A 51,478-nucleotide genomic window follows, 5' to 3' on the forward strand; every position below is an offset into this window, starting at 1 on the left:
CTTACAACAAGAAACTTTGGAAAGAGATAAGAAAATATCACTTTACATTACAAACAAACACAGGAGAAGAATCGAACATGAGACATAACCTCATGGAGCAAGAAGGCAAAAAAAGATAGGTTGGGTTGGATCCAAGGCGAGATCCAAGTATTTGCAGTCATCAATATGTTGATGGTCTCCAACTTTATACCTCCTTGCCATATCTCTTGAATCACTGCCTGACTGTTGTGGTTAAATGGCTGAAAAATGACACTAAACCTTGGAAAGATAGATGTAATGCTTAGCTGGGAAGGCAGAGATCTTAAAGGATATAACAATCAAGCAGGATATGATATATAGTCTATTTGCCCACTGCAAACAGATGTAACTTTTCTGAATAGAGTTGCTTTATGTAACACCTGCCAGTAATCTCTGAAGGTAGTACATTTAGACATTCAAGAATAAAGATCTTGTATATTTTGAAACAGATAATTATTTTTTCATATGATCTGGCATCTTTTGTTGACTTCGAATTGTACCAGCAGCTGAGGAACAGGTACATCAGAGCAGTACAATCAATCAAGCTTCTCAATTGGTCCTTTCATGGTCTTGAAATGTTCTTTGATGTCCCAGAAGCAGTTCATATATGGAAAGATTTTGAGATAGTGTGGTTTGGAGTCCAACAATACAGGATACAGGAGTCTGTCAGAAGAGCTACTCAGCTCTTAATGTTTTAAGTTTCCATTTGAGAGCTCTGATCCAGATTTGAGATTTGAGGGATTTCCAGCTGAATTCAACCCACAATGCAACTCTCAACATATGTATAGGGTCCCCAGAAATCAACTGCAAGAATTTCACCAGTGGGTTATCCAAATCTTCATTAACTATTTAAATTCATATTGGAGCTGTGCAGCAACTTTAGCCTTAAAAATGATAAGGGCAACAGGAATATATTGATATATGGAATTAAAACAGAAGTGTGTAATGGCAGAGTTGGTTGTCATCCTGATAGCAGCTTCTAGATGTATGTTCCAGATAGATTTGATTGAAAAGTAACTGAGATAACAAAAGTTGCCAATCTGCTCTCACCCTTGCTCTAATGTAGGAACTCTGTAGCATTTCTTAGCACAGGTTCCTCTAAAAAGCAACACCTTGGACTTAGAAAAAAATATGGTTAATCCTTCTATATGGCAATAACAAGCAAACAGTTTAAGTAGTTTATGGAGACCTAGACGTGACCTAGATAGAAGAGCTGTATCAGCAGCACAGACGAGTATAGATAATTTAAATGTAGCAAGAGAAGATAGATGATATTCATCTTTATTGAGAAATTTAGCCCTAACATTTATATAAAGGTTGAAAAGAAATCAAATATAAATAATGTAAGTAAATAACTCAAACTGTTAGCGATTATGAGACCTGCATGGGCAAAAACCATGTGGGACTGCAGGAAGGAACAAAATAGGAAAAGATCACATGAAAAAGCTGGCTGGATTCACCTTATGTTTCAAGAGTAACAATCCAAACCAGCAATCTCCACTATATTTTCAGTTTGGGAATTTCATAATGCATGTGCTTAGTGACCCCCAGTAGTGCAAATGTGATACTCCAGAACTACCAAACAGAATAGCTGGTTCTAAACAGTATGCTTTGCAAGGAACAGCCTAAATAACATTTCATGGCAACCACCATTGAATTCATATTTAATAGCATAATATACACATAATACATCAAGAATAACACACTTTTTTGCTATAAGAATGCAGCCTTAACCTTTATATTGCAGCAAGGATCAATGTGCAAAACAAGATTAATACAATCGAATTCCCCCCCCCTCACACACACACATACATGCTTTAATACATTAAAACAGTCCTCCTCAAGCAGTATTAGTTTTACAGCAGGATGTTTTAACTGAAAGGAGGAGGAACAGGGGCCACCATTTATTTGGTTGTTCCAGTTGGATCACTAATCCTATAGTGACAGTGTTTTAAAGGCTCATCAGTGTTGGTGCTACAGTGCTAGAACAAAGCAAGACAGAGATTTCTGGGGGGGGGGGAATGCATTCCAATTAAATGCCTGCTGCCTTCCTCCACTGCTTGACTCCTCAGTTCCCTAGGAAACTATTCATACAGAGGGAAGAGATTCATTTTGGCCTTTAAAAAAAGAGAAGGGCTGATCTTCATTCCTTAATAGTGTTGACTTCGCTCAGAATCGAAGGAAGGGAAACAACCTTCTCCTCCCCTGCTTGGAACACATGCAAATATATGAGAGTAGAATACCAAATATTTGACCTAATTTCGTGCTCCTCCGGAGAGGAGGTGCTACAAGTTCCCACCAGGGTACCAAGCCAGTCCCACTCACAGGTGTTTAAAACAGCACTAGGAGAAAAATGGTATGTGCTTTGTGTGACTTGGATGGCCTAGGCTAGCATGAGCTCACCAGATCTCGTAAGCTAAGCAGGCTGGCCCTCTGAACATCTCTTGACTTGAAAACCTTATGGGGTTGCCACGTGAGATATTACTTGACACCCGCTCCAAGTTTCCCACAGCATTTGATTGTTTGTTATTAATGCAGAGGTAGATGGGGAGAATGTAAACTTTGGTATGTCTGTCCCATTATCAGTGTTTGTATTCAGCTACCAAACTTTAAATTACCATCCCAGTCTATAACATATACTGATAATGTGCCTTTCTTTAGAGGCTATTCCCTTCAATTTAGTTTGTCCTTGAATCCCTTGCCCTATTAAATCCCAGATCATTCAACAGAAAGACAAATCATAATTTTGCTCAACAAAGTCATCCCAGCTTTCCTTCAGTCTTTATGATGTGTGCATGGGGATATGAATAAGACCTCAAGTGGAGCAAGAAGTGATTCATCCCTGTGATAAGTCCCAGACTGTTTAACCTCCCAGTGTATATCCACAGTGGATGAAAAAGTAAATGTCCATTGATCTGAATAAATGTTCTATACAGATATAGAAGATTTTCCCCCAGTTGTTTTTGTTGTCAATAGTATCTTTCAGTGTTCTTAGGTTTCTCCTTGTTGGAATATCAATCAGCAAGTAATTTGGTGAAGTCAACCTTTAAGGGCTGTTGTAAAATTGTTAAGCAGCTATACTGCACCTGCATTAGTGGTGTCAGGTGGACAGTGCTGGGATTGCAGCCAAGCAGTGGGAAGTCCCCAGCATGTGTTCTGGGGAATTCTTTATTTAAAGTGGGCTCCCTCCCACTTTCTCTTTCTTCAGGAAGAGCAGATCAGTAGGTGTGCCTTTTCTGACATGAGGAGCAGACTCCATTAGGCTCTTCACTATCTCCATCTGCTGATGTATAGGCATGTAGTCTGCTTGAGCCAGCCATAGGGGCTTGCAATGTGTTTTCTTGGTAACTATCTTTCAGCTTTTGTACTCTGCTTCAGTAAGGAGCCTGAAGCAAATGAATATGATGTATTTCCATGTATAATCTTTTCAGTAAAGATTACTCTGACCATTTCCACACGAAGGAGTACAATGTGAGTGGCTTCCCCCTTGCAAATGCAGAATGGTAAATCTGTGTTTGCAGCCCCCTCATGGGGAGACCCCTCCCGTCCTTTACCTCTGCCCCCTGACTTTTTGCCTCCTGACAAGGTTGCAAGAGAAAACAAGCCGAACTTCCCCCTTTGCACTCTGGCTTATCAATCACATCAAGCCACCAATCACAGAACAGCAGTTCACTCATGGACCCCCCACCTCAAAATTAATTTTTAAAAGGTACTTCTGTGTTGCTATGCAGTAGTGCCACAACACAGATGCATTCAAATAAAAATCAACACTGCCCCGTTGCTTTGAAGAAATGCCAAAATGATACAGCATTTCCCCACTTTTTGGAATTCATTTTCTTTTGCAGTTTATTTCTGTCTGGGTGGATTTCTGAGATGCTGAACATGGTTCCTGCAGCCCAAAAAGACATTTTGTGTAAATGGTTGGCTTTAAAACAAGATGCTGTGACTATTTGGAGAGGGGAGGGGAGGATGGGTGCAAAGGCAGGACAAAGCTGCCGAGGCTATTGCATGTTTCCCCCTCCATATGGGCTTTTTTCTGGTTGCTCACTGGTTGCTCACCAATGAAATGCACAATTTAGGGTGGTAAATCCAGGTCCATTCCGCACGATTTCAATGTTGCAAAAGGCTTGCAAATTGTAAACACTACTAATTTGCAGTTACACATGACGTCGCACACAATCTGCCACACTCCTGAAACAGTCCGACAAAAAGTGATTCGTTGTAGCGCTTAAAGGGAAATCCAGAAAAGTGGATTCACCCTCCGAAAAGCACTACACTCTTGCAAACAATCTGCAACAGTAGCGAAAAAAACCTGTGCGTTCCCATTGTTGCGGTTCCAGCCAAGTCCCTCCCCCTGGCTCTCTTCTCCGAACTTCTGGCAAAGCAATCGCCATTTTTTTTTCTCAGAGTGAGCAGAAAGCAATGAACCGGTGAGCCTTCATTCACCCAGCGAGGCTTCTCTGGCTACAGTCCCTCCACAGAACTGCTTTAAAGCACCCCTAAGTCACCAAACACAACACAGCCCCGTTTGCAAGTTCCCTTTATTTTCAGCCGAAAATCATGCCCGTGCAGGGGGGGGATTTTTTTTTCACTTGGGGGAGTATGGTAATGATGCCAGCTCACACGCCAGCTAGATGGGTCTCTACATTAGGAGGAATCAAGGCATATTCGTTGCAATGTGTGTATTTCTTTTTTAAAAAAAAAAACCTGGGCAGAGTCTGCACTAACTTACTTTATTCCATTGTCAATCCTGTTGAATTCAGATCACTTTGAACTCGGGTCTTCCTCTCTCCCCCCCTTTCCCATTGAAACTGGAAAGTCTTCTGCACGTGGTTAGGGAGGCTCAGAAGGTGGGGGGGGGAGCCAAGCCTCTTTCTTTCTTTTCTTCAAGGGGGGGGAAAGGAGCCAGGCAGGGAGCCTCTTTCTTTTCTTGGAGGGGAGGGGGAGAGGATCGAAAAAGGCAGAGGAGGGAGGAAAAATCCAGGATCGACAGAAGTTGAGAGAAATTAGGGGCTTCTCCTTTAAGGCAAGCGTGTCACATGACCAGGTGTAGCCTATCAGAGGTTCTCTACCACGGAGCTTTCTTTCCCAAGCTGGATATTCAGGATTAAAAGCAGTCTGAGATATCGCACAATAAAGGTAGGGTCACTCTGGATCAATCCTTCTTGCTGCAGAAGGAAAATTAAAATCGCCCCAAATCCAAATGGAAATCGCATTCTGTGTAGAGGGCAGGGACTGAATTGATCTGGGGTTGGAATAAAAGCTCCGTGCAGTTTACACCCTGTTCTTAAAGGGAAAGGGGCTTTTCGGGAGCATGATAACAGCCGCCCACTGGCTGTTCGTTTGATTGATGGCCAGGGGCGGGACAAAGCACAGAAAAAATCACTTCCTGTATAGCAATTTTTGCGAGACCGGAAACCTGTGGGAAACGATTGAAATGCTACTGGATTCCACTACAAAGGCAGGTATGCATAACGCCGAGATTGCACTGTTAAAAATAGCGTTTCCGCTTTCAGGAACCAATTGGCAACATTGGTCCTTGTGCGGAATGGGCCTGTTTTGGTGATTCCCGAAATTGCAAGTTAAAAATGGCCCAATCATGACCTGGCTACTTTACAACCTTGGGATGCAGGTAATGTTATGTGGATGGAGCTCTAAAAGCCACCAACATTCCTTGTGTGGAAATGGTCAGAGAAATCACAAAAAGTGGATTTACCAATTTTATCTCACATCCCATTAGTGAGCAACCAGTGGGCAACCAGGGCAAGCCCATACGGAGGGGAAAAGGTGTGTTAGTCTCTGTAGTGTTTTTCCACACACCCCCTCTCCATTTCCTGCTATGAGTACTTTTTTAAAAAAAGAAAAATGGTGTGGTCCATATTGACCGCAGAGCTACATTATGAAAGGTAAAATAAAATCTTCTTTAAAGTGTCCGTGCTCTTTCTGGGATCAGGCAGGCAACACATACTCCCATTTGTGTTTTTTGGAGATGGGGAAAGAGGGAGGGACGGGTGATCAAGCAGCTTTCTCCTGATCATCCAGTTATGCATGCCCCTTGTTTTAAAGCCTTCCATTTACACAAAAATGACTTTTTGGGCTCCATGTGCAGCCTCTCAAGAATCCACCCAGACATAAATAAAGTCAAAAGAAATATGAATCCCTCCCCCCAAAAAGGTGGGGGAATGCTGTATCATTCTGGCGTTTCTCCGTAGCAACACAGAAGTATTTATTTTTATTAAAAATGCTTAGGTGTTGTGGCATTACTGCATAGCAACACAGAAGTGCTTAAAAAAATTAATTCCAGGTCTCAGGGGGCAAGAAAGTTTCAGTCCACAGGAGAACTGCTGTGCTGTGATTGGTGGCTTGCTGTGATTCACAAGCCAAGGAGGAGGGGGAGAAGTTCAGCTTGTTTTCTCTAGCAACCTCATTGGGAGGCAAAAAGCCATGATGGAGATTAAGAAGAAAAGCTTTCTCCCCTTAAAGCTGCAATTCAGTCCAGTCCTAAATCCTGATTGTCACTGCACTGCTAGCATCGATGCCACTAGGTAGGGAGGTCAGTCCCCAGCTGGGACCTGGCGATCTCCTGGAATTATAGCTTCTCTCCAGGTGACAGAGATCAGTTCCTTTGGAGAAAATTGTTTTGTGGGGTGGACTCCATAGCTTTATACCTTATTCAGGTTCCTCCCCACCCCAAATTCTACCCACTCCCAAAGTCTCCAGGTAGTTCCCAACCCAGAACAGGCAACGCTACCACTAGTTGACATTGGCTCTGAAAATGGGAAAAGGTTACAGAAAGCAAAGATAATATAGCACTTGCACCAGAGTCCACAGCACCCCCACAGTAAGCTACCAATCATGGTGTAGCATGCTGCCAACATCCCCATCAAAAACGTGAGTGGCTTCCAGGTAGCAAACACAGAATGGTAAATCTCACGTTTCCAGCCCTCTACATGGGGAGATCCCTCCTGCGTTTTCCCTCTGCCCAAAAAGACAGCTTTTTGTCTCCTGACGAGGCTGTAAGGAAAAACAAGCTGAAATTCTCCATCTGCTTGTCAATCACAGCAAGTGACCAATTACAACACAGCAGTTCTCTTGTGGACTGAAACTCCACCCCCCCCAGCCCTGAAATTAATTATTTTTTTTAAAAGGTACTTCTGCATTGCTATGCGGTAATGCCACAACACAGATGCATCTTTAATAAAATCAACACTACTGTGTTTCTATGAAGAAACACCAGAACAATACAGCATTCCCCCCTTTTGGAATTCTAGTGTTCTTTGCAGTTTATTTCTGTCTGGGTGAATTTCTGAGATGCTGAATATGGTTCCTGGAACCCAAAAAGTCATTTTATGCTGATGGTTGGGGGTGGGGGGTTATATGAAATAACTCTTCTTCTAGAACTGTCCCACTATTGTGCTGATGGCTCCTTGTGTATCAATGACATTGAGAGTATTCAGGCTGAAGAGTGTTAGGCTGAGAAGGAGGGATGTGATCCCTTATATGGGACCCATTCTGCAGATGACAGATCAATATCCTCTTGTATCAAGGATGCCCCTCTGGAGTTAGAAGGAGGTTGTTTTTTTGTAGTGTGTGAGTGTGTGAGAAGAAGAGCTTCCATCCTTTAAAGCTGTCATTCAGAGCAGTCCTAAATCCCAGATGTCACTCATTTGTCTCCATCCCTGGCTCTCTTTTGTCAACCTATTCCCAAGGGAAGGCCCACAGGAGCTCGGGAGCCTCTGTTGGGAATGACTTAGCCCAAAGGGACCATATTGGTAGTAGGAACACAGTAAATTGCACTAGGGAGTGAGAAATGAGCTGAGGGAGGCCGTCCAGGACTGAAGGGAGGGAGGGAGGGATGAAGGAAGGAAGGAAGGAAGACAGAGGGGGAAAAGAGGGGAAGAAAGAGAAAGAGAGGATGAAAGAGAAAGAAAGAGAGGGGGGAGGGAATATAATATCTGCCTCTGATCTTCACTTTGTTTTCACTTTAAGGATTTACTAGCCTTTAACAAGAAATTATAATGTTTTGAAAGTCTGTTTTCTAGGGCATATTATCTTGACATGCAGTCCCCACATTTTCTGAATTTAAATGGAATTATACAAATGCTGATAATATAAATTTTGTCACCAGATTTGGAATTTGTTGTCTGATTTATTTATTAATTATTACATTTCTAGACTGCTGCTCTCCAAAGGTCTTGCAGTGGTTTACAACATGGTAAAAATACAGTAAAAAAACATAAAAACACAAGTTTCACTCCATGAGAGAACTGCTGTGCTGTGATTGACAAGCCAAGGAGTGGAAGGAAGCAATAAGGCAAAACAAAAAGGTGGGAGGGGTCTCTCCACGAGGAGGGCTGCAAATGCAAGATTTACCATCCCGTGTTTGCAAGCAGGAAGCTACTTGTGCTTTATCCCTCTACTAGTCATCAAGCCCGCTGTATGATTAATGCAGTGGGCGCTAGGCACTTACATAGTTGTGGGCGCAGCGGGGTGGCAGGCTGTCGGCGGGGGCTCCGTCGGGCAGTGGGGCCTCCCCCGGGCGGCGGGCTTTCGGCGGCGGCGGCGGGCTTTCGGCGGCAGGGCCTGCCCCAGGCAACGGTATTTTCTGTTCGACGTTCTCCTCGGCGGTGTTTTCTCTTCGGTCGGGGCTACCCTGGGCGGTGGTCTTGTGGCGGCGGCGGCCTGATGTGGCGAGAGGCGTGAAGTGCCTCTTGCTGCGTCAGGCCGCCGGCCAGGGAGCCCCCGGCAGCCGTGCTCGGCGCGACTGCCGGGGGTTCCCTGGAGCGGCGGCCTGATGCGGCAAGAGGCGCTTTGCCAGGGAGCCCCTGGCAGCAGTGCTCCGCGCGACTGCCGGCGGTTCCCTGGAGCGGCGGCCTGACGCGGCGAGAGGCGCTTTGCACCTCTCACCGCGTCAGGCCGGGAGCAACTGCAAGCCTCGCTGCGCGCGGCTCGCAGTTGCTGGGGCTGGGAATCAGATAGGCCAATTGGCTGATTGGTCCCTCCGATTGTCTGTCATGAGGAAGGGTCCAATCCGGACCCTTCCTCATCCCGGACACATCCCGCCCCAGGAGGGCTTACTGTTTTATTTAGTCCGTGGCGCCTGCGGTGCCACGGGCGGTGTACAGATGTTGAAATGGCCCCTCATCCCGAGGCAAATCTGGGCAAAACTCGAGCCAGCGTCAGGACAGTCTTGTGATGCAGACAACGTCATCTGGAGAGGTCTCTAAAACCTGCCAGCAACCAGTGGCTGTCCAGGGGAAGATTACTCATGCAGAAATGGTGCTACTCATTTCATGAGTACATGCTATAGTATGTGACATGTACTGCAAGCTTGTTCTGTGCAAACTATTTAAAAAATTCTCTCCAGAGCCCAAATGTCTATAAACAGATATAATAGAATACAATTAAGATGCCAGTAGCCATTGAACACTTTGGCTAGGAGTGCTTCATCCAAATACATTCATGCATCCTAGAAAGGTGTGTTGAAAGACTGGGGAATGGGAACGCATGGAAACTGTGGTCCATACACAACCAAAGGAAATTATCAAAAGAGCAAACTGGCACAGCAAACTGGCACAGATCCTTACCCTTGACTGAGAGGTAGGGTTTTTTCCTAAGCAAATGAAACATTTCCATAAGATTCTTCTACTAGTCTACAGCTGACTCTGGCTTTCTGTTCTTTCAAACAATTTAGCTTAATTCTTTCATTCAACTACACAATCCATTAAATTATTGGTACAGATGGTTAAGTCAGATGGTTAAATTCACTTCTGCCTACAGAGATTCCAAGAAAAACATGATATTTGAAAAACTATAGTTTCTGAGACCTTTAGATGCTGTCGTAGATAATACACGAGGAGGAAGAGAAACTGCGATAGAACATAAGGCAGAAAAGGAAATAGATAATCCTGGACAGGTGGAAATTTAAATCAGCATAATTCTGAGGTACAGAAACTGAAATATATAGAAGTTAATGTTTTACCCCATTGGAGCAACTAGAAGCCCCATAGGAGTCATTTCAAATCAGGAACACAGAATCGAGGCAATGCATTGCATTGCAGTTCCAATCTGGGCCCAATTTGCCAGGCATTAAAAAACCCTACAACTCTGAGACACCCATGCATGTATGTCCAGGTATCTTGTCTGACCCCTTAGGCTGCCACATTCTGAATGTTTTTGAATCCCACTGCACATATAATATCCTAATCAAAAATCTTCAGCAATAAGTAATCCCTATTGAAAATAGTACAATTTACTTTTGAGTAAACATGAATAAGCATGCTATGATAAGCATAAAGATGAATTGGGGCATAAGCTAGCAGTAAATATGTGAAGGATTGCTGGGAGATTACCCAAGTAATAGAGTTATATGATTCTATTCTTGTACAAGAGAAATATGTGAGAATCATCCAACGTTTTCTTTTTGTTTTAGATGGTATTTGACACTGGTTGCTTCTTATAGCTGGGGATTATGGCAAGTAATTCATGTTGAAAGGTGAATCTCTGGTCATTTCTGATGTGAAGTCCTAAGAGCAGATTTTCTTCAGTTTTGAGGAGTACCTTTCCAGAAACTGACAAAATAATTGGCACAGGCTATTAGAGCCCCATAAAACATTGCCTAAAACACTTCCTAGTGAGGCTGTGTTCACTATGTAATTTTGTTGTGACTAAATGTATCGATTTTCTCTGCACTCTCATGGCTTAGAGCGATTTGTAGCTTGTCCTATACAGGTTTGTGGCACATTACAACAACCATAACTGTCTCCTCCATTATAAATAGACAATATCAGTTTCTGGTATGGATTTACACACAGCACAGAGGACAGTAAAATCTGTATTTAGGATATAGTGGGTTTTAATTATTCCTGTTCATTATAATATGCCATCGAGTAACACTGCTGACTCCTGTTCAATGTGTGGTCTACTAAAACTCCTAGATCCTTTTCACACCAAGAAAAGTCTCCCCCATCCTATATTGCTGTATTTGGTTTTTCCTACCCAAATGCAGAACTTCCACAATGAACAGACACAGCAATCACAGTAGGAATGCTGACAGAGTTTTTTTTTGGGGGGGGGGGGTTGTATCAGTTTCTATAGCGCCCAGCCATGAGGACAGGTATTGTTTAATCCCTGAAATTATGTTCAGAATACTGAAAAAAGGTTGGAATGAAATTTTTAAATAAAATCATACTGGGTGCACAGCTGGTATGAATCAATATTAGCAGTGTCAAAGTCAACAGAAATGTGTGTATTTATATCTCTGCAAACTTCATTTTCTTTTTGTTTCTTTTCCCTGTCAGCTTTTGTTCAATACAAAAGGGTGATATCTGAAATGTGAGCTCGTACTGTCCTGGCTGCAGCCGTGTTGTGCCACCTAGTGGATAACAGGCTGAGCAGCTAGACATGAGGTTGCTATTTTCTGCCCAAGTACTCCTGAGGTGACCCATTCCTTTCATTGATGTTAAAACCTGGTGTACAATTCAGTCCTTGTTAATACGATGCATTGCTTCCTATAGTATTCCTAATTGGAATATAAATTCTTAAGCATTGCTATTCAAGAGAAATTCCCTCTTCTGACAGCTATAAGACAACATGTTGCATTAAAAACAGATTCTGCGTTTCTATCACTGTGCCTGGAAGCACAGGGTGCTGGAGCACAGAGATCTCTGTGTGCATCCCTTAAAGCAGGGGTAGTCAAACTGCGGCCCTCCAGATGTCCATGGACTACAATTCCCAGGAGCCCCTGCCAGCGTTCGCTGGCAGGGGCTCCTGGGAATTGTAGTCCATGGACATCTGGAGGGCCGCAGTTTGACTACCCCTGCCTTAAAGCAATGTTTTTCACTGGAGAGCCTTTTTCTCAATTTAAGGACCTTGCTTTACATTTTAAAAAGAATGAAAACGTTACTACTTTACTTCAATTATACTGTTGAAAGCCACATTCTTAAGATAGCCAGCATGGGCCAGTGGTCAAGAGCAATGGCCTCTAATCAGGAGAACCAGGTTTGATTCCCCACTCCTCTACATGTAGCCAGTTAAGTGATTTTAGGCCAGTGACAGTTCTCTCCTAGTTCTCTCAGCCTCTTCTACCTCACAGGGTGTCTGTTATGTGGAGAGGAAGGGGAAGTGATTATAAGCCACTTTGAGACTCCTTTGGGTAGCGAAAAGCAGGGTATAAAATTAACTCTTCATTTCTTCTTCTTTACATGGAAGAGAACAAAGTTACACTCAATATCAGGTGGCAAAAAACTTTGCTATACAAAAGGGAACAATGCAATCAGAATCTGAAAGAAGCCAACTAATCTTAGATTTGATTGTCGTACTAGCCTCTGGGATTATTAGCAAAAATAATGAAAATCAGTTTTCACTGGACAGTCAAATACAATATGTTCAGTAGTCTTAGTTCTTTCCACAGGGCATGAGCAAATTATTTTGGAATAGGGAATCATTGAATTATGTCCAGTTAACAGCACTGCTGGCTCATCGTAACTTTGGGGACTGTTAATGTGTATAAATATTTTGGTATTTTGTGGTGAAAGCGTAGTCCTAGTGGAATAAAAGAACAACCTTGTCAGACATGAAAACATGTAATAGTCCAGTTTTAAAATATGGTCCCTGTATATTTTATAAATCTCATTAGCAGATGAAATGGCAATCACGTCCATTGGCACATTCAACTTAGAATCCGTGAGATTTTCCCATGTCTTTATGAAGAAGGGGCAACAATCTAGAACCCTTTTTCAGATTTAAGTGTCCTGATATGATACTTTAAAGCTTTAATCCATGCCCTTGCCTTGAAAGAGTTTTGGATAATCCCAGCAGCACATTTGAGAATACCCATAATTGTATGCAGAAAATGTAGCAACGGCCTTTCAAACGTATCTGTTATCCCCATGATCCCTTCAACCCAAATAGGAATGCTCCTATTTTTGTTGCATAGGTTGCAATGGCTGCTGGGATATACCATTTGTATAGAAAAACTGTGAGATGACCACTTCCTAATGACTTTCCAATCTGAGAATATGCAATGTGACTATACCAAGCAATAAGAGCATGAAACTGGACCCCCAGATAATGATACTGTGAGGCCTGTTCTATTGATCTTTCATCTAATGTATACAAAATCCAAATAAATAAATAAATAAATAAATAAATAAATAAATAAATAAATAAATAAATAAATAAATAAATAAATAAATAAATAAATAAATAAATAAATAAAATAATAAAGACACGGATCAGACTGAAGTGTGACTAGGACCTATTCATTCTGGTTTTGATTTCTCTGACATTGTTCTTTCTTTTGGCTCTTTGAATGTCTTGGAAAATATCTTACATGTAATAGTCAAGTGTGGGCCTATCTATGGAAACTTAAATATGCTGATTGTGGCCATGGCGACACAAAACAAATAGCTCTACAAACATGGGGGACCCTTGAAAACTTTTAAAATTACATTGTTTTTTTTTAATCTCCTCTAAATAAAGATCATTGTCTGCGTCTTCACAGACAATGGACTTTCCTCCTGTGTCCTGTGAGGGAGTTTAGGATTTATGCCAAGCTTGGCTATGACAACAATGGTGTCCAGGAGCCACTGCTCCTGAGTCTGTCCCCAGAGACAGGGTGATGGTGGCAGGAAGTCAGGTCTGGGCTGAGTGGGCAAGCCCAGGGAGGAGGAGCCTCACTGGAACCCATTGGTCTGCATATATTTCTCGTGGTCCTGAAGGTGATCACTTTCTCTCTTGCCTTTCAGTCACAGAAGCACACTAAACCAGAACATGAACATTATTATGAGCCAGATAAAAATATTTATACAGTTTGGATCCTGGAGGAGTCAAATGATAGTAGAGGAAGGAAGGAGTTTCAAAACTAAGGATCATTAACATGGAAGGTGGAACTCTATGGCCCCTTATGCATGGCGGCAGATTCCGCGCGCTGGTGCCGTGCCATTCCGGCGGGGTACAATGCCCCACTGTTTCCCGTGAACGCACGGGAACGGGGCATGCTGCGTTGCCCCGGCATAGCACGTGCGCGCTTTATGTCGGGGCTAAGAGGCCCAGCCGAGGTAAGTGCAGCGGCGCGGGCGGGGGAGGTGGGGAGGGGCCGGGGGGTTGCTCCTGCCAGCTCCGTGCTGCCACGGAGCCCGCAGGGGCAAGCGGTGACCCTTAAGGGACACCGCAGGTCGAGGCTGGGCGGCCCGACAAGCCCGGCACTGCCAATTATGCACAGCGCCGGGCCGCCGCAGTCCCGGCTTACCCGGGAAGCTCCGGAAAATCCTGCGTTCACTTAACACGGGTCTTCCGGAGGCCAGGGCTGGGAGGCGCCCACACTTGTGGAGGCAGCATGCCTTCTCTGTGATTTTAACCGAAGCGCTGCCGCCGCCAGTGCGGGCCTTATGGCAACTGAGTTTGAACAGTTGTTTACTAAATAAAAAGGATGGATATACCATGATGGATATACAAGTTGTTACTACAGCTAGAACAAGTGAAAAAATGTATGATCAAATGGATGTATAATTTTAGAGAGCAGATATCTATTGATGGGAATGCTTATGGGGAAAGGAAATTAAGTTTATAGCCAGTCAAGTATTAAGAGAATGGGCACAAAATGTTTTTAGATAGTATATAAGCCCAAAGGATATTGAAAAATCAGGCAACAATTATAAAGGAAAATTCTGGAGATGAAACTTTTTCATATGTGGTAGATTAGTAAAAAAGCAAAAAAAAAAAAAAAAGGAAGGAAGGAAATTTAAATTCCTTATGGAAACTATGAATATGCTATTAGGTATACTGCCTAATACATTCTGGAAGAGATATTCAAATACATAGTGACATTGGGTAGAATTATCTAGACAGCAAAATGGAAACTAGATTTCTGCTCCCACTTAGAACAATAAGTTTTAAATGTAAACATCTTGAATACAAATGTATAAAGAAGTGGATCATGAGCAGATATATCTTTTACCTTATTATTATAAGATATATAACAGATCTTCTTTCTGTACTCTGATATATTACTTATTGTAAGCCCTTTTATCATTTCTCTATCCCCTTTATAGCTTTACAAACCAAAATTCATCATGTATTTGACTCAGTTCATAGGCTCCAAATAAATGTTCATAGGATGTGCCTTCTTTGAACATTTCCTGTACTTTTGTATGGTTCACTTTGGATGTTTGGCCCATTTAAACATGACAGCTGAGCACAGTGGATCATGTCAGTTGTTTGGTTTAAATGGCTGTGAGCCATTTAACATTTCCATTTCACTCCCCCATCCCCCACTTCCAAGAGAGAAGAAGTGAAAGGAACAGTGAAATGGTTTGCTGTTATTTCCACCTAACAGTGGGAAAAGCGAACAGGAGAAGCATGGAGGGTCACTGTTATTACATCCTAACAGCCGGGCAGTAGCAGCTGTCCCCCATTAGGCTGTGCTGCGATCCATTGAGCCCCTCTTGGAAGCAGGGGGAAAAGACACAAACAGGTTCAATGGATCACAGCCATTAGAGCCTAATAGCAGATGGCAAAACCACCTTGCTGTTAGGCTGGAATATCAGTGAGCCATTTAACTCCTGCAGGCCCCTCCCGACTTGGAACAGGGGGAGGGACATAAATGGGTAAAATGGAACACAGCCATTACAGCCTAAAAGCAGATCGGTGCAACTGCTCCCCCCCCCCCCCCCGGGTGTAATAGCAACGATGCAACCAGAATTTTTCAGTTCATGCCCATCCCTACATTTAAAATGCTGCCTTCATTTCTAAATCTGACTTCAGTTTTCCCCTCCCCCCATTTGTAATTAATTCCCACTTTTCAAAGATATTCTTTTTTTTTTAATTTTATTTTTTAATATAAGAGTTAGCTGAAAAGTACTGCAGAAACAATTGTTAGCTTTATTTTAAGTTCATGCAAACCATCTGACATGTATTAGTGCACTCTGTTCTTACAAATGACTGCACACATGTGCCTCACTCCCTGATTTTTATTTTTAGGTCTTGTAACCTAGTTCTATTTTTGATAACCGATGCCTCGTAAAAGTGAAGGGCAATTGTTTGAGCAAAGTCAAGCAGATGAAGAAAACAAAGAGAAGAGACAAATGGTTTGCAAAGGGGGTAGTGGGGTGCAATTTTTTGACAGGTACACTTTTGCTTTAATGCCACATGCAGTTTGCAATTTACATTATAACACTGGAAAACTATTATTTCTGTACGCTGTCTTCAAATATCATCTCAAGGCATTCCCTTCATTCATGCAGTATTAAAATGTGCCTTGGCATTATGCTTGGATGATGTTTAAACAGTAAAACCAATTACCAACACAATGGATTTTTTCCCACTGACTCTAGCAGTTAGAGAAAGACCGTGTCTTATAGCAGTACAAGAATGAAACTAGACTGGGTTCAAATGCCACAGACATAAAAGCTCCCATAGGACAGTGATTTTCTTTCTCCGCTTAACAACATGAAGCAGGGAAGGACCATTTGTGCTGCCCTGAGATTACAGTAATAAGACTAGGATGAAAGTTTGGCTGAAATATTCAAAGTTTGCCTAAAATATTAATCGCTTCCAATTGCCCCTCCCCCAAGCCCTCCCCTCCTACCATGACTGTTAACAAATCCACCCAACCCCTGGGTCTCAGTACGAGTTGAGCTAAGGCTCTTGCAGTTTCACCTTCCTTTAGTTGTTAGTGTTGCTCCCCAACGCAGCGAGGCCACTCCACCGGCCGGGAGAAGGCTGGCCGGCCCACCCCCCACCCGAGGCTCTCTGGAGCCTTCTCCCGTCTGGCGGAGCAGCCTCGCCGTGTCTCTGACGAGGCGAGGCCGCTCCGCCATATTCCCTGGGCGGGTGAAGCAGCCAATGGGGAGCCGCGCTTCACGCGGCTCCCCATTGGCTGCTTGGGGCGGGATGGACACTCGGAGGGGCCAATCAGGAGCCGCTTTGCAGCTCCTGATTGGCCCCTCCGAGTTTTTATCCCAGACAGGGCTTGCCCTAACTCCTCCCACACAGCCCTTACTGCTTTATTCAGTCTATGGCACTCCACGCCACGGGGCTGTTTAAAGATGAGCCCATCAGAAACCCTCTATCTGTATCATGATCAACTTGCTCAGTGGAATGTGTGTGAAGTCTCCCGTCATTTGTGTGAAGTTTCAGAACTTCCCCCAAGGAAGGCTGTTGAAACACAGTAAGGATGAGTTTTTATGTATGTTTTACTATAAATAACTTTTGATATTAAAATTAATTGCATTTTTTGGATTTGCAAATTATGAAGACTCAGTGATTTCAGGGGGTGCGTAGCTGTCACTAACATACTGGTTATGCGATACTATGTGCTACTGGGACAGTTGTATCATGCTGGTTTTCATCTTTTTTACAAAGTCACATATTATATTGTCTCCGTGAATCGGTATTTCTTCTTCTATCGAGTCCTGATTTACTAAGGAATTATTGATTCAGCTATGTTGGTTTGAAGCAGCAGAACAAAGTTGGAGTCCAGTGGCACCTAAAAGACCAATAAAGTTTTATTCACAATATAAGCTTTTGTGTGCAAGTCCATTTCTTTGGATATTATGAAACAGAATTTCCTCAAACTTTACATTTGAATGTGTGTGTGTGTCAATTGCCCGGAAGGGCTAGCTAGAGTCAAGATCCATAAGTAACTGGCCGATAATAGCTGAGATTGGTTTAAGGCTGTTGTCAAGATCTGTGAATAGCAGTCAATCAGCATAAAAATACAAGAGTTAACAAACACACAAGAACAAGGCTTGAGTCCAGTGGCAATTTCAAGACCAACAAAGTTTAACTCTGATAACAAACAGGAACTGAGAGATATAGCATGTGCAGATGCACAACCCTTCCGTTACACTGAAACATTTCCTTAAATATAGGTGTGCTAGGAAGGACTAGTTAGAATAAAGATGCATAAGTAACTGGGCAGTTAGCACATACTAAACCTCTCAGTTCTTGTTTGTCCCCAGGGTAGGGCAGCTATGGCATGTGCCCTGGGCACCATTTGATGGGGAGCATCAGTGGGGAGGTGATGCATTAGCCAGGTATAACCCAACAATGGTCCTGCATTGGCCCTGGACCAGCCATCTTCTGTCTCCATGGCGAGGAGAAGCTGGGTACCTGGCTCTAAGTCTGTGGACCTCAGAGACCATGGCAGAGGCACCATTTCCACAGTTCCTTCTCCTTGATGCCAGGTGGCTTCAAAAGTCAACCCAAATGTGAGTACCACTCTGAAGTTCATTCCCCATTTCCCATGGGGATTCCTGTTGCTCTGGCTCCATGAAGGCCCCCTTTCTATTAGCCCCAGTCCTTGGGGTCTGCTGATCTCCTGCCCTGGGCTGAGCTGGGTTGGGGAGGCTGTTCTGGGTCTCCCCAGCCTGGCCCCAGTCGCAGTGGCTGGGGGCACCACAAAAAGAATTTTGGGGGTGTTAAAAATTATCCACCCTTGGCTTCAGATAGGCTAGGAACTCGGGTCCATTCCGCACAAGTTTAATGTTGCAGGAATGTGGCAAATTGTAATCGCTACTAATATGCAGTTATGCACGACTTCGTACACAATCTGCCACACTCCTGAAACAGTCCCGCTAAAAGCGCTTAGTTGTAGCGCTTCCAGGGAAATCCCAAAAGGTGGATTTACCTTCTGGAAAGCGCTACACTCTTGCAAGCAATCTGCAACACTAGCGAAAAAGACCTGTGCGTTAACATTGTTGCAATTTCAGCAAAGTCCCTCCCCCTGGCTTTCTCCTCTGAACTTCCGGCGAAGCGATCGCCATTTTTTTTTCTTGGAGCGAGTGGAGAGCAACAAACCGGCGAGCCTTCATTCACCCAGCGAGGCTTCTCCGGCTGCAGTCCCTCCACAGAGCTGCTTTAAAGCTCGCCTCAAGTCATCAAGCACAACACAGCCCCGCTTGCAAGTTCCCTTTATTTTCAGCCAAAAATCGCGCCCATGCATGGGGGGGGGATTTTTTTTCACTCGGGGGAGCATGGCAACAATGAATCAGCAGCTCACAGGCCAGCTGCCAGCTAGATGGCTCTCTACGTTAGGAAGAAGCAAGGAATCAAGGAATCAAGGCATATCCATTGCAATGTGTGTTTTTCTTTTTTTTTTTTTTAACTGTTCTTAAAGGCAAAGGGGCTTTTCCGGAGCATGGTAACAACCGCCCATTGGCTGCTCGCTTGATTGATGGCCAGGGGCGGGACAGAGCACGGCAAAAATTGCTTCCTTTCTAGCGATTTTTGCCAAGACTGGAAACCTGTGGGAAACGACTGAAACGCAACTGGATTCCACTACAAAGGCAGGTATGCGTTACACCGAATTCCACTATTTAAAATTCCATTTTTTCTTTCCGAAAGCAATTTGCCACATTGAACCTTGTGCGGAATGGGCCTCAGAGTTGGACTTTCTTGGGGTTGCCAATGAACTCAAACTTGGTTCTCCCATTTGTTTGGTAATTCTTGTATTTGCATGCTGATCTTGACAACTGCCTGAATCAAATCTCAGCTGCATTGGTTGCCAGTTCTGGCCCAGATCAAGTTCAAGGTTTTGGTTTGGCCTTCAAGGCCATCTGTGGCTTTGGCCCTGCCTATCTGAGGGACCACTTGCCTGCTTATGCCCCCCGCAAAACACTTTACTCTGTGGGCGCAACTCTTTTGAAAGTCCCTGGCCCTTAGGAAGTGTGCCTGGCCTCAACCAGGGTCAGGACTTTTTTGGTCCTGGCCCCGATATGGAGGAATGATCTCCCTAGAGAGGTAAGGGCCCTGATGGAGCTATTACAGTTCCGAAGGGCCTGTAAAATGGAGCTTTTCCACCAGATCTTTGGTTGAGGTCAGTGGTAGTACTAGGGCTATCATGGCCCCTCCTTGGGCTTAGTTGTGTTACATTTGCACCCCCCCCATCTTTAGGGTTGTCTACATGAGGGAGGTATTTTTAGGCCACCAATCTTTTGTGGTTGTAGGAGGCCAAGAGCCCAGGGTATATAATGGAGTTTTTATGTGGGGATTTTAGGGGGGGAGGGTTATGTGTAAGTCGCCGTGAGTCTTCGGGAAGCAGAGGGATATAAATCTAATGAATTATTATTATTGCCCAGTTACTTATATATCAACTCTAGCTAGGTCTTCCTGGCAATTAACCCCCACCCTCTCTCTCTATGTATAAGTAAGGGCTGAGGAAATTCTGTTTTGCTGTATCTGAAGAAGTGTGCAGACACACAGAAGCTCATACCTTGAATAACACTTTGTTGGTCTTAGAGTGCCATTGGACTCAAACAAGTTTGATTTTAATATACAATACAGAAAGGTACTTTTAAGTGCATCCCCCTTTTTGTTTCAAAGCCCTAATACAACATCATGGCTGAATATTGTGTTTCTGGAAAAGCTCCACATATAATCTCTCTTTATTAGGATTTAAGAAAAGCATTTGGCTTGTACTACAAACTATACAGTCTTGTATGCCAAACAACAAAGAAAGACAAGAGATAGGAGACATTTTCTTCAGATTAACAAATTTATAATTGCTTTAGCACGAGTCTAGTAAGACTACACAGGGCGCAAGATGAGTATACAATGGTAACAAAAGTATCATCAGAAAATGGCTTGCCTGATTAAGCAACCATTCTACTTTCTAGAAAGACTTCTGTTTGCTGAATGATGAAAGCAAATAGGAACTAGCAGATTTGCTTTTGAGTTTATTTAGCTATATGGAGCTGATGCACTTGCAGCAGAGGATCTGGTCCTGCTGAGTAAGAAACCCCTTTCCCACCAGAGAGCTAGAACATTTCCCACAGTTAAAGCAGTCACTGTGCCACTGGCGATCCTCAAAGGAGATAAATTTGGCTCCACCAAGAGCTGTATAGGGAAAACAGGATATAGTTAAGTATGTTTATGCACATCTTCCCAAAGATCACGATGGGCACTTCTTCTCTAATAAAGCAACATTTTCTCATTTCTTCTAGACAACATTCAAACTTTACATAAACACACACATGAATGCAATACTGAAGCAGAATTCCCCCCTAATTTAGGGCCGTTCCGCAGTCGTCCAAAATAGCACAATGGTTACTAATTGAAATTGCTACAGTTTTGCCATTATGCACAACGTCGTTGACAGTCTGCAACACTCCTGAAACCGATCCGCAAAAAGTGCTTTGTTGTAGCACTTTCAGGGAAATCCCAAAAAGTGGATTCACCCTCCGGAAAGCGCTACACTCCTGCAACCAATCTGCAACACTAGCGGGAAAGTTCTGTGCGTTACCATTGTTGCGATTTCTGCAAAGTCCCTCCCCCTGGCTCTCTCCTCTGATCTTCCGGCGAAGCGATCGCCATTTTTTTTCTCCAAGCGAGCGGAGATCAACGCACCGGCAAGCCTTCGTTTACCCAGTGAGGCTTCCCCGGCTGTAGTCCCTCTGTTTAAAGTCACCAAGCACAAGCATCGCATAGGCCCGTTTGCTGGTTTATTTTCACTTTATTTTTCACACTGTTTTTGGCCGAAAATCGCGCCCGTGAGGGGTGGGGGGATTTGTTTTTTTCACTCGGGGGGGGGGGGAGCGTGGCAACGATGAAACGGCAACTCAAACATCACCTGCTAGCTGGATGGGTCTCTCTGTTGCAACGAATCAACGCATATTTGTTGCAACGGGTGTGTTTTTTTTTTTAAAACCTTCCTTAAAGGGAAAGGGGCTGTTTGGGAGCATGATAACGGCCGCCTATTGGCTGCTTGACAGCCAGGGCGGGACACAGCTCAGCAATAGTGCTTCCTTTCTAGCGATTTTTGCCAAGACCGGAACCCTGTGGGAAACGATAGAAACGCAACTGGATTCCACTACAAAGGCAGGTATGCATAACGACGAATTCCACTATTTAAAATGGCGATTTTTCATTCAGCAAACAATTTGCTACATGGATCCCGGTGCGGAATGTATCTCAGTAATGGGCAGGCAAAACTTGAGCTCCAATGCTTAGCTGAGGTTCTCAGGGATGGAATATAGAGATGTTTCTGAATGGCATATTGTAATTGAATCATTTAAATGGATTAGAGAGTTTGATTGCATTTTATGATTTCTTGTAAGTGACCATGGCTTCAATCAAGGTAGATTAAGAAATCACGTATTAATGTAGTGTAGCAGTTAACTGTTCAACAGGGTGGACTACAGATCTAAAATATAATTAATATATGGCTAAGTCTGAAAAACATGTTCCTGTGGAGCCATAGTGAGTGCCCTATCAATGATTTATTAAATTTGCAGAGGATACTAAAGTGGGAGAGGTAGCAAACACAACTGAAGACAGAAACAGAATACAGGATGATCTTGATAGGCTCAAGAAATAGGCTAAAATGAATAAAATGAAATTCAATAGGGACAAATGTAAAGTTCTGCATTTATGTAGGAAAAACCAACTACACCAATATAGGATGGGGGAGACTTGTCTTGGCAGTAGCATGTGCGAAAAGGATCTAGGAGTCTTAGTAGACCACACATGAGTCAACAATGTGACTCGGTGGCTAAAAAGGCAAACGGGATTTGGAGCTGTCGTGTCCAGATCACGGAAGGTGATGGTACCGCTTTACTCTGCTCTGGTTCAGCCTCACTTGGAGTACTGTGTTCAGTTTGGGGCACCCCAGTTGAAGAGGGATGTAGACAAACTGGAGCATGTCCAGAGGAGGGCAACAAAGATGGTAAGGGGTTTGGAGACCAAGACGTATGAGGAAAGGTTGGCGGGAGCTTGGTCTGTTTAGCCTGGAGAGGAGACAACTGAGAGGGGATCTGATAACCATCTTCAAGTATTTAAAAGGGTGCCATATAGAGGATGGAGCAGAGTTTTTCACTTTTGCCCCAGAACCAATGAGATGAAATTAATGCAAAAGAAATTTCATCTAAGCATCAGGAAGAAGTTCTGTTTTCTCTGTGGAACAGGCTTCCTCAGGAGGTGGTGGGTTCTCCATCTTGGAAATTTTTATACAGATGCTGGATAGCCATCTGACGGAGAGGCTGATTCTGTGAAGGTTCAAGGGGGTGGCAGGTTACAGTGGATGAGCGATACGGTTGTGAGTGTCCTGCATAGTGCAGGGGGTTGGAATAGATGACCCGGAGGTCTCTTCCAACTCTATTATTCTATGATTCTGCCCATTTAAGAAACTTTGAAGTATATTGTGTGTGTATGTGTTGCACATGTAGGCCAGCATATATTCATGCACATGGGGACTCATTGTCTCGTTGTTTTTCTTAGGTGTCCCCTCCCCCAAATTACAAGTTTTTGAATTAATTGCCAATGTTTTTTCTCAGAGCTGGAGCAAAAGGGCATTCAATTTGTTTTTAAAGGATCAAGCTAATGGTCTCAAGTTCTTTTAAATAGTCTCTGAGTGTTCGCCAAACATTTAATTATAAACCCTTTAAACACAAATGTTGAATTGCAAAGCAGCTTTTCTTTTCCTGGCAAGATCAGTTGTTCCGCTCTGGGAATATTAAAGCTTCAAATGGAGGTTAAATTAATCAAGGCCTCTAGCATCAACACATAAAACACCTTCTATGTCCATCTTCCATCCACCCTAGATAAGACCTATAGTTATATTTTTTTCCAAATTAGAACTCCACAGAAATCATTTGGGTGCAAAGGTTTAATAGATTATACTCTGACCTCCCAATTATAATATTTCACATCGCAGTTTGCTTCTTTCCTGTATTTAGGATGTTTATATATTTATATTTTATAGCCTTCACTTTTTGCACAATTCAGTCGATGGACACAGAAAACTATCAACTGGTATCAAAACTGTCAAGTCCTATGCATGTTGTTGTTTCTTATTACAATGTTATCCAAAGAGCTCAGGATTAGGGTTTCTAGGTCCCCCCTGGCCACTTGCAGGGGGTGGAGGGTCAGGGTTTCTATAAATTCCTGGGATTTGGGAGTGGAGCCTGGGGTGGACAGGGGCCTTAGTGGGGTACAATGGCATAGAGACCACATTCCAAAGAAGCCATCTTTTCCAGAGGAACTCATCTCTGTAGTCTGAAGATGAGCTGTCATTCTGGGGGATCTACAGGTCTCACCTGGAGATTGGCATCCTTACACAGGATATACATGCATTTAATATACAGGATGGTGTTTTCCATACTTTCATCCTCTGTGAAGTCTGAGAGCTAAACACTTTTTAGGCATTGCACAGCCACACATACCAGGAGCCCCCCAGCAGGAGCTCACACTACCTGCAATGCTTCCAATAGATACAGCTGTCATTTCAAGTTCATTGGGCAACAGGCAGGTTTTCAGTGGAAAATCCGCAATGCTCTTTTCACAGAAAATGGCAACCATGCACTTTGGGAGCATTGGGCATCCCTGTGAGATGATTGCAACATCTGAAAGGCACAATAATGACTCATTTATGGCTGTTGAAGATTGAATAGGGCCTTCAAAGGCCTTCAAGCCAGCAGTTGATCTGCTACTCTCTATTATCATATCAACAGTAAAGAGAATTCAGCTACCGTTCAGGTACAGGACTGGATACTTCCTTGGCATAGTAGCCTTTTGCCCCACTGTTGGGATTAAATTAGGCTCATTAACTGCATGATACATACATTTATACAAGGAGCTAAAGCTTGGCCTTTTTTCTTTGTTCTTTCCAACACTTCACAATGAAAGGCTAATCAGTGCTGAATATTCAGTAAAGTATTTTAAACTGCTGTCAGTTCAATTTATCCACCCTAAGTATGTGTGGGGGAGTATATTATGCTAAAAATAATTTTAATGATCATGTGCTATAATGCTAAAATAAGAACCTGCGTGTATAAGTATGGAATCATAAGGTGAGTTATCATATTGCTTTGGTAGGTGATTCTACCATGCACTGACTATATTACAGCAATACTTGGAGTGTTCCATTGATTTGTATTTAAATATATGAACATGGCTTGCTATATTAAGATTGTTTACTCTGATAAGTAGCTATTTGCTTATTTGAGATGTCTTTGAAGGCAAACACCATTAAAATAAATGCATAACTTCAGTTCTCCAAAGTTAATTGCTTTATTGGTCAAACAGAACCTAAGTGCTCCTAATACAAAATTGTATTTGTGCTTTCAGCTGTGGCAGAAGGGTTGCCAGAACTATAGGGCTGAAGAGAGGAAACCAGCACAGTTGTATTAGAAATCCTGTGTTTTACACTAAGGAACTTAGTGACTGTATATCTTTATAATGTGCTGTACATGTCACAAATCCTAATGCTAAGGTATTCTAGATTTTCTTACCCCTATTGCTAGTGGGTGCCCTGCAATAGATGGCCCAGGCTTGATCTTGTCAGATCTCAGAACATATTCAGGGCTGACCCTGATTGGTCCTTGGATTGGAGACCACCAAGGAAGACCAGGGTTGCTATGCCAAAGAAGGCAATGGCAAACAAGTTTTGTTTGTCTCTTGCCTTGAAAACCCTGTAGGGTCATCATAAGTTGGCTGCAACTTGACAGTAGTTTCCTCTACTGATTTAGCTAAATTTAAAGGGTTTTGTTGTTGTTGTTGTTCCTTAGTTGTAGGTGCAACACTTAATCATCTCTCTGAGTCATCTTGTTCACACTTACCAAGTTTGGCAATCCACAAAGTCTACTGGGGGATATTATGCACTTACCATTTTTCACTGAAGTCAGTTTCCTGACCATTTTAAATTGCCCCCTTTAAAAATGGTCCCATTTATGCATGTGCACTGATACTGCACTTTTTTGTAGAAGGTTTATGCATTTGAAACAGTTACGATGGGAGGGTTATTTCCTCTGTTGTACTGGATGATCATTGGTCAGCTATGGTCAGCTGCAATGTTACCTGACACATGCTTCTGGCAGGGCCTCATGGAAATTGTACTTCATGAACATGGAGACTTCAACAAGAAATTTCTGCGGGGCATACAGACGTTTGAATGCCAATACTACCAACTTTCCCCCTCTGAGGTACAGTGTCCCTCTTACTGAGTGGATTGAAATGTGTCTGAGGAAATGAGAGAATGACTTTCTGCTGGCCTAATGTTGTAATAGCAGAGGTATGAAGGTCCATGCTGAACCAGTGGGACCTTGAGCTCCCATTGGTGGACAAGAGACTACAAACAGCAAGCATCTTTCCATTCATCCATTAGTGTATGATAGCACAGGAGAGAAAATACATGGTCACATTTATGCAATAAAAAAGGTGTCCCTGGAACTGACGTAAAGGAAAAAGTCATAGCAAAGCAAGTCTGCAATACTGCAAGGAAACAACATGGAAAATATGTGCTTGCTGCCATGAGGGATGAGTGCCATGAAGAATCAAAAATACAACAGTGGGGCTTGTATGGGGAAAATGGCGCCACATGCAGGAATCAGGTAAAAGCCGTGTTTTTTTGCGGAGTATTTGCAAAGTTTTCTCAAGTGCATAATACCACTAGGACTAATACAGTTGGGACTAGCTACACATTCCTCTGTTTGAAGTCAGATGCTCTTACTTGAATAGATTACAATGGACTGGGGGGAGTAAGGTATTCACAGGTATATATTTAGGGATAGGGTGAGCGAATAACTATTCTATTGGAAAGAGTGATAAAGTAAATAGCTTCAGTCACAAAGGGTCAAGAAAAGGTAAGGAGACAAGTAAGTTGGGCATCTGGGGGCAGCTGGCAAGAGCATGACAAGCACTAGCAGTAAAGCCTATTGTAGAAAAAAGACAACAGACTCTAGGCCATCCATGCTCCATTCAATACTCCCTCCCCCTCTGAACTTGCCAAGGTAGAGGGGGTGTTGAAAGGGACAGTAGGCCACTAACAAGTGATCATAATATCCATAGAGCTGTCATGATCAGATGTAATATGGGGATGGGCAGTCCATTTAAGTGCTCCCAGCCTTGGCCTGGAGGGTTTAAATGAAAAGGAACGACCCATAAATCAATATTGATTAAAAAGATCTTTCTTCTTAAGAATTCACATGTAGCTCTTCTGTTAGCTTCCTTATATGTTTCACCTGGAGTGTTTAAAGGCAGCCGGATACCCCTCATCACCAGAAGTGCAGCTCAGCTCCAGGCTATGGCTGCTTTGGAGGGGGAACTCAGAGGCAGTGTGCACATTTGAGACCCACCTTCAAATCTCAAGGAACATTTCCAGTACTGGGGTTGGCAACCTAAAGGTGGTATCTGGAGTTTTCTCTGAATCCCAGCTCCTCTCCAGACTCTAAAGAAAAGCAACAGGCAAAATAGCTGCTTTGGAATGGGGGCTCTGAGGCACTGTGCATCACCGAGGTTCAGGGTTGCCAGCCTCTAAGCAGGATCTGGGGAGTCCCTGGAATAAGAGCTCCTCTCCAGACTACAGTGATCACTTCCCCTGCAGAAAATGGCCACTTAGGAGCAGGGACCCTGTGGCATTGTCCCCCATGGAGGGTAAGGGTTGCCATCCTTCTGGTGGGCCCTGAGGATTCCCTGGAATGACTTTCCATAGGACAGAGATCAGTTCTCTTTTTAAAGGAATGCCAAGTAGGGGGAATTTGAGGCATTGCACGCCACTGAGGTTCAGGGAGGCTAGCCTCCAGTTGGGACCTGGGAATCCCCAAGAATTACAGCTCCTCTCCTGGCAGCAGAGTCTCATGGTGTTTAATCCTGCCACCAACACTTAATGCAGGGTTTGCATTGGTGTGGAAGAGCCAGCAGAAATGATGGGCACAGAGATGGAGTGGATTCCAGGGTGTGTGCAAGGGTGACTTTCCTGGAGCCATTTTGTCTGTGGCCAGGGAGCCAAGAGGGGCTCTCAGGAGGGAGGAATCAAAGAGCCTGGGAGCTACTGCACAGTTATTGTTTTATCTGAAGTCCCTATTAAATTGAAATGGACCTATTAAAATGCTTACAGTCAACAAAACTTGTGTAACCAAGTAGTTCATAGTCACCTGTAATGGGCTTGGAGCAGGCCACACACTTCTTTTCATAACATCTGCTGAAACATTCAAGACAGTAAGGATGCTCATCTTTTGAAACAAACCGTTGACCTGCAAGCTGCTGTTGGCATCCTGTACATACAAAGCATTCCTTGTGCCATGGCTGGTCACGATAGGTCACACCACCAGTAGTTATCACCTAATGGATGACAAATGAAAACATTACCAAGAACATGGATATCCAGATGCCTCAGGGAAGTGTAAAAGTTCAGAACAAAAAAGGGCCACAACCCCTCATTGTATATTAGCATTGCAGTAGGCATCAAATTATTCTCAAAAATAGATAGAAATTGGTTAGTTTCCTTTTAAAAAGAATGCAGAATCAAACTCTGGCAAAGAAGATTTACCCTTTAAATAATTTGCACATGTTCAGAAGCACTGTCCTGTGCTTCTATTGAAGTAATTTGTCAGGTACAATGTCTTGAGCCAGCTTGGCGAGCCAGCTTGGTGTAGTGGTTAAGAGCAGTGGCTTCTAATCCGGTGAGCTTCTAATCCCCCTCCTCTTCATGCAGCCAGCTGGGTGACCTTGGGCCAGTCACAGCTGTGTTAGAACTGTTCTCACAGAGCAATTCTGTCAGAGCTCTCTCAGCCCCACCTAACTCTGGGGAGAGGAAGGGAAGGCAATTGTAAGCCTCTTTGACACTCCTTCAGGTGGTGAAAAGTGGGATTTAAAAAAACAACTCTTCTTCCTGGAATTGCTCTTTGGTGTTACAAACAACTTTCATTTAAAAAGAAGCAGTGAAACTTCATTTTGCATCTCTGACTACCTGCTACTTCAAAACAGGTGACCTACATCCCAAATTTAGGCAAGAAAGGAAGATAAGCTGAAGTCAAGAAGGGAATAAAATGTTTGCACTGCAAGTTAGGGATTTGATCCAGAGGTGCTCTAATGCACATGTAGGACTCCTCGGGATGTTTGCTGACCCCTCCAAGGAAGACTGTTTTGGTTCATCTGGAGTACCTCCAATAGTTATTTATTTGTTTGTTTTAAAGTGACAGGGAAGGTATCAAGTGGTTCATCTCCACAACAACCCTGTCCATCCTCCAAAGCAGCCATTTCCGCCTGGGGAGCTGATCTTTATAGTCTGGAGATGAGCTGTAATTCCAGGAGATCTCCAGACCCCACCTGCAGGTTGGCTACCCATCGGTTTGAGTTATTTCCTTGTGGTTTGGAAGTGGGGCCTCAAAACAGTACAATGCCTCCATCCTCCAAAACAGCCATTTTTGCCTGCATAGCTGATCTTTAAATTCTAGAGATGGGCAGCGATAACAGAGACAATGGTAGAGGCATCCCTTACCAGCAACAGTTTATTTTGTATAAGGCTGTCTCGAGTTCCACAAGGGTGAAAGGCAGCCAATGCACGTCATGCCATGGAGTTCTGGTCTTGCTGCATAGTATCTAAGCCTCGATGAACATCAGTTACCACTTGACTAAGGAGTCATCGGTACTCACCTTCACTAAATAACTATTTGGAAATCAGTCCCTCACACACATTCCTATAATTTCTTGGCAGGTACTGTTTTGGTACAGGAGGCTGGCCTATCACAATTCCATCCCCTCCCCAGAAGTGTGAACTGTTTTCCCACAAAAACTAACAGAATTGGCTCAGAGTCTGCTGTCATGAGCTATAAAGAAAAACCATAACACCACATCATTTCCCTCAGGGACGGTAGTACAGTGATAAGTGCTTTTTTAAAATCTCAGTAAAACTCAAAAGTGCTCTATTTTGGTGCAATACTCACCATAGACTATAATTTATATGTGGCTGAAAACATGCCTAATCCCTTTCTGGATCAGGTGCCTAGAAGAATACTCTTAGGGGTAAGAAGTCAGAACCCTCTGGTATCCCAGAAAGTACACTCAAGGATCCTGAAATATGAAGCACATTCCTAAATTCATAGTGCTGTGACAGCATTGATCTAGTACGTATCCTGTGGTGTATATGGGAGAACTGATTTCTAGCATCCTTCCTCTCTGGTCACCACTGATGATCAGCACCGGCAGAGCTGAATCAGGATTCTATAAGAGCAGACAAATCCATTGAAATGTTTTAGGTCTCCCTTCCTACCCTGCTTATTTGCATTTGGTTTATTACCTGCTTGCAGGAGTAACAACACTGAGCAAATTGCTTCTCAAAGCAAGGTACACAATAATTGTCATTGTCTTTGGTAATCAAAGGCTTTGTTCCTAGTGGTTGCCGACAATGTTGGCAAACAAAACAAGCTTCATGCCAACAATTCCCTTTAAACTCCATTTTACGAGAACCTGCAAAAGCAAACACAAAACCACTTTGATTACTGACCAGTTGCGTTTGTTTTTTTAAAGATGCATCATCCACTAAAGAGCTATACAATTAGGAAGTTCTTTCTTCATAATTCAGTATTTAGTACAGCATTATAAGCCTTTGTTCAGCAAAGCAAGTGCATTGGAAGATTCCTCAGGCAAATTTTGTTAAATGTTATCAAAAATACCACAGGTTTTATCACTTAGTAATATATGGGGGTTTCTTTTGCTTGCTATATTTACTTCAACAAATTCCTTCCTGGTACAGACGCCATAAATCTTGTGACTCTTAGGTTATAAGCTTTTCCTGTTTATTAAGAATTTATTTTGAGGAGTTTCTTATTGCTAGCACTCCTACATATTTTGGTAATACATTTTCCAGCATACATTTCCATTTCTTGCTTGTGGGGTTAACTGAAAACATTTTAACAGCTAAATCTAAACATATTAAAAGATAGTCGAAATAGCATAGACCTGCTTTGTGGACAATGTGATAACTAGTGATCCCACAGACACTAATTATGAGCTCCAAACCATACGTACCCAACCACATTGCAGAGAACACATTTAAGAAAGTGTGTGGTATAGTGGTTAGACTATAGCATGAGACCCCCCCATCTTGTTGACCCCAAATTTAGGAATTTTGAGAATGCATAAAATGGAATTTGAGCCAGTCACTAAATTATAGCAGGTTGCCAGTTAAGCATCGCCCAGTGCTAGAAACTGCTGTTTCTGAAAGGGTGCTATCTGCAAACATGATGCTTCTTGGGTTCTTCTGAAGTATCTTCTTCTCTAGTGAAGAGGAAGAAATCCAGGCTGTTTATTTAGATTATGGAAGAAGCTAATGGGTACTAGGAAATTTGTTGATGAGTACCATTAGTCCCATGAGTGCCACACTGGACTAGACTATTCCTATTCCCATGAAGCTCAGGTGGCCCTCTTACACTCACTTTTCATACAAAACACTAAAAGAGACAGGTACCTGTGTTGGTCCATAGCAAAATCTGAATATAAAATTTATGTTATACTTTTTATTAAGACCAACCATAATAACACTACTACATCATGCAAGTGCTTGAATTTCTAGAATTGGATGTTATCCAAAATAAACGTAAGGACCTAATCTTTCAAGTGGCCATGGTGTTAAGGCCTCTCTCTACAGCATCAGATGTTTCTGTCTTTAATGGCCACAGGGTGTGGCTAGCTGGTTGTTTTAAGGATAAAACAGAATAAGAGTTATGAATGCTGCCCTGACCTTCTTGAGAGAATGGGGGTTTACTAATGCAATGTGAAATAAAATAAATGGCTAATATGGAGTGGGGGTGGGGGGAATGGGAGAGAAGAATGGCTTTCCCCAGAAAATGTTCGGTTTGATGGCAAATGGCAAACTCATCCCCAAAGGACTGCACATTTCTTATCCTAGAAGAATTCATCTAAAAGGTCTCTTGGACTTTCCTTGTCATCTTACCAGGCATGATGGTCCTCTTGCAATGGAAGCATTTTGATGAATACTCCTTAGAATAACATTCTGTGCACAGCAAGCGGTCATCTTTGGCAGCAAAAGGCTTTTCCACCAAAGACTGATTGCACTTGGCACACTTGAAGCATGCTTCATGCCAGTGGCAGCCTTTATAAGACAGACCCTTTGAGACAGTAAACACACGTTAATAAAAAGCATTTGTTTCCTTTAAAAATGCAGGGAGATAAAATCAATATAGAAGACATCATGAGCCACTGGTGCAGACTGACTGTCAAAGATGACCTCAGAGATGGCTGAAAGGGATATTGTGTAGCTGGCCCTGTTATGATAACAGCTTTAGAACGGGCTGTTTTCCTACTCGTTCCCAGTGATCCTGTACCACAGAAAGTTGTAAATCTATAGGATCCTCTACAGAGATAGGAACCTGGGTATAGTCTGCAGGCACTGTGATGCAAATTGCCTTGAATTAAATGAAGAAAGGCAGCCTATGAACACATTAAGATGCCTTATATGGATGAGCATGAACCAGCATGGTTCATGGCACACCTGGCTTGTAAGCAATGAGCTTTTAGGTGCCAAATGGTTTGGTTCAGGTGGCTTGTGATGTGCTAGAATGGGCCTTGTGCAAGCTAGAGACACCAAACTCATGGGAGAGCTCTGGTTGACTCACCTCTACCTGACCTACATGTTTGATGACAATTAGATCTACAAGGTCTGAGTGATGACCCACCAAGGAAAGTGCTTTCTGGGAAAATGATAGGTGCAAGTTCAGGAGATTCAGGAGTGTACAGTATAGATCCTCTAGAAAACAGAAACATAAAATTTACAGGTGTTTTCCCCCTGATGATCCTCCAATTCTGCCCCCATGTTGGTTTGAAGTTTGGTAAACATTTTAATTGAGCAGAGGCAATCTGTCTGGAAATGTATCCATTCATGAACCACCATGAACTGCTTGAAAGTTCCTGGAAAGTTTGTGGTGATTGACCTACCACTAATATCAGTTCAGAAACCACAAGCCAGCCAAAATTAATCATGAACTTTAGTTTGTAGTCAGTTTGTGCCCATCCCTAACACCTTATGCTAAGTTAGATTTCCTTTCTTTCTAGCACAGTATTAACTTATTTGACTAGCAGTGGCTCTGTAGTATTTCTGACTTTCCCAACCCTTACCTAATCCAATTTAACACCATTTAATTGAGGATGTCAGTGATTGAACCTGGTACTTCCTCTGAGAAAGTATGTGCTTTACCACTAGAGCCACATTCTCTCCCTGCATATAATGTAATATATGAATGGTCTGTGGCCTTCAGATTTTTTAGCTGCCGTCAATGAACCTAGGTAACAAGGCCAGCCCCCCTCCAGCTAATACAACTGTTGCCACAAGGCAAAACTGCACTTTCTCCCAAATGTGATAGTCACAAAGACAGCCCTTTTCTGGCTTCTCCTAAGATTAATTGGTTTCTACCTGAGGAGCTCAAAATTAAATGATGGGGAAAGGCCAAACTGTTTGGTATTATCTCCACCCAAGAGCCACAGGAACCACACATGGGAAGTAAAGTACACTCATAAGCAAAGGTATTCTAGTCTAAGTACATTGGTTTCGGGGCACTTAGACTGGAGTAACTCTGCATAGGACTGGTTTAGGTGAAAGGAAAAGGCAGGCACTCGATCTGCTACCATGTCCCATTGTGGTACACACCGTACTGATGTGAATTTTCTCTGAATGAAGGGGAAAAAACCCAAAGGGTTGTTTAGTTTTTTTGTCTCTGTTTACAAAATGATAAGCAAGAAAGTACAAGGAGATAAAGAAGAAATGAAGTTGTCATTTAGTAAATAATTTTTTTTATCAGGACACATCTTTTTTGAGACATCTTGCTCATAAAAGATATTCTTACATTAAAATGATAAACATTTTGTTTCTAGGGTGACACCTCTTGAATCATGTAGTATAGTTGTTAACAGTGGAAGCCATTTGTTTTACAGACCAATGCAAGTCATTTTTCACTGGTGATTTGTCAGAGTTATTTATTTTAAAGTTTTCCTTGATCTTATCAGTTGTATTAAACCAAGGATAGAAAGTGCTGTGATCTCTATAAACAGAATGGTTAAAAACCTGCTCACTTGTTGCTTTTTATCAGATATTAAAGAAGCTAAGACATTCAACTGAGGTTAATGCAGCACCTGAAGGTCTTTCTTTATAAGAGGATGCTGAATTCAAGTGATGGATGAAAGCCATCCTATTGGGTCTCAAGGGAAGCTCCCATTTCTTTCTAGAAGATACTATACAGTTCACAAACTGGGTTTTGAAAAAATTTGTCTCAACACAAAATCTACAAATTATTTTGGATTGGGGGTGTCTATGTAGTCCTCTTCCCCAAGTCTTCCAGCTTGTGTATCAGTGTTTCAGCCCTTGTTATCTCAACAAGTTTGTCATTAGACCTTCACTCTACCTTCACTTCAGCAAGATTTAATGCTGGGAAAGGTGTGCGTGTTTTCCTTATGAGTGTATGATGGACAGCACTGAGTCAAAGTCAATTTAAGCAACAGTCAGGATAACTCCTAAGTAGTACCGAAGGCAGATAATCCTGCAAAGGTTAACTCTTTTTGCCCTTCTGGCCAGAAAGTGAGCATAGCTTCATGAATCACAGGTATTCATCAAAGCAGGTTAATGCTCGTTTTTGAATTGAAAATGTCAAGGTGTCGTATGTTAAGGCAGCCTTTGTCAACCTTTTGGCCATGGAGGAGCCCCTGAAATAATTTTTCTTGCTTTGAGGAGCCCCAAAAGTGATGTCAGCTGGCCATGCCTCCCTGCCATACCCCTGAAGTGCCATCACCACCTACACCGACCTTATGTTCCCCTTCCCCCGCCTTTAATACTACTATGGCAGCTCTGCTTTGTGTAGGCTGGAAAGAAAGGCAAGAGCTGAGAAGACAGTCTGGACCCTCCATAACATGCCACAACTGACTCCCTTTGACCTTTACACCCATGGACTACCCATCAAGCCCTCTGGGCAGAGGCGGCCACAGCAGGAACTGGAGTTCAGAAGTCCAAGGGAGGTAAGGAAATGAGGGGAAGCCTCCTGCTAGCACTGTCTTGACTAGGGCTGAATCTGCACTTACTTTGTTTATTCCTGTTGAATTCAGATCGATTTGAGCTCGGGTCTTTCTTATTACTTTCCCCCGACTTGAAACAGAAAGTGCTCTGCACCATTCAGGGAGCTGAGAGAGGGGAGGGCAGAGGATTTCTCCTCCTTTGAAAGCCGGCGGAGAAGCAGCACGAGGGCTCTTTCTCTAACAAGCGCGGGGGAGGGAGCTGGGGAGCCAGCCAGCCAGCCAGCCTCTCAGAGAAGAGGCAAATCTCTGCTGGTTCTGAAGCACAGATTCCAGAGGGAAACAAATAAAAAATAAATCTTGGGAGGAAAGTTTCGCAACCAGGAAGCATTTGAATTAACGCCCCGACCAAGCAGGACTTTTGTACAATGTTACAGGCTTTGCAGCAAGTTAGTTTGGGAAAAAGCAGAGAGATGCACCTTTAGTCATGTGAATTTTAAAATATTGTGGGTTAAAAGCACTCCAAGAAATCACAAGGAAAAGGTATGGTCACTCCGGATCAATCATGTTTGTTGCAGAGAGAAATTTTAAATTGGAAAAAATCAAAATGGAAATTACATTCTATGTAGATGGCAGGGACTGAATCGACCTGGGATTGGAATAAAAGCTCCATGCAGCTTATACCAGCTCCCTCCCTCCTTCCATAGCTTCACCACAAGACTGGCTGCTCGCAATGCTGAGAGGAGAGTGGAAGAAAAGGAGGAGGCAGGGCCCTACCAGTGCAGCTGTTACAGGCCAGCCTTGTTCTGAGTGTTGCTGCCTCTATCTCTCTCCCTCCTCAGCCAGCCTCCCCATCTGAAGCCAGGAAGTCACTGACTTTTAAGATAGGAAAGTCCTCCAAGCATGAAGGTTAACAGGCAGGCTCAAGGAGGACTGGGGTGGGGAGAGACAGGGGGCAGTTTAAGCTGGGAGTAAGCATGCAGTTTCTGCTCCCTTCTAGGTGAAGAAACCACAAGAGAACTGTCACACTTGTAAGGGTTGAGGGGAAGCAATTGAAGTAACTGGTTTCCTAGCTTGTGGTCCGGTCCATTAAGGTAGGATGGAAAAGGTCACAGACTCCTATGGGGTCTGCGGACCCTTGGTTGGGAAGCACTGTGTTGAGGTGTTAAATATACGTAAAAGGGTATTAATTGAAGATAGGTCTATGTGGGTACTGGCCATGATACCTAAAGGGAACATTCATGTTCCGAGGCAGTAAACCTCTGAATACCAGAGCTAGGAGGCAACATCAGGGGAAGGTCTCAACCTCTATGTCCTGTTGCTAAACTTCCAGAATAAGTGGTTGGCCACTGTGTGAGACAGGATGCTGGAATAGGTGGACCACTGCTCTGATCCAGCATGGATCTTCTTATACTCTTATGCTAATAATGAATTGCTTCCTTTCTACTTAAAGGTCCATCTTTCTACTTAAAGGTCCAACAGCTGTTAACAGTCTAATCCTCCTTGAACTTGTCCAATCCCCTTTTAAAACCATCCAAGTTTGTATGACCTTTGCAAGATCTTATGGCAATGAATTTAGCTAATGAATCATGTCCAAACCCAGCAGGAGTTTGTGTTCATATGTTTAATGTGTTTCATATATTTTATGTTTTTTTTTAAAAAAATGATATGCTTTTTTAATGTTTGAAAGAGTTCAGTGTTTGATGCCTTGGGGATCCTGAAAGATGTAGAAAGGGAACATAGAAATGTTTTAATTTTTTTTAAAGGCAATCCACTTTACCCAACAGACATATCCACAGGAAATGCAACAACATTATCTTGCCCAGTAATGAATGGTCTTTCCAGCCCTTAGATTGCCAACTTCCAAGAGGGGCATGAAGTTCTCTTGGAATTACAATTGATTTATTGACTATACCCTGGAGGAAACAGCAGTGCTGAAGAATGGATTCTAAAGAATGGCATCTCTGTTGAGCTCTCTTCTACCCCAAACTACCCCATCCCCAGGCACCACCCCTAAATATCCTGGCATTTTCCAAGGTGGAGTTGGCAACCATATGAATTAATCCCCAATTGCCCTTAATCAGTTTAAGTATTTTATCAGTGTTGAAAATACCTGGACATTTCTTTCTTCTGTCCAAGCTATGACCCATTAATCTCTAGTACTAACCTTGGAATGACATTCAATGGGCTTCTTACATTCCTCACAGATGTTAGCAAACAGGCTATCATAGCACCGAACACAGTAGGCATTCTCTTCTTTCATGGCATATTGCCTTCCACAAAGGGAGCCCATACAGTGATGACAATTAGGATAAACACTGGCCATCTGAAGCTCTTCTCAGTATTTCTATTTTTAAAAAGGAGAACATACACATGTTTATTTATTTATTTATTTGGTTATTTATTATTTAAACTTGTATACCACCATTTGCCAGGAGGTCTCACGGCGGTTCACAATAAAACATTAAAATCACAATGAAACCCCATAAGTTCCCATTATATGATAGGCAATAATAACAGCAATGGCATTCTAATCCTATAACCCTCACCTGTTCAGTCAGAGTTCATAACGTTGGTCTCATGAGAGAGGGAGCTGGCCGATGGATTTAAGGCATCCAAGATGGAACTCGGGCTTTGCCCTGGCCTCAACCGTACGCCTGGCGGAAGAGCTCCATCTTGCAGGCCCTGCGGAAAGCTGGTAATTCCGGCACAAACAAACACACATGCCAAGGATTTCACCTGAGATGCTTTGAAATGTTCAATATTCCTATATTCCTAAATTCTAGAACCTGTTATTGCAGCTAGATATTAGAGATGCCTGTCTCCAGGTGGGGTCTGAAGAGCTCCCACTGTTAAAACTGATCGCCAGAGACTGGAGTTCCTGCAGGAAATGGCTGCTCTGGAGGGTGGACTCTATGGCATTATACCATCCTCCCCAAACCCGGCTCTCTTCAAGCTCCACTGCCAAAATTGGGTATTTCCCAAATTAGAATGGGCAATCCTAGTAGGCAAGCTGGTTAATGACATAATATTCTCAACAGGAATTTATAATGAAAACAGCAAGTACACAGATCACAAGTTGTTTCTCACCAGCTCTGGATTAGACCTCACTTTTCTATTCTCTCAGTAGTAGAACAGCTCCTGCAAAGCTGGGACTTTTCTGGAGAAAAAGTCAAGGAAATAAGGACTAGAATGAGAAGGGGAATTGAGTGAAAACAGCCCACTGCCATAATTTGGCTGCACGTCTATTGTAGCATGTCTATTATTAGAAAGGTCCTCCTCAATCACCATGCAAGAGGTATAATGAGCAAATGGCCTCTTCATAACTCTCTTAGTACAGTAATCTACATTTTAATTCTAAAAACAGTTCTGTGAATAATTTCCTAGGGGCCAACATCAACATTATGAGAATTGGTGCAGCACAAACAATGGTCTGCAAGGTATAAATAATTTAATTCTATTAATCTCTACATAGCAATTTAGCATGTATTGTGCACAATTCTTTTTATAATTGTGAGTTATAGTGCAATAAGAAGGCAAAAAACAGCAGCAATTTGTTGTTGATTCTGGCAACAGTTGATGCTTTCTAAAAAGTTGTTTTGGGGGATCTATTGTCCTATCTTTTAGACTAAATGGCTTTCAAACTTATTATATTACATAGTAAAAATCTGCAGCTGGCAGGTCTCTGGGTTATGTCCCTTGAAGGATGGCAACTGCCCTCCCACTCCATTCCTGGTTGCCAGTCTAGAGGTAAAGCGCCACCCTGTTCAGTGACCTCTCTAGGAGACCACTGATAGGGGGCAGGGATCTGAGATCTGGGCTCACTTGTTTCTCAAAGTGGCTAACCAGAAGAAATAATTCCTGTCCAGGGTTTCAGGCAGAAGCACATCTTACTTGTTCATCTGCAACTTTGGCCTGTAGGTATGAGAAAAAGATATTGGGATAAGCATCCAGTTTGTAATATAACTGATATATCTTCTGAGGTTCATGGGCAAGTTATTTTGGTCCGGTTATTTGCCCACTAGACTAGAAAGATTTTTCTAAAATTAGAACATGGTTCCTGAGAATAAGGGAAAACAGAAGTCACAGAGTTCCCAGTGAAATCAGCCATGAAACATCTGCTAGATGAATTGAATTCCTCAGTAATGTCATTGCACTGATAATGCTAACTGGATGGGGTTTAATTAGGGATTTCAAGAGCTGCCATCCAAGAAAAAGTATAATTCCAATAGTTTTATATTATTTATATATTTCTGATATTAGGTAGCATTATAAGAACTAAGTGCAAAAGGAAGAAACAGGATATTGAAATTATTCTGTAAAGGTCAGATATTTTAGACCATATTTTTGCATGGTTCCTGATTTCTCCATGCGATGGATCATGGCCATTACATACCAAAGAAAGTTATTTACATTGCCTGAACATTTATTTCAGTGTTTTCCTTGGTTTTTTTCCCTAATAGTGCTGCCCCTGCCCCTCCCCCGGCCCCCAATCTTCATGTCTCTTCCTCTTTTGCACCCTTAGATCTTCTGGTCTTTGAAACTGAGAGGTGCAGACAAATCTGTTTTACTATCAAGACAGGGTCTCTTAATGTATTTCTCCAAGTGCTTCTCCAGCAGTGCAGTAGCTTGAACACCTGAATGCTTCAGGGAAACAGTAATCATGAAGAAGAAGAGTTGGTTCTTATATCAAGGATCTTTCCCCCCTGACTCTCAAAATCCACCCATGGCCATGAGGAATGCAGGATAGGCTCTCAACCTACTAATAAGATTTCCTTGATAACTCAGTCAAGAACTTAGGAAGGGCTATCAGCCCAACCTCTGGGCATTGTCAGCTTGTCTGAGCTACACTTACAACATCAATTAATCCTATATGCCATCTGTCACATCTCCTTTCCCATTATATTTTATGGTACCTCTAAAAACAAAAGGTTTAAAATGTCCTTTGCCAAACTCCAGGTGGCGCCTGAAGATTTCCCAAATTACAACTGATTTTCAGAATATGGAGGTTAAAAAAAAGCCCCCTGGAGAAAATAGCAGCTTGGAAGGGTAGATTCTGCAGCTGAGATTCCCCTTTCCCCAAACACTCCCCATTCCTCACACCCAAACTTCCAGGAATTTCCCAACAGTAGCATTGGCAGCCCTACTGTCCTATAACACACCAGATCATGAGGTTTTCAGATTCTATAGCCACATCAAAGTGCAACCCAAATTTCATAAATAGGCAGCTAGATTTCACAGCATCAGTGCCACAGTGGATCACAATTCTGCACTAATTTTGAGAAATAGCAGTGCTTTCCCATTAAGGGATAAATCTAGTTGCATACTAAGTGTATGTCAAGCTCCATCAATGGCTCCTCCTTATCAAGGCAGAGTATGCTTTATCCTTCCCCATTCTGCTTCTCTTTCCAGAATTTAACCTTCACATCTTCATACCCACTCTTACCTCATAACTCTCTCTTCTCAGCTTGCAGCCCCTCTTTGTTGATGCCAACTGGTCCTTGCTCATAGTGTCCATCCCCAACAGGCTAGAGTTTCCTTCTTTACTATCCAAAGTTTATTCCCCACTTATTCCATTGCCCTTTTGATACAATCTCTAAACTTGGTTTCTCTGGATTAGCCATGTTGGAGGAACACAACTGGGACTAAAAATACCTTCACTTGGGTATTTAGCTTGAACAATCCAGTTGTACTGAAACAAATGTTTTTTATTGGATTGCAACATGTGAATTGCTGCTGTATTGTTACCAGTGAATAATTAAGTCTCACTATCTTGTACTGTTGTCTTGCTCCAACTTTCTACTCTGTACCTTTGATAGGACAATTAGGTTGCTTACTGGTTGGATACTTAACCTTTCTACCATCTTTCCTTCCCACTAAATATCTTTCATGTGAGGAAGGAGATAGTGTATCCAACAGACTTAAATAATTCCTTTTTACCCTGAGACTGCCATAACCTGCATAGCGCAGGGAAGCCTGATCCTGTCAGATCTCAGAAGCTAAGCAGGGCTGACCCTGACTAGTGTTTGGATGGGAGACCTCCAAGAATTTGGGTGGTAGTTTCTCCATGGAACACCAGGGATCATGACATGGAGGTAGGAAATGTCAAATCACCACCTCTGGATGTTCCTTGCCTGGCTGCCAGACAATCCATGGATCTCCTGTCTACATGACACAGATGCCATTCAATAACCCTGAGGCTCATGTTCTAGTTGTACAGTTGTAGGGGATGCTCTTCTAGCAGCTGGCATGACATGTGGACTGATCTTTATAACAGCTAGGACCCAACATATGAAGCATAACCTTCAACCCACTTTGTTAATGGTTCAATGCCACAAGTCACATTCTGAGACACTTTTCAAAACAAATCACAGCACCAAAAAAGGAGAGATGAATTACAAGAATCTGAGCATACCAGAGAGACATGAGAAGGTATGAGACATCTATCCAAACCAAAGCAGGGCAGCAGAGCCTAGTGAATTAATCCCTGGTAGTGGGAAACAAAGTCACCCAGTAGCCCATCCAGGATTTCCCACCTCCTTTCCTTCACATTTCGTAACAAGGCAATAGTATCCAGGGAAACTTTTGAAGCAACACTAAAATATCCAAAATGGAAGTACTTCATTTGGAATCATACAACCATATTTGAGATAGAAGAGTTGTCATCTGGTAAGACCCTGTTGATATCCATCAGGTAAAAGGGTTTTATGGAGAGGGTATCCAAATCTATAAGGGTCTTACTATCCCGCTCTAAAAAAAAATGAATTCCTGTATTTTAAAGATATCCTAGCCTTTTCATCCTCCTTCCAAAATGTGTTGAACCAGGTTTTGTGAAGTGCCAAACACCATCCAAAGAAATGTTATATGTTATTCATTGTTATATATAACTATATGAGCATTCAGAATACAGATTTCACAGTTAAAAGTGAATTCATGACTGGGAACTGTGAGGGTTTTTAAAAAACGGTATTCTCTCAGGGATTGTGGAATGTCAGAGAGGGGGAGTAGAAGAGGAAGAAGAGGATACAATGCTGATCTCACACCAAAAATAGCAGCTACTTTATTTGGCACAAGCAGTGGAAAATTTCTCATCCTTGTACAGTTAAAATCTTTGCACTGAAGTGATTTGCTGTTTCTAACTGCACCAAAGCTTGCTGTTCTCCAAAGTGACAGAGCACAATCCTTCAAAAAACAATTCACAACTCAAATCAGTGAGGCTCATGCACCCTTTAATGCTACTCAGTTATTTTATGCCACAAGAAGAAGAGATGTTTAGCAGATTCAGAAAATGGTTTCATTGAAATAATCCCCCATAGGCTTGTTGGGCATGTTATCAAACTGCAGCTTGGAATTACATGAATGAATTCAGCATGAGGCTTGGACTCTTCCCATGCTGCAAGTCTGCCCATTCCTTCCTGGTTAAATCCTAACCAACAGTGACTTGTTCTTGCTCTGCAAATTATGGGATTAGATCAAAGTAACACCAGTTGAGCTGGCTGGTTGGGACGCCTTCCCCACCTTCAGGGAGGGTTAAACTTTTATCCTGTGACATTTCCCCAATTTCAACATCCTCTGGAAATAATTCAGTGCTGAAAATGGAGCAGGGGAGTACATGAAGCTTCCATACCACAGCCCCTATCTCCACAACTATGGCAGCTTTGCACAGGGCCTGAAAGATGGAGCTCTTCTGCCAGGCGTATGATTGAGGCCATGGTGGGCCCCAGAGTTACCATTGGTGGATCCCTTAGTAGTAGCTAAATCAGGACCCTCACTCCCAATGAGAGAGAGCTCTTGGCCCCTAGTTGGACAGAGGGAGACGGTGAGGGGTTAGAACTCTGCATTTCCATCTTTTAATGTTTAGTGTTTAAAGTTTAATGTTTTAAGCGGTTTTTATGGGGTTATACTGGTTTTTATTATTTTATTGTAAACTGCCACAAGTTTGATTGGAGAGCAGCAGTATATAAATATGAAAATAAATAAATAAAAAATAAAGAAGAGTTGTTCTTATATGTCACTTTTCTCTACCCGAAGGAGTCTCAAAGTGGCTTACAGTTGCCTTCCCTTTCCTCTCCCCACAACAGACACCCTGTGAGGCGGGTGAGGCTGAGAGAGCCCTAATATTACTTCTTGGTCGGAACAGCTTTATCAGTGCTGTGGTGAGCCCAAGGTCACCCAGCTGGCTACATGTGGGGGAGCATGGAATCAAACCTGGCTCACCAGATTAGAAGTCCACACTCCTAACCACTACAAGCTGGAAATGCACATCTACCCACCCACCCACAGCAATCCCAATTCCATGCACGGATGATGCCCCCTCCCCAAAACAAAGCAGAATCCCTGGCCAGTCGTCCTTCTCTCAAAATCTCTGCCTATTTACTCCAATGGCACTCCTTCATGGAAATCCATTCCTGCAGTTTATGAGGCAGAGAGGCCTGGAATTCAAGGAGAAACTAGTGAGCCACTACAAGCCTCTTTGTGGTATGCCCATAAGACGAAACTACAGTTTAATTAAACATGCCTCTCCATTCTTGTCAACTCCTGTTCCCAGAAGAAAATTAGGTATCAAAAAATCTTGCTGTTGAAATGCATTGTTGTGTAGTTGTTTTGATTTGAGCCTAATCTCCCAAGGCGAATTGCTGAATTTAATTTTGCTGGAAGCTAGGCTTTGTGTTGGGGTGAACCAGATAAAGGCTGAAGAGACCTCCTGGTATGACTTTTACAGATCTCAAAGGTTCTGTTTCTTTGCCCAATACCTGAACACAATAAAAATCCTGCATGTTAGGGTTGTCAGCCTCCAGGCGGGGCCTGCAGATTTCCCAGAATTATAATTGGTCTCCAGACTACAGGATCAGGGCTGGCAGGGCTGTGCAGGGCAGGCTCTGGCATCACATCCCTGCTGGGCTCCCTCCCCTCCACAAACGCTGCTCTCTCCAGACCCTGGCTCCAAAACTCCAGCAATTTCCCAGCCCAGAGTTGGCAACCCAAGAGTCTATGTTGTGTCAGTGGCTCCAAATAATATGCTGGCTCATGTTAATGCCCCACCCATGCCAATGTTCTCTCTGCTCAAAGTGGCCCTAGTCCCCAATAGCCATTGCCAATTTAATCTCTTTAATTATGAAGGGTGCTAAGAATTAAGATGGCTACACCATTCCTCCTACTCATCGATTTGTATCGTTTTTACGTAAGTCTTCCCTTTTTAACATCTAGTCTCCTTGAAATGTAACAGCTCTTCTCTTTTTTGAGATAGCTATTTGCTTTCAGTTATTTTGGGAAGTACTGAAACCTTAAACACACACAAACTGAAAATAATCTATTAAACAGTGTGAAATCTCAAAATAAGGCCTTTTAAACCCTCATCTGTCAGCATTCTCTTCCTGTACTGTGATTACTTGACCTAGTTTGTAAAGAATAGAACCATCATCTGAGTCTGCTGCCAGGAGAACAGCTTCATTTTTTGTAAAAAACTTTATATAACCATACCTCATGAAAACTATCATTCTTCATGGAGTGTTGAGCCACTTAAGGAAACTTTGCTGTCTACAGACCTGCTAGCTTCAAGGCGTGCATTTTGCATGCATCAATTCCCCATGTTAGAAAGTTGAAATTACACACCATTTGAGAAACATGGCATTAAGTATTTGAAAGCTTGATGTATATTAAAGTAATAAGAACATAAGGGACCAATATAGTAAAGCATACTGTTTTACACAGTGGCTAAACAATTGCCACGGAAGGCCAAACAGGGCACAGAGACCGAGGCCCTCCCTTGTTGTTGCCTCCCAACATAGGTGTTCACAGGCCTCCTACCTCAACATTTTGAGGTTCCCTTCAGGTATCATGGCTAGTAGCCACCAAAGGACCTTTTCCAAATTCGTTATCCTCCATTGTAGTAGAGCCTCTTGTGGCGCAGAGTGGTAAGGCAGCAGACATGCAGTCTGAAAGCTCTGCCCATGAGGTTGGGAGTTCAATCCCAGCAGCCTGCTCAAGGTTGACTCAGCCTTCCATCCTTCCAAGGTTGGTAAAATGAGTACCCAGCTTGCTGGGGGATAAAACCGTAATGACTGGGGAAGGCACTGGCAAACCACCCCGTATTGAGTCTGCCATGAAAACGCTGGAGGGCGTCACCCCAAGGGTCAGACATGACTCAGTGCTTGCACAGGGGATACCTTTACCTTTACCTTTTATGCTTGTAGTGATCACTACCAGCTTGATGTAGTGGTTAGGAGGCCAGACTTCTAATCTGGTGAGCCGGGTTTGATTCCATGCTCCCCCACATGCAACCAGCTGGGTGATCTTGGGCTCACCACAGCACTGATAAAGCTGTTCTGACTGAGCAATGATATCAGGGCCCTCTCAGCCTCACCCACCTCACAGGGTGTCTGTTGTGGGGAGAGAAAAGGGAAGGCAACTGTAAGCCTCTCTGAGATAGAGAAAAGCGGCATATAAAAACCAACTCTTCTTCTTCTACTTCCACTGGCACTGAACTCTAGAGCTTGATTACTTGTTTCCTTTTATTTGTCCTGAACCCTTTTTCCCAACAATTTCATTGGGTGCCCTCAATTTCTAGTATCATGGGAGAGGAATAAGTCTCTCTGTCCACTTTCTCCATCCCTTGCATCGTTGTTGTTGTTATTGTTGTTGTTATTCGATTTATTTCCTAACACTTCCTACAGGCTCGTGGCAGGTAACAGTAGTCTTAAAATCCCCCATTAAACCCCCCACTAAAAGTCTATAAAAATACCCAACATGGCGGAAAATGGCACTCTCCCCTACCCAAACAAGGGCATTGGGGGATGGAGTTAAGATCCCTGAACCAATGCCTTCCTCGGGCCCCTGAGCCCCCCTCCCATGAATCTATATGTAGGAACCAACCAGCCACAGATCCATCAGTATGCTTCCATGTGAATGGCTGTTTTCATTACTGTTCTATTGTTTAACTGTACTATGTGTTTTATTGTTATTACTGTTATTATTTTTACCATAGCTACCAATTTCTCTGTACTGTTCTGTTCTATGTTTCATGTAAACCGCCCTGAGCCTCAAGGGAGGGCAGTATATAAATGCAATCAATCAATCGATCAATCAAGTGGTGGACTCTAATCTGGAGAACTGTTCCTTTACATGCAGACAGCTAGGTGATCTTGGGCCAGTCACAGTTCTCTTACAGCTGTCTCAGCCCCACAGGATGTTGTGGGAAGAGGTAGTGGAAAGCAAGGTATATTAAAAAAACAGCAATCATTATTATTATTATTACTAGGGACAAAGCCCATTTTTAAAAATGGGCATGTGGAGGGTTGGGGAGAAGGCAGCAGGGGAGGGCGCAGCGCAGGAAGGGCGATGGGGCCGGCAGGCTCTAGGCCGGGTGCAGAGCTTCCAGCGCTGCAAAAACGCTCCCCAGGCCCCGGAGAGGATGCCTTCCCCGGGGCCCGGGGAGCGTTTTCCCTCCCCCCCGACTTGCAAAAACGCTCCCCAGGCCCCGGGGAGGGCGGAGCACCTTCCCCGGGGCCTGGGGAGCGTTTTTCTAAGTGGCACGACTGGCAAAAACGCTCCCCAGGCCCCGGGGAGGATGGCAGCCTCCAGGGCCCTTCCATGGGGGGCCATGGGGGCGGCTCGAGGTGGAAAAATGCTCCCCGGGGTCTGGGGAGGTTTTTTCTAGGCGGCTTGACTGGCAAAAAGGATCCCCAGGCCCCGGGGAGGGTGCAGGGGGGCTTGGCGAGGCGGCCAGCAGGCTCCCCGGGGTCTGGGGAGTCGTTGTGGGCTTGAGGGCGGGGGCCAGTGGGCCTACCTTCGCTCTCGGCGGCCAGCTGAGTAATGGCCGCCGTGGAGCGAAGGTTCTCTCTCGTGGGGGGTGGGGCGCAAGGCGCCTCCCAATTGGTTGTTGGCCGGGCAGTTTGGGGCTGGACTGACAAGCAGTCCAGGGGAAGGGGCCTATCAGCACCCTTCCTCATCCCAGACAGGGCCCGCCCTCGGGGCCCTTACTGTTTTATTTCTTCCGCTCCGCGAGGAGCGGTTAAAGATTATTATTATTATTATTATTATTATTATTATTATTATTACACTTTAAAGAAAGGGCAACTTAGACAGAGGGATCTAACATTCAAGTAAATAGAGAAGCCTTCTCAAATGCTGTGTACATGTACACATGCTGGTAGAATTGGTTACTCTTGCCTAAAAAAACCTAAAACTTATCAAAAATGAAGTTTGTGTACTAACAGAATGATCATATTACTTGTGACAAAATCTATTAATATTACCCTGGAATGAGGCAATTTAAAAAAATGTAAAAGCATTAATTTTTTTCTTATTAAGGACCTTCAAGAATTGTTCTGGTAAAAGATTATCAGAGCCCTATACAAACAAACGAATTTTCTTGCTTTCATTCACATTGCCATGTTAATATTTCCTCTACAATTTCTACAGATCATGCAGCAGTCACCAGTGATGAGCATGAACTTAAATGACATATTGTTAGCAAAGCAATAACATATTTCAGGATATATTTGTCCCAGTCAGCTTTGGAAAAAATATCTTGAGTAACATCAACTAGTTGTACAACATGGAGGTAAGTGTGAGAATGAGCAGACAAGCGGAAGCCACACATGAGAAAATTGTTTTGTCACTTTAAATATTGCTATATGGGGATCTAGGGATAACACCAGGATAACTGAAGGATTTTGGAAGGCATACATGCTACTGCAACATGACATGCGCCTGACAGTTTTAACCAAATTTCCTTTATTCATAGCAAAAAAACCTTTAATATACAAATTTCACATGGAAAATGAGTAATCTAAAATGGCATTCATTTGGGGAAAAATTACTCATTTCTCATATTATATTACTGATACAAAAGTAAAAAAGAGCCATGATTGAATTAAACATCAGTATGAGCTTTTATCTTCTCTCCACCCTCGTTCTCAGTTTAGCCACAAAACTGTTAAATGCCACAGTCTGGTACAGCCAAAAGAAAGTGAAATGGCCCTGCAAAGGCCAGCTACTTTACTGTGGCATCTACATGCCCATTGGAATGTGTGTCATTGGAAACAGAAACATCAGAATACTGGAACCATTCTCTGAATTTTAATACCTAGATTTCTCCTTATTCTATCTGTTCCTTATCTGACTTATTCCTTGTGCTGGATAACAATATGGGGAAGACAGCTTCAGTATGGCAATAAGCTCTATGTATATAATTCCAATGTCCCATTGTTACATATATAGTGGGGAAAGAGTCTTGGAACGGGCACAATTCCATGTTCAAGTGACACACCTAAACCTCCCAACGGGACACTGTATTGCAGTTGATATTTTACTGAGAAAGAAAGATCCTGACAGAATTAATATATATATTTTTAAGAATCTGTACTTTGAAGCTTCATAGGACTAAAATTGACAATGGAAGCTGAGGATTGAAGAATCTATTTTAGGCATGCCAAAGTGTTGCGATATCCAATGAATATCTGAATTAATATTCCGATTTAAAGCATATTTACATAGAAGTTAATCACACTGAATTCAATGGCATTTATTTCCATTTTGGAGTACTTTTTACAGCCCGAGCCTTCACTGACTGTCTTATTTACTCAGATTTGTGGACATGGTTGATACAATAGAGCCAGGAAGGAAGTTCAGCAGACTGAGGAACAAAAATCAGGTTAACTGAGCAAATGACTTGCCCTTAATCACAGAATTATCTCATTACCAGAACATCATTGAATAGCCTCTGGAGTTCTTGTTGGCACAAAATGAGCTTGTTTAAACAGACTCAGTGAATTTTGCAAAATAATAGGAAGAGAATGCCTTTGACATGACAGCCAGAAACCATAAAGTTGTATGTTTGACAATTTTTGTTCCAAAAGTCAATCTTGTTTTCTGTTATTTATTGCTGTAATAATCACTACTATTCACATTTAAAAAAAAATCTTCCTTGGCACATCTAATACCAGCAAGTTTTTCATATCTGGATGTATACAATTGTATACGTATTTCTTTTTTTTGGGGGGGGGGGTGAAATATTTTTAAGCAAAAGTTTAAGACAAAAACAGGCAAATGCTCTAAAGAGAACAGAGGGACTTGAAATGAGTCATTATGTTCTGCTAGAGAAAGAGAAGGTACAACATGCCTCATTTTGCAGGGAACATTCTGGACAACAGGTACATATATTTAAGACTTAGGGGGAGGGTTACTGTAATACTCACATTTTGCTATCAGTTGTTCTCCTGCTTCGTGCATCCAACACAACTCTGAAGATTCTTTGGATGGTTTCACAAGATGACATCCAATATAAAGAATTCAGATGGGCCCGTTAGGTCTCATAAGATTTTGGTTTTAAATAAGGCCGCTGGAAAGGTCACATTGCTTCCTTTAGATCTCAGACAGCTGGCTCCCTCGTTATGTTGTCATATACTGCTTTCAAGTTGTAGTTAGAATATATAGGAGGAGGTACTTGGAGAGTTTTGTTTCAGAAGGGAGGAGACATACCAAAGTTCTGAAGATGTTAGAAAAGAAACAACAACTTGCAATATAGCTATTATGCCCCTATCAGAACTTACTGATGGGATTACTCATGTGATGTGAGAGATGGCCATCTGTAGTCTCAGCCCATGTAGTACACAAAGTATTTCCCACAGAAACGTAGACCAAGATGAGAGGAACATTCCAACTTCCTCAAGAGAGCCTGGGGATACTGTCACGCTTACAGCTGGGCCATGCTTGCATTAATTTCAACAGAGCTGGTATAAACAAAACCAAGCAGGCTTAATATCCCAAACTCCATATTCCCATAATTTCCTTTATCATTCTGTACTGAATTATACTTGCGACACTAAAAGGCAACATTTGACATGAAGCAGCCAGTAACTTTTCAGTTATTAGAAAAACAATCCTTTATGTTCCAATATACAAAATGAAACATGAACTTATTTCACACTGAACTGGTCTATTATAGGCCAGATTGCTTCCCATAACATTACAATTCATTTTACTGTCATGCTCTGGTGGTTTAATGCCTTGGTTTTCCTAGCCAGGGTATCTCACATTCTACTGCAGCACTACAACAAGAAAAAGCCTCCATTCTTTGAAGGCAAAGCAATTTTTTTTTTCAGATTGTGGCCAAAGTTGAAAGCTAACTGTTTCTACCATTATTGCTTTTTAATTGCTCCACTCAAGAAAACAGGAAAGGCAGGTTCTGTGAGAGTACTAGGAGGCCTGTCTGATTAATATAAATTAATAAATCTGAGGTTTTATTTTTTTAAGTGTAATGTAGATGATCCCCAACACCCATTAAATGTGTCAAATACCACAACTTAGAAGTAACAGTGAAATAGTAGTAAAATGTTTGAAAACATTATGTAGTTTTATTTTAAAATTATATATTTTGACTAGAATGTCTCTATATTTACAGAATTAATTTTATATTTAATGGCAAGAAATTAAACAAACAGTTTAATAAAACAAATAATATGCCATGTTTCTTTAAAATTGCAGAGTCAAGAGTATTTTCTCTATTGGCTTTGTAAACCATATCCTGGTCACCAGTTTTGAGGCATGTTGTTTAGTGATGAACAGAAACGCAAAATTGCCACAAGTTGTAACCACCTGCACATAATGTAGTTCCTAGTTAACAATATATGATGATTGAAACAGGCTAGCGACTATATAGTAGAGGCATACTTTTAAAATTTGTGAAAAGGAGATATTTACATGTCGCATCGGGATATAGGGTTTTCCCCTCACTCCAGCGTGCAAACTGTTTAGTGTTTAAGGAAAATACTGAACAGGATGGATAAGGACGGTCTGGTATCTCAGGGCTTATTACAGGGTTGGAGGATGTAGTAAGTTGATTTTTAAATTATTGCAGTAGCTTGTTTTTAATTCTGAATCTAGAAGGCAGAAAATGGATGATTAGTAGGAAAAGGAGGGCCACAATCAATATAGTAATTCAGTGATTTCTTGTAATTAAAGTTACATTATTAAATAATTCTAATAGCAGATGTATTACATATTCTTTTAGATCTGCCATCTCATTGTGTACCTCAAAACCATTATCTGCAAGCATATATACCCACAGAAGACAACACAGGACCTAATTTGTAATGACAAAGAAACTTAAAACATAGTAGAAAGTACCAAACAGCGGAGGCTCTGCACAATCCAAATGCCTGTCATTTACAGCTTGATTTAACATATTTGTAACATGAATACAGAGACAACTGACAGCAATAAAAAGAAGAGCTTGATTTGGAACAATCACAAAAACATCTAATGATGTTATTTTATTTCCTCAATAAAATAGACACTGTAAAGAGACTGACATCGCTTTTCTTCATGAAAAATTAAATTTGGTACACTGATATGGTCAACATAAAGCTCTGAAGAACACGAGAGAGACACTATTAAGCAACGTGTACTCAGCCATGAACTTATTGTCAATTCCCTCCTATTCTCCAACGGCCTGATGAACATCTTTTTTCCTCACTCGGATTATAGGCATGTTATATATGGCAGTTATAAAAGTACTTTTTTCCCCAAAACTTTCTAAAAATTTCATGGTGATAAAATGCTTGCAAAAAAATCTTGTTCTGACCATTTTTTCCTCATACACAATATGCTTTTGACATAAGTTCATCTTTCTGTTTATGATTAAATGTTTAAAAAAATGCTTAAATATTCCTGAGCAAGAATTGCAACTAGAGTTTATTGTTTAAGTATGGGGAGTGGAAGTGTATGT

The 51,478-nt window shown here is 42.5% G+C and overlaps 1 protein-coding gene across 4 annotated transcripts; it reads right to left on the minus strand.

The window, feature by feature from the left end:
• Nucleotides 1–17,056: 17,056 nt before the first annotated feature.
• On the minus strand, nucleotides 17,057–50,813 carry FHL5 (four and a half LIM domains 5). Of its 4 annotated transcripts, XM_077303911.1 has the most exons (8): nucleotides 48,948–50,813; nucleotides 37,840–37,909; nucleotides 37,299–37,444; nucleotides 36,917–37,096; nucleotides 31,688–31,862; nucleotides 30,032–30,201; nucleotides 27,888–28,074; nucleotides 17,057–20,856 (listed from the first exon to the last, which is right to left on the minus strand). In XM_077303911.1, the coding sequence occupies exons 4-8, from the start codon at nucleotides 37,073–37,075 to the stop codon at nucleotides 20,705–20,707; spliced, it is 843 nt and encodes a 280-aa protein (XP_077160026.1). In that variant the 5' UTR covers nucleotides 37,076–37,096; nucleotides 37,299–37,444; nucleotides 37,840–37,909; nucleotides 48,948–50,813; the 3' UTR covers nucleotides 17,057–20,704. The 4 variants fall into 4 exon arrangements, with proteins under 4 accessions (XP_077160026.1, XP_077160017.1, XP_077160037.1 ...); XM_077303902.1 differs by lacking the exon at nucleotides 37,299–37,444; XM_077303922.1 differs by lacking the exons at nucleotides 37,299–37,444; nucleotides 48,948–50,813 and adding an exon at nucleotides 47,769–48,909.
• Nucleotides 50,814–51,478: the final 665 nt, after the last annotated feature.

Source organism: Paroedura picta, chromosome 1 (genome assembly GCF_049243985.1).
Source record: "Paroedura picta isolate Pp20150507F chromosome 1, Ppicta_v3.0, whole genome shotgun sequence".
Classification (NCBI taxonomy): domain Eukaryota; kingdom Metazoa; phylum Chordata; class Lepidosauria; order Squamata; family Gekkonidae; genus Paroedura; species Paroedura picta.

Excerpts from the sequence above, each read along its gene's own strand:
- FHL5 (XM_077303902.1), bottom strand. The coding sequence starts at position 37,075 with ATGGCCAGTGTTTATCCTAATTGTCATCACTGTATGGGCTCCCTTTGT. Across the intron at positions 31,863-36,916 it reads CCATTGAATGTCATTCCAAG|GGTCTGTCTTATAAAGGCTG; the intron begins GTTAGTACTAGA and ends ACTGTCTCAAAG. Across the intron at positions 30,202-31,687 it reads CAAGAGGACCATCATGCCTG|GTTCTCGTAAAATGGAGTTT; the intron begins GTAAGATGACAA and ends TTGCTTTTGCAG.